This window comes from Solanum dulcamara, chromosome 12 (genome assembly GCF_947179165.1).
Source record: "Solanum dulcamara chromosome 12, daSolDulc1.2, whole genome shotgun sequence".
NCBI classification, from domain to species: Eukaryota; Viridiplantae; Streptophyta; class Magnoliopsida; order Solanales; family Solanaceae; genus Solanum; species Solanum dulcamara.
Window position 1 is genome coordinate 44,904,164 of NC_077248.1, and position 72,089 is coordinate 44,976,252.

Here is a 72,089-nt window from a genome sequence, read left to right on the forward strand (position 1 = left end):
ATATAATATGAGGTGGAGGTAGTTCCCGTTATAAGCTCTAGGTATAACTTGTGACTTTTATTCATTACTTGATATTAGAATTCTTAAAGTAGTTGAACTACTACCCTCGAGTCTCCTATCTGATGAATAATAATTGAATGTATCAGCTCCTATTTCGAAGGTCTCTGCGACGACAAACATCTCTAATTTTTTAAGTTGATTAACCTTGTCTCGATACACATCTACAATTCTTGAGACTCCAGCTAATATGATCCCTAACGGTGTTTAGAAGGTACTTAAGATGATTACTACTCTGGTCTTTAAGTGACGGTTCACTTGACTATTTCATTGAGTCTCAACTGATGACTTAGTTGCTTATGGTTTCTCACTACTCTACCTGTGCACGCTGTAACCCATCTTCCTCCAATTCCCATAAGGGGGCTGAGAATGCGGTCGTGCCTTACTCTTTGCTCACCGAGTCTCGGGCTGACTATATATATATGTAGAAGTATACGATGATGAAATATGGTATACGATGAAGTAAAACATACGATGATTTCATATGTGATGATGTTCGTCACCGCATCCCAGGCCAGGTATGTACATGATGATATGATGGAAAATGTAGATCGGGTTGTACGTTCCTCGGCATTGTTTTAAAATATAGATTGGGTTGTACGTTCCTCGACACTATTTTAAAATATGAATCGAGACGTACGTTCCTCGGCATTATTTTAAAGTATGGATCGGGCCAAACGTTCCTCAGTATATTTTACTATATGATAATGGCACTGATTCCCATTGCGGGTTGGGTGCAGTACGACATGTACACCACTCTTTCATCGAGACCCTTACTAAAGGGCCGGATATGATAGATAGACATTCATATAAAGACATAGTGAGGTACTTATAATGTATGAAATGATACCATATACGAAGGTATGAAGTCATATATGATGATATGGTAACACCGAGTCCTACAGCGGGTCGGGAATGATATGTGAAGATGATATGCATGCCCTCTTTTCATAAGTTGTAGGTATAGTGAATTGTTAACCGTCATACTTATTTCCTGCATCCCCATTTTAGTTGTTGTTCAGTTATGATATATTATGCTTTATATACTCAGTACATATGTTGTACTGACTCCTCATTCTCCAGGGGCCTGCGTTTCATGCCCGCAAGTACAGATGTTTATTTTGGAGATCCTCTAGCTTAGGGTTTCTACTCTACGATGTTGGGAGCTCTCCACTATTCTGGAGCCTAACTTTTAATAATGGTCATTTAATATGTATATATTTATTTGTCTAGGGGTACGGCGGGGACCCTATCCTGCCATATGTTGCTGTTATTATTCTCAGAGGTTTGTAGACATATGTATGTGGGTTGTTTGTGAGTTCATTTTGATTGTGGCTATACGGCACATTGTAAATGTTTTTATGTTACAGTAGCTTTGTTGGCTTGCGTGCCTTTTCATGATATGACACGAATGAAAGAGGTCATACGTACATGAAATTTTTTTAACTAATTAGGGTTTTTGTGAGTAGTAGCACTTTCTTTATAGTTCAATTTGACTATAGCTGATAGGTATATATACGGGGGTCCAGGTCGGACCCCAATCGTGGCCTACGGGATTAGGTCGTGACACTTCCATACTGGCATAGCTGGGCCTCTCATACCAACTTGTTACGACCCAATTCTTTGAGTCATAATGACACTTACTATAATCCACCAGTAAGTAAAATGACCTATATTCCAAACTATAAGTAATGGGATAAAGGGTAGAAACTAAACAAGAATTAAATAATAACAGAAATTATAGAGATAAAAGCAGAAGCAAACCAAAAAGATATATACAAATGAAAGATCACTTCCAGAACTTGGAAGTTACATGTATAGAACTACTATAAAATAAATACAAGTCCCAAAAATGGACCACAGAAATAAGACTTGTCTCAAAAAACAAAATACTAGTCATAATATATATAGAAGGAGATGGGTAAATCTAGGACGCCATATGCTCACCCTCATCTCCGAATTAGACAACTGCAAGCTCGATTTTAATATTGATAACTAATGTTCGGACCTGCATCACATAAACAGATGTCGAGTGTAGTATGAGTACCAAAATAACAAGTACCCAGTAGGAATCATATCCCGAATGAGCAAGAAAAGTAAAACTAATATGAAATGCTAGAATTCAAACACAACATGAGACAAAGGGAGGAAATCTAACTAGAATGCACAAGAGTGTACTAAAACACAAAAAAAGAGAAAACAACTAAGTAAACCCAACTGCCCCCTATAAGACCAGAGGTTACACTAGTGTACAAGTTTAAGTAAAACCCGAACGGACCCCCGTAAGTCCGACATGTGCATATAAGAGTTAAGACCTATAAAAAGAACCTGAAGATATTTCCAAGATTACCACAACCTTCCACGGACTTGAACCGAATCAACTAAGTGCCTAAGACTTCAATCATAGCGGAATAGGAGCTAAGGGCTTGAACCGAAGTAAAAAAAGAGTCATGGAATTTAACCAATATTGGGATATTTAAGGACTCTAACCAAGGCTGATATAGTGATGGACTCGGTCCAAAGCTTTAGATAGAGGTGGACTCTAACCACGGCTGCAAATGGTGGTGGGCTCTAACCATGGCTACAAATAGGGTGGACTTTAACCATGGTTGCGAATAGCATTGGACTCTAACCACGGCTGCAAATAGTAGTGGACTCTAACCACGACTGCAAATAGTGATAGACTCTAATGTCACAACTCGACCTAGGGCCCAGTCGTAACACGGTGATTAAAACTCCGAAGGGCTCCAACCAAGCCTCTTGTACATATCATAAGCATTCATAAGGAAAATGAAAAGCAGAAACATCATAAAAGCGTCTAAATCATGAATAGAATTTAGGAACGACACATGACAACATAAGATCAAAACATTTATCCAACTAGATGCCTTTACTCATGAATATGGGCGGGGGCTAAGACATGTACCTAGCTCACCCTCAATATGAAATATAGCAAAAGTCTTTGAAAATAATGAATACTTGATAACTAGTCCCTGATAAATGAGGACTCACCGCAACCGCTTGATAGGAAAGCTGAACTAGCCACGTGGATGAGTGTGATCTTCAACCTCAACCCCTATATTATGAGATAATGTAGGGAAAAAGTATGCATTAGTATATTGGAATGTACTAAGTATGTGGGTGTGACATTTAATGTAAATCATGAAATGCAATGGTCAAGTAGATCACATGGTAAGATGAGATAAGTAAAGTCATGGGAAAATCATATTGACCCAAGTATTTAAAAAGCAAAATTTAAAAATTATAGCATACATAAGATATCATACATATGTGGGATAGGAACCATAACCGATAGTAAAACCATGCGAGCTATAACATGGAATCTCGTTGTCTCCCCATACAATGAAGAAAAAGGGGAATCTACTTACCAAGGTAGACTCTACCCCGCTAGGCGGGTCATACATATGTCATATGTGGATCCACTAGATAGGCCATGAAGGCAATCCTACAGTGGCACATAGTTATGAGACAAGAGACTTTTTATATAAGGACCCCGTACTTCGAGCCTGTTACACCCCGTACTTTTGTACCTTGGAAGGCTCTTGAGCTTCTTAACTTTCTTGAAAGGTTCTTAAGTTTTTGGAAGGATTCTTAAGTTTCTTAAAGCTTCTTAAATATTTTCAAGCTTCTTAGAAGTTACCATGGGAGCCAGATAGTCCATAACGCTATCAAACAACTCTAAGGAGGGGAGAATGTGATAGAAAAGATTGGAAATAGCGTTGTAAGAATCTGGAAGAAGTTGGAGACCAAATAATAAGTCGTAGGACTCGACTTACTTATTTAAGCTACCAACTTGGAAATCTTACATACTTAAGCTACTTGAGTACCTACCAAGCTTACGTAGCAAGGATTACATGGGTTCGTAAAGTAAGACGAGATTACGCACCCACGAGGAGGAAAATATAGTGCTATGTGGCAGCATGAGGGAGTGCTACATGGAAGCAATTGGGAGTGCAATATGGCAGAAGTTGAAGTAAGGGGGTGGGCCCCACCTTCCATGTGGCAGCCCCTAGTTAGAGGAGGGGGTGTGTTGGCCTATGAGGGCTTGACACGTATCACCACTTAGGGGTTGACATGTGTCACCCCCTAAAGTTGCTTATATATGTATGTTTATGACTTTTTACTTTTATCCTTATCTCATAAATTATCTTTATCAACAAAAGAAGATTCAACAAAAGAAGAGAAGAGAAAACTTGAAGCTAGAGAGAGAGAGCTACGATTTGGAGGAGGAAAGGTAAGTTCCCCAATTTCGTTCCATGAATTAATTATCTAGGGTGCAACATGATATTATGAAGGTGTTAGTAATGAAAATTTATGATTTGGAGAAGCCCAAAACGTTGTCAAACAGCCACGAAGTTTTAGGTGCGCTAAAGGAACTTCCGAGGCAAGTTTCGATGAGTTTGACGAGTTTTGGGCAAGGTAAGGGTTTCCCATTCAAATTGGAGTTTATGATATTGTTATGAGTTATATTAAATGTCTTAAATAAGTTTAGAAGTGGAAAAATTACATAAGTATGCTTGACGTTAGAAACAAACTAAATTAAAATGGTTATAGCTAAATCGAAGTTGAGTAGTGGGTTGTCATTGTGGTGCTGCGGGTGAAGCTGGTTAGGTTGCGGGTTACAGAGCTTTAAAATGTTTTAAAAGGGGTGTGGGTGCTCCTGGTTTCAGCCACACGATCGTCTATTTGGTATGGTTAAAGATTTTGTGAAATAAAGATTAAAAACTCTATTTTCATATCGTAGTTTTGAGCTAGTTGTTTGGAGTTGTATTGTGTAATGTTGAGGTGGTTTACTTATTTATATGCTGCTGGTTGTTGTTGTTGGTATGGTTGTTGACACTGTGGCTAAGTTGAAATCTCGGTGATGTAGAAGTTACAGGAGAAATACTGCCTAATTTTTGGTAGCATTGGAACTAGTAACAAACTAGTCGAGGGTAATGGATAAGGAAATGACTCCTTTTAGCACTTGGTTGTAGAGTGGGATATTTGAAAGTGAAAGGCTATTAATCTTAGTATTACTTTCATGTAAAATAGGTTAGGGAGGTATCAAGGCAAGCTGGATTTCAATTTATCTCTAAAAAGGTATGTGAAGCTTTCTCTTGGCATGTCTTTGGCATAAGTATGTGAAGATACCTCCTTTCTTTTGGCATGCTTTTATCATAAGTATGTAAAGTTATCCTTTCTCTTCTCTTGGCATGTCATTGGCATAAGTATGTGAAGCTTATACTTTCTCTTCTTTTGGCATGTCTTGATATAAGTACCACATGATGCAAGCTTTGGGGAGTATCCCATCCATAAAGCTCCGAGCAAGATTTATGAGTCTTACCAACTTCCTAATGTTAGAACTTCCATAATAATGGAGCTACGACTCTCAAGCCTTCTATATGATGGAGGGTAGTAAGAAAGTGAAGCCAACTCTTTTTTTTTGGTATGTCTTAGCACAAGTATGAGATGTGTATGAAATTTAGGAGTAATTCTATTCTTAAAACTCCAAGTATGGCCCATAAGTCTTATTCACTTCTCGATGGTAGAACTCCTATACTAGTTGAGTTATTCCCTCTCAAGGCTTCTATGTGATGGAAAGTAGTTAGTACGTAAACTATCCTCTCTTCTCATTTGGCATATCCTAAAAGTAAGTGATATATATACAAGCTGGGGTAATCTCATTCTTAAGTTCCGAATAGGATTCTTGTCTCTTACTCATTTTCTGATGTTAATGCTCTTATGGTAGTTCAGCTACTACCCTCAAGCTTTCTATACGTAAAACAGGAATTGGGGTGTGGAAGTCCATATGCTCACAGACGCTATAGTGACTCATGTCCTTACTTTGATAAGCTCCTATTTCTAAGGACTCTATGATGACCAATGCCTCTGGTTTCATAAGACGTTTAGCATTACTTGATAAATGCCTATGATTCTTGAGACTCTAGTTGATACGACCCCTAATGACACTTAGAGGGAACATGGGATAAGTACCATTCTGAACCTCAAAGGATAGTCCAATATGATAGTTTTATTGAGTCTCAAATAATAATAGGATGATTATGACACTGAGTTCCATAAAGAGCTAGGTATGGTATATGATGATTAAGATACCAAGTCCCATAAAGAGCCGGGTACAATATATGATGATATGATGACACCGAGTCCCATAAAGGGTCGGGTACAGTATATGATAATATGATGACACTGAGTCCCATAAAAGGTCGGGTATGATATATGTGTGTAATGATATAATATGATATATGGATCGGACTGAATGTTCCTCGGCATTACTATATGATACATGGATCGGATCGAACATTCCTCGTTATTATTATATGATATACAGATCGGGCCTTACGTTCCTTGGCATGTACTTACTATATACATGGATCGAGCTGTACGTTCCATAGTGCTAATAATATATATGTGCTTATGATGACAGAATGATATAGATGGTACACCGAGTCCCCTAATGGGTCAGGCACAGTACGTGATGGTAATATGTATGACTTTCTTTTATACGATGCGAGTACGGTAAATGGTTAAATGTTATACTTTTCCCTTGCATCCCTGAGCCAACTATAATTTTCTTATGATGTCTATGTTTTACATACTCAGTGCATATGTCATATTGACCCCCCTTTCTCGATGGGGGCTGCGTTCATGCCCGCAGGTACAGATACACACCTTGGGGATCCATCAGTGTAGGAGTTCCACTCAGCAGTTCAGAAGTGCTCCATTGTGCCGGAGCCTAGTTTTTATATTAACCCTTGATGTATATATTTATTTGTTCATGAGTACAGCGGGGGACCTATCCCGCCTTATGTTACTGTTCTTACTCTTAGAGGTCTGTGGATATGTATGTGGGTTGTGTATGGGTTGTATATGCATGTATCTACAGTGGTGCCTATGATAAGCCTCGCTGGCTTATATGTTATCCTGTCTGTTAATATGCTATAACTTAAATAGGGGACAGATTTACCTACAGATAGTAGGGATATACGCGAGTGCTCAGTTCGGGCACCCGTCATGGCCTACGGGGTTGGGTCATGACAAAAGTGGTATCAGAGCAGTTGTTCCTCAGAATGTCTACAGACCGTATCTAGCAGAGTCCTGTTTATCGGTGTATTACGCACCACATCTATAAATAGAAGGCTACAGGGAATTTAGGATGTCACCTTTCTTTCATATCTAAGATCGTGCGATAGAGCCTAGCCATAGGACATGAAATTCATTTTTCTAACCTTTAGTTTCAGCTGAAGAACGACATCGACAGAAGAAAATGACGGATGATATTGGAAGCTACCCAGTATACAGGTAAGTAATGGTGTGAAGGAGGCATGCTAGATAAGGTAAGAAGATTGAAATGTAAAGTCGAAGATTGAAGGGAAAAGTAGACAGAAAAGTATAACGGGTGCAGTTCAAGTTGGACATACGAGGTAAGTCTATTATTTTATACTGTTATTGATATTGGGCGCCCTGTATGGTGGTGATATGAATATATATATGTTGGCCCTGTGAGGCATTGTTGGTATTTCCTGAGTGCAGGTTTGGGATAGTAAAAAATATAGAGGAAACTCTGCCGAAAGTTTTTTGAAATAAAAAGTGAATGAGATATAAGGTTGTAGTATATCTTGAGAGATTGTATCCACGGTAACGCTAAGATCCGACTAGACTAGGAGTACAACTGACTTTGGGAAATAAGTAAATTGCGGTATGGGTGGTAATTAGAAGGTCGATACTGATATGGTGAGAAGAATGGTGATGGATATGAATGTCTTAAGACTGCCTGTGAGGTATTAAGGATGAGAATGACAAGGAAGGATAAGGGGGTTAAGTACGCTTGCTCCACCAGGTGGAATTAGTCCAGAGTAAGGATCGTGAATAAAGGTCAAGAAATATTACCCTTCAGGATTGACCATGAGCAGAATATAGTGTGAATATAATAAGGATCATCATGGAAGTACGTAGGGCCTAGTAACGAAGTAACTAAAGAATGTGATCGTGAGTAAGATTAGGAGTCAGCATCGAGTACACGATAAGGATAAAAGCGCATGAAGTAGAAAAGGATATTGTGTATATGTACCTCCACCATGGAAAATAGTAATACCCCTCAAGGATAAGGGAGGTAGCTCTACAAGACTATTGATGCGTTGCGAGTCCATTAAGAGGAACAAGTGGTATTCACTAGAATGAAGATAGTGTTATAGCAAAGCTAGAAATATGTGTCATCAGAGTATAAGTGCCCCCGAATGGAGAATCGGACATGATTATAAGCACTAGTGACGTACTAATTGGGATGAAGGAAATGCGGCTTTGACTAAGCTACTACATTAGTTATATGACTCGAGTACCAGTGCTTGGACTGGATTGTGTACTATTTATCAAGAATTCTAAGCACCCCATAGTTGTATTAAGGTTTCTTACAGGGGCAACCTAAAGTATAGATGAGCTAATAGAGGGTATAGACATGGTGCAGTATGTCAAATATGTTGGCACAGAATCATATGCGTATGAACAATTGAAAATAAACAGAGGATGACATGGGTATGCCCTAAAGGAGGGAAGTGGATGAGAGAAATACACGCGTGAGATGAAATCAACTGACACTATCACATATTGACAGGAACGCTTAAATTTCAAGCGACATCCCATACTGGCACAAGTTAGCAGGAGCTCGAGGCCAATAATAAATGGATAGGAGCCGCGGTATCTGAGACCGTGCAAAGAATCATTGGTAGAACCCTAAGGGATGGGTGCCTACCACAAAGGGTGAATACGATAAAAGAGTAGGACTGAGCAAACTAAGGACCATGTAAAGGGTAGTAGGGTCGTGTTTGGGTAAAGATTAATATATGGCAACAACGTCATTGGCCGTTGATATGGTGACATATAAATAGCAAGGAGAAAGAATAGAAAATCTCTTATGGTAGGAAATGAGGAGACCAAGGAGTACGTAAAGGAAGAAAAGAAAGGAGTAGGACAAAATAGCATTGGCGCGAGCAAGTTCTAGTGTGAAGTCGATATGTAAAGCAAGATGGGCCAGGAAATGAAAAAATTATGTCTATCTTATACATGTTGTATCAGAATGGTCATGCAACCTATGGATATGTATATGTTGAGTATAGGGTCAAGTGAGAAGTACACGAGAAAAGGAGCTAGGATGTTTTGGAGACATACAGAGAGATGTCAAGATGGGTTAGACCAAACTACCGAGAAGGGGTGAGTACTAAGGGAAAAATAGGACCTAGCTGTGGTTGAACAAATGATCTATCCTGACATCGAGTGTAAGACAGGGGCGGAGAGGGCAAGACGAAGCATGAAGACTAGTAAGAAGACGTTAAGGTAAATCTTGGGCTAGGTTGAGTGCCTTCGCACATTATTGCAAGGATTGCAATGGAACGTGATACGAGGACTTGCCAGAGGGTCACCCATCCTAGTACTACTCTCGCCCAAGCACGATTAACTTTGAAATTTCGGTGGGATCCGATGCGTTAGTGCTGCTATAATCGCACGAGATGGAAAGATCCAAACTAGCGGTGAAGCAACGACACAAGATTATGTACTAAGAGTGTTATAAGTTACATTAAGGGAATTATAAAAGGGCTTAAGCAAAGCAAGCAGGATTAGCTGATTACTAACAGATGGCGCACTTGTATGCCACAGTTCTTCAACATAATACCAATTAATGATAGGCAAACCACAGAATAGCTATATAGGTCATTGTGTGAGGGGACTTCAGCACAACTTGGTAGCCGACTCTGATGGGCAAAAAGTAAAACTAGAAAAGGCGAGGGTACTAGTTGATGTTATCTAAAGAAGGCAAGAAGTAATATACGAGGTCGAAGATTCCACAACACAACCTTGGCTACAAGACTTACTTTGCACTTCCCGAACAGATAATTCTATATGAAATGTTATCCACAGATTAAAAAGATCAGCCCATGTTACTCCAATGAAAGACTACCTACTCAGCCGAGATAGTGTGAAATTATAGGTCAAGAGAGTGGTAGGACCTTATGGAGTTCCCATAGCTATTGTCCTAAATGAAGGAGCCCAAGTTACAGTTAGCTACCGAAGATCAGTTTACGAAGAGATTGGGAAGGCAAATAGGTCTTCGTACACTATTTTACCCTCAGACTGATGGAAAGACTAAGCTTATAGCTAAACATTAGATGATATGTTGTGGGCCTATACGGTTGACTCCAAAGGTAGCTTGGACAATTGCCTACCACCTGTCAAAAGTACTTACGATATTAACTATCATTCTAGTATCTAGATGGCCCTGTACGAGACTTGGTATAGTGGACAGTGTAGGTCGCCAATTGATTGGTTTAATGGTAGTAAAACACGACTAATACGCCCAGATGTGGTTCAATCAGCGGTATAAAAGGTGAAGCTTATTTGGGAGAGATTATTAGCAGCTCCGAGTTGACAGAAGTCAAACGCGGATAATCAACATCGATCTCTAGAGTTTCAATTTATAATTAAGCACTCTCAAAAGTGTCATCCACAGAGAAAGTGATGAGAGTCAGCAAGAAAGAGGACCTTAGTCTGAGATGCATTGGCTCTTATCAGACCCTCCGCCGAATAGGCAAGGTTGCCTGCGAGTTGGACTTGCTAGTAGATTCGGAAGTAGTACATCCAGTCTTCCAAGTATCGATGCTTCGCAAGTGTGTTGGTGATCCATCCTGAGTATATTCCGTAGAGGATATCAAGTCACATAGAAGTTATCCTACGAGAAGCAACCGGTCGCCATCCTGGATCGGTAGAGTAGGGGGTGGTGAATTAAGGACGTAGCTTCTGCCAAGGTGTTATGCAGAAACGAGAGTCGTGAAGAAATGACCTGGGAAGCTAAAAGAGGAAATAGAATACAGGTATTCGTATCTACCCTTTACGCTATAGGTAATCCCAATATTTAAGACTCTAATAGTGATGGCTCGATGAAAGTATATGTTATTGCAATGGAATAGAAAAACTCTCCATATAGTTTGTATAAGATCTTGAGGAAGGTTTTGGTTCACATTTGAGGACGAATGTTCGAAAGGAGGGAAGGATGTTACACCTCATACTTTTGTACCTTGGAAGGTTCTTAAGCTTCTTAAGTATCTTGAAAGGTTCTTAAGTTTTTGGAAGTATTCTTAAGTTTGTTAAAGCTTCTTAAAGCTTCTCAAGCTTCTTAGAAGTTACCATGGGAGCCAGATAGTCCATAACGCTATCAAACAACTCTAAGGAGGGGAGAATGTGACACATCATGATAAGGAAGATTGGAAATAGCGTTGTAAGAATCCAGAAGAAGTTGGAGACCAAATAACGAGTTGTAGGACTCAACTTACTTACGTAAGCTACCAACTTGGAAATCTTACATACTTAAGCTAATTGAGTACCTACCAAGCTTACGTAGCAAGGATTACATGGGTTTGTAAAGTAAGATAAGATTACGAACCCACGAGGAGGAAAAGAGAGTGACACATGGCAGCATGAGGGAGTGCCACATGGAAGCAGCTGGTACTGCCATGTAGAAGCAGCTGAAGCATGGGGGTGGGCCCCCACCTGCCATATGGCAGCCCCTAGTTAGAAGTGGGGGTGCATTGGCCTATGAGGGTTTGGCACGTGTCACCCCCTAAAGTTGCCTATATATGTATGTTTATGACTTTTTACTTTTATCCTTATCTCATAAGTCATCTTTATCAACAAAAGAAGATTCAAGAAAAGAAGAGAAGAGAAAACTTGAAGGTAGAGAGAGAGCTACGGTTTGGAGGAGGAAAGGTGAGTTCCCCAATTTTATTTTGTGAATTAATTATCTAGGGTGCACCACGATGTTATGAATGTGTTATTAATGAAAAATTATGATTTGGATTATCCCAAAACGTTATCAAATAGCCACAAAGTTTTAGGCGCGCTAAAAGAACTTCCTAGGCAAGTTTCGATGAGTTTGACGCATTTCGGGTAAGGTAAGGGTTTCCTTTTCAAATTGGAGTTTATGATGTTGGTATGAGGTATATTAAATGTCTTAAATAAGTTTGGAAGTGGAAAAATTACATAAGTATGCTTGACGTTAGAAATAAACTAAATTGAAGTGGTTATAGCTAAATCAAAGTCGAGTAGTGGGTTGTCGTTGTGGTGCTACGGGTGAAGCTGGTTGGGTTGCGTATTGCAGGGCTTTAAAGTGTTTTAAAATGGGGTGTGGGTTCTTCTGGTTTCATCCACACGACCCTCCATTTGGTATGGTTGAATATTTTGTGAAATAAAGATTAAAAACTCTATTTTCATATCGTAGTTTTGAGCTAGTTGTTTGGAGTTGTATTGTGTAATGTTGAGGTGGTTTACTTGTATATATGCTTTTGGTTGTTTTTGTTGGTATGGTTATTGACACTGTGGCCAAGTTGAAATCTCGGGAATATTGAAGTTATAGGGGAAATGCTGCCCGATTTTCGATAGCATCGAAACTAGTAACAAACTAATTGAGGGTAATGGATAAGGAAATGACTCTTATTAGTACTTGGTTGTAGAGTGGGATATTGGAAAGTGAAAGACTATTAATGTTAGTGTTACTTTAATGTCAAATAGATTAAGGAGGTATCAAGGCAAGCCCGGATTTCAATTTATCCCGAAAAAAGTATGTGAAGCTTTCTCTTGGCATGTCTTTGGCATAAGTATGTGAAGCTACCTCTTTTCGTTTGACATATTTTTGGCATAAGTATGTAAAGTTACCTCCTTTCTTTTGGCATATTTTTGTCATAAGTATGTAAAGCTATCCTTTCTCTTCTTTTGGCATATTGTTGGACAGACCCTAAGCATATCCTCCAACATTTGAATAGTCCACTCGGATTGACCATCGGTTTGGGGATGAAATGCTGAACTCATCTCTAGCTGCATACCTAAACCACGTTGCAATGCCTCTCAAAAGTGAGAGGTGAACACTGAACCCCGATCTGACACAATAGAGATAGGCAACCTATGCAGCCTAACAATCTCACGAAGATAAATCCTAGCTAACTAATCCACATTGTAGCTAGTCTTCACTAGAAGGAAATGGGATGATTTGGTCAATCGATCCACAATTACCCAAACAGAGTCAACTTACCCAATGCCATAGGTAATCCAGACACAAAGTCCATAGTGATACGCTCCCATTTTCACTCAGGAATGGGCATCCTTTGCATAGGACCACCCATTTTTTTATCCTCATACTTCACTTGTTGGCAATTTAGACATTTAGCTACAAAATATACAATGTCTCTCTTCATGCTAGACCACCAATAATGTTGTTTCAAGTCATGAAACATCTTTGTCACTTCCGATTGAATTGAATACTTGGAACAATGAGCTTCCTCCAATATCATACGTACCCATTCACCAACCTTGGACACACAAATGCGACCATTGATTCTCAAAACTCCTTTTGAATAAAGAGAGGCTGATTTTGCTTCACCACTCAACACTTTGTCTCGAATGGCCCTCAACTTGTCATCTTCAAACTGGTATGTACGAATCTGGTCCATCAAAGTAGACCTAGCCTCCACAAAGGCCAAAATACCATGATATCTAGAAATATCAAGTCGGACCAACTGTCTAGCCAATGACTGAACCTCTAACACTAAAGGCCTCTCATCAGCCTTAAGGAAGGCCAAAATACCCATACTAGATGCTTTACGACTCAAGACATCCGCTACTACCACATTAGCTTTGCCCAGATGATAAAGTATGTTGATGTCATAGTCTTTCAATAACTCTAACCACCTACGCTGCCACATGTTCAGATTCGGCCGAGAAAAGATATACTTAAGGCTACAATGGTCAGTATAGACCTCACAATGCACTCCATAGAGATAATGCCTTCACAACTTCAGAACAAACACCATCGCTGCCAAATCTAAGTCATGGGTAGGAGAGTTCTTCTCATGTACCTTAAACTGTCGAGAAGCATAAGCTATAACTCTACTTTTTTGCATTAATACACCACCCAAACCGACTCCTGAAGCATCACAAAACATAATAAAGGCCATGCCCTTCTTGGGTAAGGCTAGAATAGGTGTTGAAGTCAATAATTCCTTGAGCTTTTGAAAGCTTATCTCACACTCATCAGTCCACTGAAATGCCACGGTCTTTTGAGTTAGCCTAGTCAATGGGGCTGCAATAGAAGAGAATCATTGAACAAACCGACGATAATAACCTGCCAACCCAATAAAACTCCGAATCTCGGTAACCGAAGTAGGACTAACCCAATTATGAACCACTGCAACTTTGTATGGATCAAACATAATACCATCCTTGGTCACTATATGACCCAAGAATGTCACGGACTCAAGCCAAAACTCACATTTGGAGAATTTTGCATACAACTCCTCCTCTCTCAATCTCTAAAGGACTGTCCGCAGGTGCCTAACAAGATCTGCCTCATTCTCTGAATAAACCAAGATGTCATCAATAAACATGATCATAAACGAGTCCAAATAAGGTCGAAATACCCAGTTCATCAACTCCATAAAAGCAGCCGGGGCATTAGTCAACCCAAAGGACATAACCATAAACTCATAATGCTCATAACGAGTCCTGAATGCAGTCTTCGGGATATCATATTCCTAAACTCTCAACTGATGGTAACCCGACCTCAAGTCAATCCTTGAAAACACTGATGCACCCTGAAGCTGGTCAAATAAATCATCAATGCGAGGGACCACTTGTTCTTGACGGTGACTTTGTTCAACTGTCGATAGTCAATACACATCCTCATAGTACCATCTTTCTTCTTCACAAATAAAACCGATACACCCCACAGTGATACACTAGGTCTAATAAACCCCTTTTTCAATAAATCTTCCAATTGTTCTTTCAACTCCTTTAATTCTGCCGGAGCCATTCGATAAGGAAAAATAGAGATGGGTTTAGTGTCAGGCTCCAAATCAATCACAAAATCAATATCACGGTCAGGAGGAACTCCCAGCAAGACTGTAGGAAATACATTCATAAACTCTCTCACCACCCTCGTAGTCTCTATAGAAGATGACTCTATAGTGAGATCACATACATGAGCCAAATAAGACAAACAACCCTTATACATCAAGCGACAAGCACGAATATAAGATATCACCCCCTTAGGATACGAACTCGGATTACCCTTCCACACTAACCTAGGTAAATCGGGATAAGCTAAGGTCAAGGTCTTTGCATAACAATCTAATATCCAGTACATACCCAGTATCACATCAAAATCGAGCATGTCTAATAAAATCAAGTCTGCATGGGTCTCTCTACCCGAAAATATCACTACTCACTCTCTATATACCCGATCCATCACTAAAGATTCACCTATCGGGGTAGAAATAGTAATGGGCACAGCAAGGGGATCACTCATATAATCAATACCAATAATAACTGTATCAAAGGCCTCTGCCTCAAATCTACCCAATATAGCATATCATAACTGATGATCACCCCTAGCTTGCAAACCACCACAACCACCACCTCGAGTACTTTATAAAGCACCTTAAACAACTAAAACTAGTGTATCATGGACAGCTTGTGACCCTAGCTGAATAGAAGAAGAATCACATATTTGCCCCATGTTCAAACTCACCATAACAAAAAAAACCTCAATAAACTACTCCCGACTCATCATAGGAGGACCGACAAGTCTATGAGCAAAATACGACCTACATCACTCTTTATCCATTCCCACAACTGTAAAGAGAAATAAGACATTCCATGTGCCTTCAAGATACTCGGTTTTGAACAACCTGTCCTGACACTTGGTCAAAAAGATATAAGCTTTCTAAACAATGATAACATCAAACATGGGAGATAATACCCTAATGAATCTCCCTAAAACTCTTTTTCTTCTAAGTAGACTTAGCAACACCAGAAGACATAAGTGGAGCAACAAACCTCAAAGGAATGCAAAGTAGGGCTAATTAGATATCTAAAATTTGAAATCAAACACTCGAAGTCTAACCGACCATTTTCCCCACCTTTTTTGTTTGTTGCTCCCCATCTTCATACTCATAATTAGGCTCGAATGGGGCATCACTAGATCATCCTCAAGCCAAAGCTGCCATTTCGAACCTGACAGTTACTTTTAACTCGAAAGGAATAGATTAGAGGTATACAACACTTGATATGAAAAAATTGCACGAAAGGAATCAAAGGAAGGAGTTTCTCCTATTAAGTATCTTGAAGATAAGTACGGATGTCTACGTACCGATCTGCAACACTCTACTAGACACCCTACTCTTTAACTTATGAGACTGGTAACCTAGCTACTCTAATACCAATTTGTCACGACCCAAAAAAAATAAGGTCATGATGGCACACATCCTAAAACCCAATCTGATGTATAAGCCTAAAAGTAAAACTCATATGAGACTCCCAAAGGAAAAGTCATGCCACGATTTAAACAAAAATAAAAACAATGAATAAATTATCCCAAAATCTGGTGTCATAAGTATAAAGAGCATCTAATACAAGGTTCGAATCTGAAGATACAACATAAATCTTTGAATGATACAAAAGACTGAAAAATAAAGATAGACTAGTGACGATCTGAATCCCAGGACCTCACCACTAATCTGAGAATACAGAATCAGCTGAGGTACCCTGACTAGTATCTGTATCAAAAAGGAATATAGAAGTAGGGGTAAGTATAATTTACATGTACTTAGTAGATTTTAGCCGACTAAGTATAAAAAATTAATCAAACCTATGAAATAAACTAAGGAACGCTTCCACTTACATATAGAAAAGTCCCACTCCGACATCGGTGATGCCAATTTATATAGAATGGTGCGAATAAATTAATCTCATAATAATAGCTCATAATCACAATTAACCAGATAATTTAAGCAGCAGAGATATCAATGCAATGCAATGCAATATAATATGATGATGCGGTGGTACGATGGAATCAAGACTGTCGCATAACCTATCGTATACACCTGCCAAGCTATGCTACCAAGCAGGACCCATGGGGGTCTCGCAGACCATATACATCAATCATAATATCTCATCATCCTTGCCACCTCCTCGTGGTCAAAGGATCATAATGTATCCACTACCCTACCATAAAATTGTCTCGACCAAGGACTCAAGATACAAAGGTTTAAAGGTATTTCATTTTTCTTTCTCAAATTTTTTTCCCCATATTTCTCAACTTCTCATGTTTCATGATATGATGAATAAGGATGAATGCATCAGAACACATATGGCATGGAAGCAATATTCAACTCAACATGTAGAAGAAGGTTCTAAGTTCTCAAAACTTAACCTACACCTGATACTCAGCCTCAATAAATACCAATGGAAAGGAGATATTTTAATAAAAATGTTCATCCATTTCTCAATAATACTTAAATACTTAGGCATGCTCAAAACCCCCAACTCAACCCCTCAGGCAGGCATTAAGTTAAATAATATCATCAAGTCTTTCTCACATGCAAATCATGAATCACATGCTCTCAAAGCAAATAGGATAAAAAATAAGGCCCCCACATGGGCTATGTAATACAAATAAGCCCTCACATGACAACACATTAATAAATAAGCCTCCACATGGGCATCACAATATATATAACATTCTCAACTCATACTAATGGCTAATTATCTCATCTCGGTCTTAAAGTAGGATAACCAAACCTATCTCAATTGTCGAAACCTCACTCGAACACCTCCACCAAAAAAGCAACACTCAAATTCAATGCTCGGACTGACAACCCACTATCAAAAATAAAACATACACAGCACAAGGAGTCTAATGACACCTATATTGATAGGTTTCAGAATTAGGGGTAAAATAGTCTAGAAATTAATTATTTTAAAAAAGGGTTAAATCTGGAATTTTATTTAAAAATTATGTTCTACACATGGAATAGAGTTCGTGGCTGAAAAACCCATTAAAATTGAGTTCCAAATCATGAAAATATAATTTTCTAACTTGGAAGAAAACCCTATAACCCACCTTTGAAATCTTGATTTAAAGATGTTTTGGAAGATAATAATTGCAGAAATTAGTGAAAGATAATCTCACCATGATGTTCCTTGCAAAAAAACTCACAATTTAGACCCAAGATTCATTAAAAATGGAGCTAAGATGACCAAGAAACAATCCTCCAAAAATTACAATAATTTCATTCCGAAAATGGCAAGAGACAACAACTTTGAACAACAATTTACCAGGAATGAAGCCTTTACAACTAAAACTAACACCATAACGATCCTTACGAAAAAACTCAGCAATTTAGCCTCAAGAATCGCTGAAAACGGACCCAAAATGCTCAAGATATCAAATCTCAAAATTCATCAAAAATCTAATCCAAAAATAGAAAGGGCAGCTGCTATAATGCGAATCTTACCTCAAAAAATTCTTCCCCATCACTTTCCAATTACACCAATTTATTCCTATGGAAAAAATACACAATTTAGAGTTTTGAATCACTAAATTAGGATCTAAGATGACCAAGAAATCATCTTCCAAAGTTTATAAAAATTTGAATTCGAAAATGATCGAGGCGGCATCTAAAACATCAAATCTTACCTAAAACGAAGCTTCTAATCATGCTTCTGAGCTCACCAATGGATTCCTCGCGAAAATCTCTTGAAGATAAATTCTTAAATCACTAGATTTGGACTTGAAAAGCTCAAGAAATGAGGGTTCAAAGTTGAGAGAAAATTCTGAAAATTCTGGTGCAAAATCTGCACTTTTGCACCAAATTTTTCTAGTTTTGCATTATTTAAAGTCTTCGAACGGATCCTAGAAATTCGTTTGGAACCTGATTAAAATAAACCATATAGCTACCCTACTAAATTCGATATTTTGGATTCAATAGCACATTAGAAATTATCATACGAGATTATTTTAATAAAAAGTGGATCCCACATCAAAGTGTCATTTTAAGGCAAATTCCACAATGGGCCTCGGGATTAGACCAAAAACTTTAGAAAGCAAATGAAGGGTCGTTTTAGACAAAACTCAACATTCTGAAACTAACTGCGCTATCAGAATTTTCATCCAAGTACATTTTCCAAGAATATTGACCAAAGTCAATCATAGGCTAACTTTCAAAGTCAAAAGCATCAAATAGCCCAAACTCGTATCGATTGACTCGATAGTCATGCCGACAATGCTACTAGCCTAATTTGGCCATTCCAGAGCTGATGGAACCACCATAATTCAAATTCTAGGTCTCCTTGATCCAAAACTCGAAAAGTCGCAACTAAACCAACTTAGGCCTTCAAAATACCAAAATGGGCTCGGGACCTCTACATATTCAACCAACACTTTTTCTAGACCAAAAATCATCCCTCGAATTCAACGGAGTCGTCGAAATTCAATTCTGAGTATCGAAACTTTGAAAGTTGACCAAAGTCAAACCTTGGCCTAAAATTCCTTAAATTCCCAACTCAAGACATCAAATTTTTGTTACAACTCCAAAACTAATTTCGTAATCTCTCCTAGATCAATTTTCACATTTTGGAGCTGCTGAAATTGATGAAATTCCGTTCCGAGACTCGTAGCTCCGGTTGATTCCCAAAATTACTTTTTCACCTCTTAACTCTATAAAACTCAAGAATTTGCACAATTTACAAACCATTAAGATTTTGACACTTTCAACTACACAAACCAATCAAATAATACTCAGGGGCATTAATGATAGTGATAAAATGATAATTTCACACAAATTTTTAAAAATAACTCTCAAAATTATTACAAGAGCACTTGATAATTATATATTAATAATTTAAAATATAATTTTTCGTCTCTATTCATATATATTTATTATGGGGCATAGGGGGTGAGGAATGAGGTGGGACATCAAGCAAAGAGGAAGTATTTACCATGTCATGTCAGAACAAGACATTATAATAAAAAATTTAAAAATAATATTTTTATATTATGTGCGCATTAGGGCTACATATACTAGTTAATTATAAACAAAACAAACAAATACTACTGTATAAATTATATCTTATGTTGATGGGTTCTCATATTCTCAAAATCTCCCCTTTTGCTTCTTCAACAACTCTGATTTTCAACGCTACCCCGTTCATGAGATTCCAAGTCAATTCAAGAATTTGTGGCCATCCCAAGACCCTATTCAGGTTTGCATCATCATCTCTATTTGTTCCTTCAAGTAAGAGAGGGTTCAGAGGTGGGGTTGTTGCCATGGCTGCACCAGGCTCCGTTCACAAGTCAGAGGAAGACTGGCGTGCAATTCTATCTCCTGAGCAGTTCCGTATTTTAAGACACAAAGGCACCGAGTATGTTCTTCTTTTTTTTTCTTCTTCTTTAATCAGTCCCGCCTTTGTTAGTTTTAAGTAGGAATATACAAGGAGTTTTTAATCAACATTTTTAGATCTAGAACACTCTCGGAATATGGAGGGTTTACCAAATTCATGCCTTAATTTACATGCTGAATTTTGTTTTTCTTCTTTGTCGATTCAAGTTTTCCATAGCTGCTCTACTTATTATAAGAAATGCTTGTTATTTCAAGTTTACTTTTTAGTTTGTAAACTGATGTTCAGAAGATGCATGTTGCGGAAATGAGGATGTTGAGATGTATGTGTGGGCATATTAGGAGTGATAAGATTAAGAATGAGGTTATTTGGGAGAAGGTGGGAGTGACCTTTGCGGCGGACAGGATGAGGGAAGCGAGATTGAGATAGTTTGAACATGTGCAGACCGATGCCTTAGTGAGGAAGTGCTAGAGGTTGGATTTAGGGGTACATAGAGGGGTAGGGGTAGGTCGAAAAAGTATTTGAGAGAAGTGATTAAACAAGTTCATATTATCGAGGACATGACTTTAGATAGGAGGGAGTGGAGGTCGAGTATTAGGACAGAAGGCTAGTAGAGGTAGGCGCAACTTTATATTATCGAGGACATGACTTTAGATGGGAGAGAGTGGAGGTCGCGTATTAGGGTAGAATGCTAGTAGGGGTAGAGTGTTGTCTTTCCTTATGATAGCTTAGGGCCTGTCATACGACTAGTTGTCCCACTATTGTTGTGTTGTTATTGGTCTTCGATTATCATATTATTTTGTTGTTGTTGTTATTGTTTTTCTTGTAGGCTTTACATCGTTTTTCTTTTTAGCCTCTATGCTTTCTCTACCTTTTTCTTATTCCTTTACTTGGGTTCGATACACATGAGCCAAGGGTCCTTCGGAAACAACCTCTCTACCTCCATGAGATAGTGTTAAGATCTGCGTATACTCTACCCTCCTCAGACCCCACTTTGTGGGATTTCACTGGGTATGTTGTTGTTGTTGTTGTAAACTAATCTCAATGACCCGTTAAGTTTTGTTCTGTTTTAAATTACAAGAGACCTTAATGAGCTTCTTCAGTTTTGTGACTCCAATCAGTATTTTCTATAACTTCCCCTGAATAATTTGAAACTTGGTTTTAATATTTGTGCAAAGTAGGTGAGAAAGTGCCAAGTTTAATGAAGGATAGGATGCAAGTTTATGGAGTTACTTTCTGAATTCACCCAATCTCCTGTTGAAATGACAAGAAATCTTTGGGAATTTCAGATGTTTAATGACATTAACTAAAAGGATTTGCATTTTGGTCTTGATAAAAAAAATGAATTTCTTTGGAAATGAAAACTTGTCATGAGAATCATTTTTATTCAAAGAGCACTAGATGGATCTTGTGTAAAATAGGGGTCATGTAATCAATTTCAGAATATTCTTAAATACAATGTTTGCTTTCCCTGGACATTTTTTCTGTCCCTATCTTTTTCCCTAACGTGTCTGTGTGTGGGTGTGGGGTGTGCGGGTGGGGAGGGGGGAGGGGTTTGGGGTGGGGGGGTGGGGGGGGAAGAGATGTGGTGTATGTTGCAGTTTAATGTTGCTTACCAGACTTCTCTTAGCTCACCGCTTTGGCGTGAAGATTAACACAGTTTGGTGATGCTTAACATTTAACTCATTGCTATGTTACCTTTGAAGTAAACACCACTACATATTCTGGAGATTGCAAATGTCTTACATGCAGCATTTTTAGGAATAGAGTATCCAAAAGGACATTACATAATAGATGATGAATTTACCATAAAGGATTATTTCACAGGCATCCAGGTACCGGAGAATATGACAAGTTTTCTGGTGAAGGAGTCTACCAATGTGCCGGATGTGGCACTCCCCTCTACAAGTCCACAACAAAATTCAACTCAGGCTGTGGTTGGCCAGCTTTCTTTGAGGGTCTTCCTGGAGCTATTAATCGCACCGTGAGCTTCCTTCTCTTGCTCTCGTCAGATCATTATGGTTTTGTTATTTTTAAAATCTTTAGATAAAAATACTCATTATCCAGGAGAGCCATTGTTTTTGCATTGGGTCATCACTCCCCCTTAACTTCTGGGATAGAATATAGAGTTCTTATGTGAGGCTACAATAGTATGAATGCCCTCCCTGCCTTTGAGACCAAAAGTAGAGTCTCGCCTTAGATTTTGGGAGGTCTGCCTCCAAAAGTTAGCACTTTCTTTTATCTTCTGTTTGCCAACTTCTATTATTTCTCTTTCTTCCTGCCATTTCCAAATGATGCTGGAGTAAGAAGTGAAGACAATCTGTTTTTCATTCCTACAACAACCACCTACCTAGTTTCATCCCACAATGGGCTCTAGGGAGGATGAGGTGCACACAGAGTTTACCCCTACTTTGTGTGAGGTAAAGAGGTTGTTCCTGATAAACCCTCAGCTCAGGAAGGCGTTTTCAAAAACGGATTTGACAAATACAAGAGTAAAAAATAATGGTGAAAATACTATAGAAAAAAAAATGCTGACAACAAGGGTAGTAGAGATAACTCAAGTGTAAGAAAAAGTAGTAGTAATACAATTTTTTTTGAGGATAATAGTAGTAATACAATTGAAGAAAAAGATAATAATAGAATAATACTAAGGTGTAAAAGAGGGAACAAACAAGTGTTCTACGCTAGAACCATGCTCTCCCATGAGAAAGAGAGAAATCACTCGACTATCTTCTTAACTAATCCTTGACCTCTATCCTTTTTTATCAAGGGTCATGTCTTTGGTGAGTTGAAGATATGTCGTGTCATGTCATGTCTAATCACCTTTGTCAATTCATCGGTCTACCTCTACCTCTCCTTAGACCTATCACTGTCGACCTCTTGCACCTCCTCATCGGTGCATTTGTGCCCCTACTCTTTACATGTCGAAACTATCTTAACCTTGCTTTCCGCATCTTGTCCACCACTAAGGCCACTCCCACTTTGCTTCTTATATCTTTTTTTCCTAATTTTATCTCTCTTATTATGTCCACACATCTATCTAAGCATCCTCATCTCCGATACATTCATCTTTACAACATAGTGTGTCTAATAACCACCCCATAGAACTTTCATTTTAAGTCTCGGTGACAAGTTCTTTTCACATGATGTGAGCCTCTATTTTATCCACCTTGTTCCAATGCTATGTGTGACATTCGGTCTCCCCATCTCCTTGAAATACTTGAAGCTTCTTCTTTTGGGGATGACATGTATCAATTCCCACTTCCACATATGCCTCTTGCGATGCGTCATTGAACTTGCACTTCATGTACTCTGTTAGTCCTGTTCACCCGAAATCTTTAGACTCTAGGGTCCATCACTAGTCTATCATTAATTCCGATGCTTGTCTCGTCAATCAATACTATGTCATCTGCAAATAGTATACACCATAGTACCTCTCCTTAAGCATATGTCAATTCATCCATCACCAAAATAAATAAAAGGGGGCTAAGAGTTGATCCCTAGTGTAGCCCCATCTTGACTAGAAAGTGTTCCCAGTCTCTTTCCATCATTCTCTCGAGCTTTGGATAGCCTTAATCGCTCTACTGTATGCCACAGGTAAACCTCTAGACTTCAAGCATCTCCGCAGAACCTCCCTAGGACTTTATCATATGCCTTTTCTAAGTCAATGAACATCATCTGTAAGTTTCTTTTCATATCCCTAGACTACTCCAACAATCTCCACAGAAGATGAATGACTTCCAGAGTTGATTGCCCCAACATGAATCGAATTGGTTCTCAAAATTAGACACATCCTTTGTTATCTTCATTTCTACCACCCTCTCCCTAGTGTGGTTTACTAATTCAAATACTCCTATTATTGTTGCAATTTTGAATATCATCCTTGTTCTTGTACCATGAGATCGTTGTACTCCACCTTCATTCTTCGGACATTTTAAGTCGTCCTAAAGATGACATTAAACAAATACCTAGTTTACCTGCTCTCTTTCAAAAATCCACATGAATCTCTTCTGTCCTAGTCGTTCTTACCCCATCATCTTACAGATTGCCCCTTTGACCTCAAATTTTATATGCCTACAATACCTAAAATCTAGACAGCTCTCGGAGTGTTCTGAATCACCCAACACAATATTCCTGTTCCCCTCTACATTAAAGAGTTTATGGATATATGTTGGTCTACTAGAAACAACCTCTCTACCTCTTAGGTAGGGAGGTCTGTGTAAACTCTATCCTCTCCAGACCTCACTTGTGGGATACACTGGGTGTGGTGTTGTAATCGCTATCCTCACTTCCTTCTTCACTTCTTCGCAATCCTATACCTCTCCTTATTAGTCCTCTTTCCTAGTCTCCACTACATGTAAGCAATCTTCTTGGCTTCCACTTTCCCTTGGACCTCTCTATTCCACCACCAGTCCCCTCTATGTCTACGAAACTTACCCTTCGAGACCCCATAACACTTCTCTAGTTGTTTCCCTAGTTGGCTATCGTAGTCCACATACTATCAGGGTCCCCACTAGTCTTCCAAGCCCTCCCAGCCATCAACTTCTCCCTTCAACTCCTGAATTTTATCAATAGTCACCCCCCACCCCCTTAATTCTTTAATGGTCATAAAGTCCTCGTCCTCCTCTTCCTTTACTCTTTAGGTTCATTACCAAGAGCTTATGTTGGGTTGTCAGATACCCATGATAACCTTACGTCCTTGCATAAACCTTCATCGCTTCCACCGTACTACGAAAGGTGATCAAGTGTTACTGCCTCTGGAAACTCGAGTTAGCTATCACCAAATCCTGTTTGCAGTCCTAAAGCTATTTAATAGTTAGATTTTTGAATCTGAGAAAGAAAGCACCAACCCCTTTAAAAATTGACAAAGCAAAGGTTCTATGAAATTTTTGTTCCATTACTTTTTCTAAGATTTAAAAAGACAGTCAACACACATGGAGGTATTCCGTTGATTTTCGCGAATCTGTTGGTAATGAGATTGCTTCAACATTCATATTTTTTCCTGGGTCCTCCTTGGTAGTTTTTCTAGATTTGACATTGTGGCAGTGTCTGATGTGATATAATTGTGCTTTTCAGCCTGACCCTGATGGCAGGAGGATCGAGATTACTTGTGCAGCTTGTGGCGGCCATCTTGGTCATGTTTTCAAGGGTGAGGGGTTCCCTACCCCAACGGATGAGCGCCATTGTGTCAATAGTGTTTCCCTCAAGTTTACACCGGCAAATTCTTAACCATCGCACTTGGGATGTGATGGTCATCACAACTTTATATCCCTCATGCATAGTTGATATGATGCTATGTTAACTACTGATAGCAGTGTTGTGTTTTGGAAATAAAAGTTACTTTCAATCTTGTGCTTTCTTGGAATTGATTCTTAACCTTCTGTAATTTAGCCTCAATATGTAGGAAAATCTAGACGAATTCGATATATAAATATTTCACGACTTAGACATAACTGCTGATTGCAGTAATTTAGGCACTTGCTGCTCATATGTCAAGTCCAATGCCTTTCGTCTAAGGGTGGTCCTTGAGTATTAGATCTTCCACAGATGCAACTTCAACCACCCATTGCACAAAAGTGTGTTTGAGAAAGCTGAAACTTCCCAAGTATAGGTAAGTTAATAGGTCTTCAACAGTTTATCAACACAATTAGAAGCAGTTTCAGAAAAACCCCAATCCAGAAAGTTGATACCTGTATATGCTCTGATACGTTGGGATGGCAATGGGGCTTGGGGGGGGGGGGGGTAAGTCTTCCATTTTAATTCTATCAACAGACCAAATATGTATTATTACGGTGTTAGAGGAGGTAAACAATTAGCCGTTTTGCTTACCACTTTAATTTAGAGTTTAGTCAAATTAATTCTACCAAAATTAAAGAAATAAAGCAAAAAAGTGTAACAGTGTGTAATTAAAATAACCATTTTTTCCCGCAAAGGTCCTATTGTAATTTTTAGCTATGTTTGCAATTGGAATTGCAAGAAAAGTTACATAAAAGCTCTGACCTGCCCCACTTTGCCCTCTTTTGTCGCTCTGCTCTGCCCCGTTTAGCCTTTGCCCTCTCTCCTACTAATAATACAAGTGAGGTTTTCATATACCTAATCATTTCCAAGACCTTGTGATTAATATTCTTAATTAACTATTAACTTTCTATAAATTACCACACATGGAGTGGGGCCCACCTTTGGTAGTGTCACACCAAGTTTCTCGAAGCGGCAGGTAAGCGAGTCGGTCCTTTATGTCAAGAACCCTTATCCAAGACAAAAAGACAACTTATTTAGGTTTATCATAAGATGACAGACTCAGGGATAGATTGAAGATGGTATTATGATTGAATAATTGCCTTAACCAACAACTCAGACCTTCCTTTGGTACTTGGCCATGTACAATCTAGAAATATTTTGAACAATATGTCCTTCAGAGTACATACAGCATCACAATGTTGACTTCTCCAACACCCAAACTCAACTTGAGACACTTTTTTTTCCTGTAATAACATCACTCACCTGCGTAGCCTAAACGCAATAATCATCTTGATCGCATGCCCCCTAATAAATTGCACATTTATCACCTAGACTTCCCAAGTTAACTTGATAATACATAGCCTATTACATCACCCAGAGAAATAAACAGAAAAAAGAAGTCTTCAGCTCATACAAGATGTACCAGCTATTATTCATAAGAACAACTATTCAACAAGTGACAAAAACTTAAATGCCTACCTTTACCTGCTAGAGACATAATAGCTGCTCGACAATGGCATGTAATTTACCAAATCTGAATCAACTAGGTAGCTTTCTCACTGTGCAGGTCTTTACTTATTAATCTAGCTTTTACCATTTGGTGAAAAAAGAGAATTCTCCTTGTATCCTGCGCCTTGGCTAACCTGATATATGAATTTTGTTTAGCCGCACATCAAAATTTATATATGTTTCACATCAACTTGGTGTGGCATTAATGAAATACTTTCTTTTTATGTAGTCGAGAAATCCCTGAATCTACACGTATGCCTAACCTGCACATGTGCTACAATCATATCACTAAACCTAAGCCCTAAGGCCGTTAATGAAATATGTATCAACATAATTACTCTAAAGCATTTTCAGCTCTTTTTCAGTCGCTAATTTTCAGGGCTCAGGTGTTTAGGACACAGTGCCTATGGTTTAATTTCCCCTATTACTCATCTCATCTTATAACAATTTCAGAGTCCTGCGTACCTAACTTTCACGGCAAGCAGACCACTTTCTTAAGAAATAGCTCATCATCACCATCCTCCAACTCATCATTAGTGACTTTCAAATTACAAATGCATCTTTCAGCTTCAGAAAAGATAACGCGACAGATCATGGTGGGTGAATCTCATGCAAGATCTTGGAAGCTTGCAAATCCTCTGTTAACTTTGTGACTAAGATGCATTCATACTTGGTTAATGCAATTGGAGAACAAAGATCAATTCAGACATATTTAAATCTTTTTCCGCTTGGATAGCTTTAAAAGTCATTTCCATGCAGAAAATACGGATGAAAAAGCAGCATCTTCTTGTGCTGAATAAACTTTAAGAATATGAACTCATTTACATCACACATGAGGACGGAAAAAGAATTGCTACGGATTTAACGTCCAGTTTAGTTAACAAGCAACAAAACTAGCTGTTCAAGCTTTATCAATTGGCGCAGCTATACAAGTGAAAGATCACCAGCAGGAATGGATCTCCTGACAAGCTTTTCCCAAGACTCATTGGTTTCCATAATAACCTTAAGTGCATAATCCTGTAATTGCAGATGAATTAGATAATTAGCAGGGTCATGCAAAACCAAGGAGGAGAGGCTTTTCTAACTATGCAAAGCCAAGCAGCACAGCTTGTCTAACTGGAGAAATATTTCTTTTATCCTATCCTTTTCGTTCTTCTTTGTGGGGGCCTGGGGAGAGGGGTTGGGAGAAGTGTCTACAAAAGTACTACCAGTATTCTTCTTTTTTTTATTCTCATAAGTTGCTAAATACTAAATATCAGTATTCTTGACACATTCATCTTATTATGTGCAAAAATAATTAAATCAACATAAGTATTTATTATTATTACTTTTCTATTATCTTCTTCTTCTCAGATCACCGTCCCGTTTCTCTGGCCGGCGAACACCAGGTAAGTCGACTTCCCTTTTCTCTCTTCTTCTCAGATTGCCTCTCCCCCCCCCCCCCCCACCAAAAGCAAACCCTAGCTGCTACTGGGTTAGGGTGCAGCGAACCCATATCCTTTTTTCTTTCTCTTTTTTTTTCTTCTTGCCTCCTCTACATAGAGGACCATACACCATCAAAACGCCAGAGCGATTTTGGGGACAGCAAGCTCTGCTCTCTAGTACGACTTAGGTCCTCTGTTCTTTCCTCTTCTTGTGGTCTGGGAGTATAGCTGCGTATTGGACAGCAGACAACTTCATTAAACAGTAACTTCGACTGGCAGCAGTGCTAGGATATCTACAAACTTTACCCAGGTTCTACCTGCCAGAGTTGGTACCTTCGGTGCACTTGTCGATTCTTTATTTTCCGCTCTTGTATATATATATATATATATATACTGCTGTGTGATCTTGTTCATATTCGAAATTCATGTTTTTTGTGTACAGTTTTAAGCTTTCTCAGATTTATTGTTTTAATACTGTTCACTGCTATAGGCAAATTTAGTTATTGTCTTTACCTAATTGTTGATTGGATAGTATCTTTCATCTTGTGTATGTACTTGCTTTTCTTTGGTTTTTGGATTTGCCAGTGTGTTATAGACTCTGCTTGATTCAGATTCATCTAGTTGTACTTGTTGTCTAGGTTTACTTTTGCCTAGTGGCTTTGGAAGAATGATAGTGGGACTTGGGTCATGTCTTCGGTTGAGGCTAGGGTCGAGGGGGAGTAGTGGTAAGCGGGCTATAGGGTCTCATAAACTAAGAATAGGGTCGTGGAATCAGTGGCGGAGCCACCTTATTGCTAAGGTTTCATCTGAACCCCCTTCCGCAGAAAATTATACCATTTATACATGGTTAAAATAACTTTTGATGTATATAAAGTAGATGTCGAACCCCTTCAACTAGTTCGTGTGTCTACTTATTCATATTTTGAACTCCCTTATTCAAAATCTTGGCTCCGCCACTGCGTGGAACATAGGGTCGCTGATAGGAAAATTTATAGAGCTAGTGAAGATTCTCAAGAAGAGAAGAATTAATATTGCTTGTGTCCAGGAGACCAGATGGGTAGGTACCAAGGCTCGAGATGTGGACGGATTTAAGATGTGGTACTCAAGAGGCTCGAGGGATAGAAATGGCGTTGGTATTTTACTAGACAGGGACCTTAGAGAGCAAGTGATGAAGGTTAGGAGGATCAATAATAGGATGATGACAATTAAGCTAGTCATTGATGGGGTGAATGTGAATATTATTAGTGCTTCTGCCCCCCCCCCCATTTGGGCCTGAATGAGGAGGTCAAAAAGCTCCTTTGGGAGGAGTTGGACGAGGTAGTAAGAGGTATACCGAACTTCGAGAAGATTTTCATTGGTGGAGATTTTAATGGCCATATCGGGGCAACTTCAAGTGGATTTGATGATGTACATAGAGGCTTTGGTCTTAGGGAGAGAAATGGAGGTGGAGCTTTGCTTTTGGATTTTGCTAAAGCTTTTGCGTTGGTGGTTGCTAACTCGTGCTTTCCAAAAAGGGAGAACCACTTGATTACCTTTTGGCTAGCACAATAGCCAAGACTCAGATAGATTACTTACTCCTCAGGAAGGGCAATAGAGGTCTTTGTAAGGATTGCAAAGTCATTCCGAGTGAGAATCTTACTACCCAACACAAGCTTTTGGTTATGGACTTGGAGATTAAGAGGGATAGGCAAAAGAAGATCTTATATGACTGACTGAGGATTAAGTAGGGTGGTTTGACCCCAATCCTTTCTCGTGAGATGGGGAAGAAGTTGATTGGTATGGGGGCCTGGAGTAATAGCGGGGGGGTGAGCAACATGTGGGATATGATAGCTAATTACATTAGGGAAGCAGCTAAAGAGGTGCTAGGGATACCGAGGGGTAATTTTGGTGGTCATCAAGGAGATTGGTGGTGGAATGGAAAAGTCCAAGGCAAAGTGAAAGCAAAGAAGGTTGCTTATACTAAGTTAGTGGAGTGCGCGGATGAGGAAGAGAAGTGGACACTTAAGGAATTCTATAAGACGATGAATACAGAAGCTAAGGTAGCGGTCACAACAGCTAAGACGGAAGTGTTTGAATGCTTATATGTCAACCTAGGGGACAAAGGTGGGGATAAGAAACTGTATAGGCTTGCAAAAGCGAGAGAGAGATAGGCTCGCGAATTGGATCAAGTGAAGTGCATCAAGGATGAGGACGGCAAGGTGTTGGTGACGGAGACCTCTATTAAGCAAAGATGACAAACTTACTTCCACAAACTCTTAAATGAAGATGGGGACAGAGACATTGTGTTAGGTGATTTGGCACATTCTGATAGACTATGGAAATTTGGGTAGTGTAGGTGTATTAGAGTTGAGGAGTTTAGACGCGCTATTAGCAGGATAAGAAGGGGAAGAACGATTGGTCCCGATGAGATCCCGGTGGATTTTTGGAAGAGCACAGACAAAGCAGGTGTGGAGTGGTTGACTATGTTGTTCAATGCTATGCTAAAGACGGCAAGAATGCCCGACGAATGGAGGTGGAGAACAATGGTTCCATTGTACAAGAACAAGGGTGATATCCAAAACTGTAACAATTACAGGGGTATCAAATTGCTAGGCCACACTATGAAGGTTTGAGAAAAGTGGTGGAGATGAGGGTGAGGAAATGGGTGTCTATTTCTGAGAACCAATTTGGATTCATGGCAGGAGGTTCGACTACTGAAGCCATCCATTTTATGCGGAGATTGATGGAGAAGTATTAGGGAAAAGAAGAGGGACCTTCATACGGTGTTCATTGACCTTGAGAAGACTTATGACAAAGTCCCGAGAAATGTTCTCTGGAGGTGTTTGGAGGCTAAGGGTGTCCCGATGGTGTCTATCAGGGAGACAAAGGACATGTATAATGGAGCTAAGACTCAAATTAAAACGGTGGGAGGAGACTCGGAGCACTTCCCATTGTAGACTTTCCTATTTATTGCTATGTTGTCTTTATTGTTCCTTAATCTTTTATTTGGGTTTGAGACACTTGAGCCGAGGGTCTTTCGAAAACAACCTCTCTATCTTCTCGAGGTAGTGGTAAGTTCTGCGTACACTCTACCCTCCCCAGACCCACTTAGTGGGATTTCACTAGGTATGTTGTTGTTGTTGTTGTTGTTGTTCCTTTGCTTCAGTTACAGTATTAGTTGTTATTATTATTCTTTTCTTCATTATTTTTCAAAATGACTTCTTCACTACTATATTTCCTTTTCAAAATTGTTTTAATTTGTTTTACTTGAGCCAAGGGTATAATCCGAAACAACCTCTCTACCTTCACAAGGTAAGGGCAAGGTCTGCGTACACACCATCCTCCTCAGACCCCAATTGCATAAAAATGCATCCAAGATTTTATGGTTATATAAAAAATCACTGCAGGCAATGGCGGAGGCTGGATAGTTATCAAGAAGGTTCAAAATCTGGAATGTTAGGAAAGAAATTTGAAAAATGAGAAAGCTGGGGAATTAATAAAGGTGCGGAAAATGTAAAAACTGAAGAAAGACCAAGTAGAAAAGAAATCTAGAAAAGGGGGTTCTAAATCTGGAATGTTAGGAAAGAAATTTGAAAAATGGGAAATTAATAAAGGTGCAGAAAATGTAAAAACTGAAGAAAGACCAAAATAGAAAAGAAATCTGGAAAATGTGATAAAAGAAAAAACACTGCAGTGACAGAGGCTTGAACTGGCGACCTCAAAGAAACATTGAGCCCACTTAACCACTGAACTAAGGTGTGTTGTGCGGGTTCAATATATAATATATATCCATAAAAATCACATTTAACCTTATATATATACAATATAGTTTTTCGATGAAGGGGGTTCGGATGAAACTGCCCCCCCCCCCGCCCCCCCCCCCCCCGCTCCCCCCAGTTCCACCTCTGACTGCAGGACAGCCACAGAAAGAATTTATTTCATATGTAAATAACTCAAAAGAAGACCCCCAGATGTGGATGTCAAAATGATGCCTAAGCACCAATAGGCAATAACCATTCAACATTTAAGGTTGGTCTCTTCCCATGCATATTTGAAGTCTCAAGATATTACTCTCTATCAAAATCAACAGTCACTTTAGCTCAAAATAATTGTCACTTTAGGAATTCAAAACTAAAGTTGACAATTTTTTCCATCTATAAACTTAATCTTAAAGTAGTAGTTCTTTTTAATATTGCTCAATTCTCAAAAAACAATTAGTAGTCAAATATTGAAACCGTGACAACCATTGGAAAGCTAACAATCATTATTTCTTCAATATTTAACACTTTATGTCATATAAAGTCTCTTTAGTAAAAGATCTTCAACAAAATATACTCAAGTATTTATGAGGAAAAAAATAAACTACTTTTATTCCCTCGTCCCATTTAACGGATGCTTTACCTTTTTTTTCACGTCTATTAAGAAAACAATAAATAAAAGGTATAATTATTAAGTTACCCTATTTAACAAAAGTAAATTGATTTAATTCACTTAAATACTTGAATATATTTTGTTAAAGATCTTTACTAAAAGAGACCATTTATCCGAAAAGGAGTTGAATATTGAAGGAATAATGATTGCATATAATGTGAACCATATTAACTTTCCAATGATTGTTATCATTTAAATATGTGACTACCTGACTATAAATTGTTTTTTAGGAATTGAGGCAGTATTAAAAGAACTATCCCTCCATCCCTATTTTAACTGAAGCTTAGCTCTTTCTTGCTCATTAAGAAAACAATAAATACAATGTATAGTTTATTAAGTTACCTCTATTTAAACACTCTCACCGTGTCCCAAATTAACATTCATTCTAGCTCAAAAGAATTATCTCAAATTAGGATCAAGACTAAAATTGGCAATTATTTCCAAATATACCCTTAATACTGAAGAAAGAGTTTTTTATACTAAATTCTCAAAAATCATTTAATAGTCAAATATTGGAATGTGTTACAGCTATTCTAAAGGTAACACCGTTCACACTATATATCCAAATTATTATTTCTTCAATATTCAACTCTTTACCTCATATAAAGAGACTTTTTCATTAAATATCTTCAACAAAATACACTCAAACTTTATAAGAGGAAAATATTAATCTACTTTTATTAAGTTGGAGTAACTCAATAAATTATACCTTTTGTTAATTGTTTACTTAGGGCCTATAACAAAGTTTCGAGTGATGTCCTCTAGAAGTGCCTGGAAGCTAAAGGTGTCCTGATGGTGTATATTAGGGCGATAAAGGACATGTATGATGGAGCCAACATTTGGGTTAGAACTGTGGGAGAAGACTCAGAGTATTTTCCTATTGAGATGGGACTTCATCAGGGATCAGTGCTGAGCCCTTTCTATTTGTCTTGGTGATGAATAAGCTGACACGATCTATTCAGGAGGAGGTTCCATGGTGTATACTATTTGCAGATGACATAGTACTGATTGATGAGACTCGGGACAGAGTTAATAATAAGTTGGAGATTTAGAGACAAAATTTGGAGTTCACAGGATTCAGATTGAGCAAGACCAAAACAGAATACTTGGATTGCAAATTCAGCATTGCGGTGGATGAAGAGGGCATGGAAGTGAGGCTTGCCCCACATCCTATTCCCAAGAGAAAACTTTAAATATCTTGGGTCCGTCATCCAGAATAGAGGGGACATCGACGATAATGTCACACATCGCATTAGGGCGGCATGGATAAAAAGGAGGCTTGCCTCCGGAGTGCTGTGTGATAAGAAGATACCACCTAAATTTAAAGGTATGTTCTACAGAATGATGGTTAGGCTGTCGTTGTTATATGGGGTAGAGTAATGGCCAGTCAAGAACTCCATGTTCAAAAAGATGCATGTTGCGGAGATGGGGATGTTGAAATTGGATATGTGGATATACTAGGAGTGACAAGATAGGAATGAGGTTATTAGAAAAAGGTGAAAGTGGCTTCTGTGGTAGACGTGGTAGACAAGATGAGTGAAGCGAGACTGAAATGGTTTGAGCATGTGCAAAGGAGGTGTGTCAACGCCCAAAATATGAGGTGCGAGTGGGTTGGATTTAGGGGTTACACGGAGGGGTTGGAGTAGACCAAAAAAGTATTGGGAAAAGGTGATTAAACAGGATATGACGCATCTTCATATCACCGAGGACATGACCTTAGATAAAAAAGTGTGGACGTCGCGTATAAGGGTAGAAAGCTAGTAGGGATAGAACAGTTTAAGGTTGGTCATAGGACTAGTCGGGCCTTTATAGTTGTGTTGCTGTTGCTTTTCGATCATCACATTATTTTGATACTGTTATTGTTTGTGTCTTGTAGAATTTACATTGCTCTTCGTTTTAGCTACTATGTTATATCTATTGTTTTTTCTCTTACTTGGGACTGATACATTTGAGCTGAGGATCTTTCAGAAACAAATTACTTTTGTATCTCCATGAGGTAGTGGTAAGGTCTACGTACACTTTACCCTTTCCAGACCCCATTTGTGGATTTCACTAGGTATGTTGTTGTTTATTGTTTACTTAATGGGCGTGAAAAAAGCTAAATCGACAGTTAAAATGGGACGAGGAGGTAAATGTAGATTGATTTTTTCATCTTAGAATCCTTTGAGTTAATTTATTTGAAGATCTTACTAGAGGAGACTGTATGAGATAAAAAATTGAATATTAAAGAAATGATGATTACATATAACATGAATGGTGTTAGCTCTCCAATGGTTGACACTGTTCCAAGCTTTTTGAGAACTGAACAACATTAAAAAGAACTACCTCTTTATATTAAGGTATAGTTGAAAACAACTGTCAACTTTAGTCTTGAATACCTAAAGTGACAATTATTTCAAGACAACTTCTTTGAGCTAAAGTGATTGTCAATTTGGGACGGGGGGAGTACTTCTTTAATATTAAAGATATAGTTGAAAACAATTGTCAACTTTAATCTTGAATTTCTAAGTGATAATTATATTGGGACAACCTTTTGAGCAAAATTAACTATTAAATTTGGACGGAGAGATTACTAAAAAGAGTTAACTTAGTAAACTATGCCTTGTAATTTTTTTTCTTAATGAGAGTAAAAGAGTTTAAGAAACAGTTAAAATGGGACCCGAGGGAAGTAATAGATAAACAGAAATGAGCATCTTCAACAAATACGTAAGCAAATATGTCCAATAACTTCTCGGTATGAAGCAATGAACATAATAATGTCCTGCAAGATACCTTGTTAACAGGCTTGTTCCCAAGTCCAAACTTGTTTGCAGGTTTCCCATCAGGAATCTTATAGTCTCTAAACCAGTCCCTGATAGCTGTCAGAGTACCCTGAAATATTAACAGAATTAGTTTGAACGAAGATTGACAAATTAAGAAAATTTAGTGAAGAACTCACATAATAAATAATCAGAGTAAGAAAAGCAACCAAGGGTGTGGCCTAGTGGCCAATGAAATGAGTTGTCTTAGGTTCAAATTCCAATGGGTGCAAGGACATTAGGTGATTTCGTAGTGCCTATGTTGTTGAGGTAGCAAGCATCCCGTGTAACTAATCTAGGTGTGCTATATATACACTCAGTAACAAAGTAGCTCATTACTAGCTAATTCAGTCATGACTTGATATAACCATTTTGAAACATGGTACCGATAGCAGATAAATGCCATAGCTCCGTTGGCACTTTAAAAGCCATTGAAGTATTACTTGAACACAGTATTGAACAGGTTTTGCCTCTTCTTATTACAGTCAACATTCAAGAGCATTTACTCACTCCATCGAGAGAGCAAAAATGAAAAAGAATCAAGGAACCTCAGTCAGCAGCTAAAGTGGGATTGCTCTCAGTACTAGTGTCGTTAAGATCCATTGCAACCTTTTAGTACCTCTTTTGATAAATCGGAAGTATTTCATTGTTACCAGACTAAATTAGAGTAAAATAGATGTACAATACATGGATATGGCTCAAAGACAGTTACTGTCCAATCTGCCTAACTATCTATACAGCACTGAACCTTAGCAGATAACCTCCAAAGACTCATACCACATAAACTGATTTTCCAGTAAGAATTTAACCTAGTTGCAGATATATATATATATATATATGTATATATATATATATATATATATGTATATATATATATATATGTATATATATATATATATATATATATGTATGTATGTACCAGACATTGGAAGGAATGCATTCCAATAAAGTCATCAAAATGGCTGTGAAACAATATCGGAGAAGTTTGGGATCTGGTACAGGTATGGAACTAGGATAGACTGATTTTTCGCTAGGCAATCTCTACATGCAATGTGAATGGATCATCAAAAGCACTGGGGAAGTGCCATGCTTGCAGGTTTGCTACAGAGTTGGGGAACTAACAACAAGCCTTGAGGATCTTCTTGTGGAGTAGGTTCACGAACCAAATGTCTTACCTTTTCCGTGTAGAAATATGGAATGGTTACTTGGCATGCCTGTATTTTTCTCTTATTCATTGTACTAGTAATAAGGAGGCTATAGCATATAATGGCCCAGAAATAATACAGAGCAAAAGTTTTAGTCCATCTTGTTTGTACAAATTCAAATGATACAACTTCACATAAGGGATTGATGATTGTAATTTAGACGAACTAATTTTAATTTAGACGAACTAATCCGCCTTCCAGCAAAGATTCAGTTGAGAGCAGAAGCTGTATGGTTGAGATTTGCAACCAAGGGTTCGAGATTTGCTGGGAGGATTAGTCTACCAGCAGTTATAAGAGGAGTTTTGCCTAAATAACTTTGACCATTTTGTACTTGGCTAAACTCTCGCTCCAATAGTGTAAGCAGCTACTTCTGAAAAATGCAACGTCACTCTTGTTATTCATGAAAGTTAAATTCTCTCTATTATATCTATTGCTGTTCCTAGGCAATGACCACTGGCAAACTTTTCAGAGTGTCTACTTAATTGTTAAAGAATTAAATTACTGATAATAACAACACCAAAAAGAGAGTGCCAGAAATTGATGATGCATATAGTGTTGTCGAATCATCAGCATGTGAGAGTAAAGGAGAGTGAAAAACATAAGGGCATTATTGCACTCAAAGCATACCGGAAAATGTTTCTCCACATCATCAATATCATTGACAAGCAAAGCTCGGGGATCATCAAGGGAAACAGCAACTATTTTCCAATCAAGTTCTCCTTCATCAATCATTGCCAAAGCAGCTAAAGGTTTGACCTTCAAGACCTGGCCAATTTTAGCACGGCTTTCCCCAATCTCGACAACATCAACTACAAACAAATTAGTCATCAACAAAGTTAACCATATTCTAAATTCATTTTATCCTTTTTGATGGATGATTAGAAGAAAGCTCATTTAAAAATTTAGGAGCGCTGGAAATATACCAGGATCATTATCTCCAAATGCCCCCTCAACTTCAGCATTTGCCAATGAAGGGTCTTCCCAAGTTTGAGGAAGCAATCCATAGTTCCAGTGAATATTGTATCTGAAAATGATACAAGACATACATCAATTCAAACAAAAAATAACACGAACTTCACACAACTATCACAACAGAATATGAGCTAAAAGCTGCACCGGACTAAAACCTATTGGTCCTCAGCAGTTAACTCATGTAGGCCACAAACTTGTTATCCTTTAAAACTTCTTTTCCCGCTTAAGGCAAATAATGAGCCAAATAAATGATTCCACAGGACACTCCAATCATACTAAAAGTATGTCGGGAAATAGTGACACAGAATAGTCTTACGGATAATATCTAAGTTTCCCCTTCTTTGTGTCTTGTTTAATTGGTGTGTACTGCTCATCCGTAGCAACTTCCATCTTTGCACTTGATTCTTTGGGAATTTCAGCGATGAAATTGAAAACACCATCACCTAAATGAAGTGGTATATCATGCCAAGGGGATACCTGCAGATTATATCGATATGATGTGACTGTGTACAAATTTATTTGTTAAAATTTATGCTTATTTTGACAAATGTTAATAATAAAAATGACTAACGTTGACAATGATGTATGAACTAAAATGTAAGAGATATATAGTAGCAAAAATACGGCCTTCGTTGTTGTTATCTCCTTAATTGGATTTTATTTGTAACAATCGTCTCTAAGGATCTTGATAAACTAGACAAGGTGCAAATGCCTCGGGCAACATTTTACATGAGTAAGGAGTTAAGAACAATATGAAGCTTGGTGTTGAGCACAGACTGATCTAGGAATTTACACACACACACTCTACTCTCTATGTATATATAAAATTGGAAGGGAAGATAGTGAGCCCGCCAGTAACCATTGCCAACCATGTAAGTCCACCCATTGCAACAAGATAGAGCATTTGGATTAATCATTTAAACTAAAATGTTTATCGTGGAAAATTCCCACATTGCAATATAGTAAGAGATTGGATTTCGGCTGTGAAAGAAACGACCATAAAAGCAAGGGGATTAACCTTTTTGCCGGAATCTTCTGCAAAAAAGACACGATAATCTAAGGTTTCAGGCTGTCCTTGTTGTTTGATTTGAATCTGGGGATTGTAAATAGCAGTGCTACTGAAAAGTCGCCTGCTTTGTGCAGCAGCTCCATTGCCAAAGCAAAGGTTGAAAATGATGGGCTTTCGGAGAGGATCTTTCGATTTGAGTGAAGCTATAGTGTTGTTTGCTGATACCCTCACTCTTGCAGCCGCCATTATTGCTTTTAGTAGAGAACTAACAAGGCAATGTCAGCAGCTGTTACTTTTTAAGTTTTAGCTTGGAGCCACACAACAATTTGGTCAGACTTGGGATAAATTTATATTTTATACGCACTACACTTTTCATATTTATATTTTGGTACAAATACCATTCTCTTTTTAATAACATAATAGTAGATTGAGCAATTCGGGCCATTTTAGTAAACGGAAAAATGTGAAAATATACTCCTATCTTTAAAAATAATTTAAATATATCACTCGTTATAATTTTACGCTTAATATATTCATCTTATTATATTTTATATTTAAATATATCCATTTTTTTATATTTTGATACAAATTCGCTTTTAATTTTAACGGAATAACATTTAAAAAGCTCAAAATTAAATAATTCATTCCCAATTTTAGATATCTGATTTTTTTAGCAATAAATAAAATTTCAAGTACTAATTTAAGGTTTTTTTTTTAGAAATGACAATACAAAATGCATTGCATAATTTTAATTACTAATACATGAAATTGCTAAATACTAATTTGAGTTTTTTTTCCTTACAAATGATAAAACAGAAAATGCTGCAAAATATCATTTTTAAGAAAAAAACTCAAATTACTACTTGAAAATTTTATTTATTCCCAAAAAATTAGATATTTAAAATTGAGAATGAGTTATTTAATTTTGAGCTTTTCAAGTATTTTTTCATTAAAATTAAAGGCGAATTTGTACCAAAGTATAATGAAAGAGATATATTTAAACTGAAAGTATAACAAGAGGGGTATATTTAGCCCGAATATATTTAAATTATTTTCAATAATACATGAATATATTTGATCATTTTTGGTTTAGTAAATATTGTTAGTAAACTGTATTGAAAAATATTAAAACAGTAACAACAACTAAAAGTAATAAAAACAGAATCTGGAAATTTAATGCAAGAACAAAATCAAGCCCACTGACTGCACAGTGTGTCCTTAAGGAAATTATTTCCCTCAAAGTACCCGAGGTTTTGGAATCTTTTCTCCCAGGATAGAACGATTTACTCACCAAAGTAGAGGTACTGCAAATCTTTGATGACTTCGAACCACTTGATGGCTGTATTTCACACGAGTTTTAGGAAGTGCAGAAAGAAGAAGAAGATGGTATAGATTCAGAATTTCGTATGGAACATTCTGAGGATTAACATATATATATAGAGACTGTTTACACCTTTTAAGAAAAGGCACCTGTTGGGAAAAGGTTTGCCTGTTGAGGAAAGGTTTGCAACTTTTCAGACAAGGTTGCAACCTTTCAAAAATCCATTGGAAAAAACGGAGGGAAATTTTAAATTAATCCGGGAAAGAAACGGGTCGCGGGTCAGGATTTTTTTCCACTTAATTAATTAAATAAATAAATAATATTAATTAATTAAAAATTTAAAGAAAATTAGGTCCAAAAAGATTATCAATCAATCATATCAATTGACCAAATCCAAATCCAAATCCAAATGCAAATCCAAATCTAAATCCAAATCCAAAGCCGAAGCCGAAGCCGTAGCCATAGCCGAAGCCGAGCCGAGCCGAGCGAGCGACGATGACGACGGCGCTAGGGGAGACCCTCTTCTTGACCCTTTAGCAACATGAAGGAGTGCTTCTACTTTTAAGTAGGAGACTTTTCATTTCCACCATCTATGTGGGATCAAAGCTTATTTAATAAAGCAAGAGAGAACATATCATTTCCTCTCCACTTCTTTTTCCCTCAATTTCTCATTCAACCTATCAATTAAACCCAACAATCCCCCACATGAATGGGGAATGTCTACAAGATAAAGGAATGCACGAATAAAGTGTGTGATATACAAACGAAGATTAATTGCATCTGGATAAGTAGGTTTCCCTTTGAACTTTCCATAGTGAACTTATATAGGATATACTCGATCAATCGGTAGATGCGATATCTTTGAACCGTCGAACTTTGTTGTATAACTAGACAACATAAGTCACACAATCAATCATCAACCATTTATGGTTCTCGCGATTGTGTTCGTTTCAGCCATGAACACCGCCTGGTTTTGTGAATGCATAGAGAATGGGCCTTTACCGTCATTCCCCTTGAAGCGGCTTATACTTCACATTCACATAGGTGATTTCTAAACGTGTAGTCCTATAGACACACTATCTAGTCATTTTCCGTCAGATTTAGATAATCATTAAAAAACCTTTAAAGCTTTATTAACTCATTAAAAAGCCTTAAGATTTTATCCTTTGTTTCTGAACATTGTCATCATCACGAGAATGGGTTGAGTTATTTGACAATGTTGAACCGTCAATCATAACTTTGTTTGATCTCTTTGAACCTAGTTCTTGGGATCTCCAGTCTACTAGGTAGAGTTACCGCCATGTTGACTTGTCCTAGGCCTTAACCCCATTCCCCTCGATGATCTTTCAACAGCCTCTCTAGATAAGCCTTTTGTTAGTGGATCCGATACATTATCTCTTGACTTTACGTAGTCAATAGTGATAACACCACTAAAGAGTAATTGTCTAACAGTATTGTGTTGCCGTCGAATGTGACGCGATTTTCCATTATACATAACATTTCCTGCCCTCCCTATTGCCGCTTGGCTATCACAATGTATACATATGGGTGCCAAAGGTTTGGGCCAAAATGGAATATCTTCCAAAAAATTTCGAAGCCATTCAGCTTCTTCACCAGCCTTGTCTAAAGCTATAAATTCAAACTCCATTGTAGAGCGGGCGATGCATGTCTGTTTTGATGATTTTCAAGACACTGCTCCTCCACCAACGGTGAAAACATATCCACTTGTGGATTTAACTTCAGATGATCCGGTGATCCAGTTTGCATCACTATATCCCTCAATTACTGCGGGATATTTATTATAATGCAAAGCATAGTTTTGGGTGTGTTTCAAATACCCCAAGACTCGTTTCATTGCCATCCAATGAGTTTGATTAGGATTATTCGTGAATCGACTCAACTTGCTAATAGCACATGCTATATCTGGTCGTGTACAATTCATAATATACATCAAACTTCCCAAAACTCGTGCATAGTCCAATTGTGAGTCACTTTTACCTTCATTCTTTTGAAGTACAAAACTTACATCAATTGGAGTTTTTGCAACATTGAAATTTAAATATTTAAACTTATCAAGTATATTTTCAATATAATGTGACTGTGATAATGCTAGACCTTGTGGAGTTTTATGGATCCTAATTCCTAAGATTAAGTCAGCAACCCCTAAGTCTTTCATGTCAAATTTGCTGGCAAGCATACGCTTCGTAGCATTTACATTGGCAATGTCTTTACTCATTATCAACATGTCATCAACATATAAACAAACAATGACTTCATGATTTGGAGTATTTTTAATGTAAACACATTTGTCACATTCATTAATCTTAAATCTATTTGCTAACATTGTTTGGTCAAATTTTGCATGCCATTGTTTAGGTGCTTGTTTAAGTCCATAAAGTGACTTAACAAGTTTGCACACTTTCCTTTCTTTACCTGGAACTACGAAACCCTCAGGTTGTTCCATGTAAATTTCTTCCTCCAATTCTCCATTTAAGAAAGCCGTCTTAACATCCATTTGATGAATTTCAAGACCATATACAGCTGCAAGTGCCACTAACACCCGAATAGATGTTATTCTTGTTACCGACGAGTATGTGTCAAAGTAATCAAGACCTTCTTTTTGTCTATAACCTTTGACCACAAGTCTTGCCTTATATTTATCAATAGTGCCATCAGCTTTCATTTTCCTTTTAAATATCCATTTTGATCCTAAAGGTTTATTTTCAGGAGGAAGATCAACCAATTCCCATGTATGGTTATTCAAAATTGATTGAATCTCACTATTGATTGCCTCTTTCCAAAATGCTGAATCAGAAGAAGACATTGCAGCTTTAAATGTTTGAGGCTCATTTTCAAGCAAGAATGTCACAAAATCTGGTCCAAAGGAAGTAGATATCTTTTGACGTTTGCTACGCCTTGGATCCTCTTCGGTTGGTTTACTTTCCTTTTGAACTTCTCTTGGTCGTTTAAATCTTTCACTTGAGGATTCACTTTTAGTTTTATACGGATAAATATTTTCAAAAAATTCAGCATTATCTGATTCAATTACCGTATTAACATTAATTTCAGGATTGTCCGATTTGTGAACCAAAAATCTACAAGCTTTGCTGTTTGTAGCATAGCCAATAAAAACACAATCCACGGTCTATGGTCTAATTTTTACCCTTTTGGGAAAAGGAACTTGGACCTTTGCTAAACACCCCCACACTTTGAAATATTTCAAGTTGGGTTTTCTTCCTTTCCATAGTTCATATGGAATAGTTTGTGTTTTGCTGTGGGGTACTCTGTTGAGTATTCGATTAGCTGTAAGGATAGCTTCCCCCCACAAGTTCTGCGGTAAACCGAAACTTATTAATAAAGCATTCATCATTTCTTTTAATGTTCGGTTTTTCCTTTCCGCAATTCCATTTGATTGTGGTGTGTAGGGGGCAGTAGTTTGATGAATAATTCCATATTCTAAACATATCTTTTCAAAAGGAGATTCGTATTCTCCACCCTTATCACTTCTAATCATTTTTATCTTTTTATTCAATTGATTTTCCACTTCGTTCTTGTATTGCTTAAATGCATCAATTGCTTCATCCTTACTATTAAGCAAATATACATAACAATATCGAGTGCAATCATCAATAAAAGTTATAAAATACTTCTTTCCACCACGAGTTGGTGTAGACTTCATATCACAAATGTCTGTGTGAATCAATTCTAAGGGACTAGAATTCCTTTCAATAGATTTATAAGGATGCTTAGCATACTTAGATTCAACACATACTTGACATTTTGATTTATTGCAATCAAAGTTAGGCAATATATTTAAGTTAATCAGTTTTCGCAAGGTTTTATGATTGACATGTCCTAAACGTGAATGCCATAAATTATTTGACTCAAGTAAGTAAGAAGAAGCTTGAACTTTATTATCATCAACAACTATTACATTTAGTTTGAAAAGACCCTCAGTGAGGTAGCCTTTTCCTAGATACATTTCATTCTTACTGACAACTACTTTGTCTGAAATTAGAACACATTTGAATCCATTCTTGATAAGAAGGCCGGCAGACACCAAATTCTTTCGCATTTCTGGAACATAATACACTTTGTTCAGCGTCACCACCTTGCCGGATGTCATTTTCAGAAATACTCTTCCATATCCTTCAATCTTAGCAGTTGTAGAATTTCCCATATAGATCGTCGCATCAGGTGCTGCAGAGGAATAAGTAGAGAAGGCTTCTCGGACTGCACACACATGCGAAGTAGCTCCCGAATCAAGCCACCATTCTTTGGGATTACCTACTAGGTTGCATTCTGATAGCATTGCACACAGATCATCAATACCTTTTTTATTTTCCACCATATTGGCTTGTCCTTTTCTCTTGTCCTTTTTCGGAAGACGACAATCTAGAGCTTTGTGTCCAACTTTCCCACAATTATAACAATTGCCCTTGAACTTTTTCTTGTTCTGCTCCTGATTCTTTCCAAAAGGTTGCTTCCTTTTCTTATTCTTTGGAGCAGCATCTTCAACGATGTTCGCTCCCATAATTGTTGAATTTCCATGCAACTTCTTTTCTGTTGTTTTGTTATCTTCCTCAATCTTGAGACGAATCACAAGATCTTCCAACTTCATTTCCTTACGCTTGTGCTTTAGATAATTTTTGAAATCTCTCCACGAAGGAGACAACTTTTCTATCATCGCAGCCACTTGAAATGCTTCATTAACTACCATACCTTCAGCAATAAGGTCATGAAAAATAAGTTGTAGTTCTTGAACTTGGGTTTCAACAGTTCTGCTATCTATCATTTTATAGTCTAGGAACTTAGCAACCACAAATTTTTTCAAGCATGCGTCTTCAGTCTTGTACTTCTTCTCAAGTGCATCCCATAATTCTTTAGAAGTTTTCACGACACTATAGACATTGTACAAATCATCATCCAAAGCACTTAGGATGTAGCCCTTGCATAGAAAATCTGCCTGTGTCCATGCCTCAGTAATCATAAATTTTTCATTGGCTGGCATATCAGCAGCGGGCACAGGAGGATCTTCGTTAGTAAACTTCTGCATACCAAGAGTTGTAAGCCAAAAGAACACCCTTTGCTGCCATCCTTTGAAGTTGGCTCAAGAAAATTTTTCTGGTTTTTCTGCCGGTGGCACAGAAGTGCGGCTTGTTGCAGATACAGTCGCAAAAGTAGTAGCAGTATCACTTGTCATTTCTTTTCACTGTCAAAATAGACAAACTGTCTTAATATTTCAGAATATTAGACCTTTTACAAAAACAACGATGAAGTTTTTATACTCTTCAAATCGCTGTACAAGTATGAACTTTAATATTCCAACGAAGTTTTTATACTCTTCAAGTCAGAATATTTATTTCATACGAAGTAGAAAACCACACAGATTTTAGTCTCCAAAGACAGAATACAGTTTGATCAGAAAACAATAATAATAGTAATTTCCTTAAGATTATTAGTAAACTGTATTGAAAAATATTAAAATAGTAACAACAACTAAAAGTAATAAAAACAGAATCTGGAAATTTAATGTAAGAACAAAATCAAGCCCACTGACTGCACAGTGTGTCCTTAAGGAAATTATTCCCCTCAAAATACCCGAGGTTTTGGAATCTTTTCTCCCAGGATAGAACGATTTACTCACCAAAGTAGAGGTACTGCAAATCTTTGATGACTTCGAATCACTTGATGGCTGTATTTCACACGAGTTTTAGGAAGTGCAGAAAGAAGAAGAAGATGGTATAGATTCAGAATTTCGTATGGAACATTCTGAGGATTAACAGATATATATATAGACTGTTTACACCTTTTAAGAAAAGGCACCTGTTGGGAAAAGGTTTGCCTGTTGAGGAAAGGTTTGCAACTTTTCGGACAAGGTTGCAACCTTTCAAAAATCCATTGGAAAAAACGGACGGGTCGCGGGTTGCGGGTCAGGATTTTTTCCACTTAATTAATTAATTAAATAAATAATATTAATTAATTAAAAATTTAAAGAAAATTTGGTCCAAAAAGATTATCAATCAATCATATCAATTGACCGAATCCGAATCCGAATCCGTATCCGTAGCCGTAGCCGTAGCCGTAGCCGAAGCCGAAGCCGAGCCGAGCCGAGCCGAGCCGAGCCGAGCGAGCGACGACGACGACGGCGCGAGGGGAGATTCTCTTCTTGACCCTTTAGCAACATGAAGGAGTGCTTCTACTTTTAAGTAGGAGACTTTTCATTTTCACCATCTATGTGGGACCAAAGCTTATTTAATAAAGTAAGAGAGAACATATCATTTCCTCTCCACTTCTTTTTCCCTCAATTTCCCATTCAACCTATCAATTAAACCCAACAAATATAGCCAGGTGGTGTCATCTTAGAGGAGTTGTGTGACGCGACAAATATTATTTTGAGCAGCTTAGGGTAGTACTAGCCCCATTTTATATGTTGAGCAGCTTATGATATTACTCGGAGTCATTTTAGTAAATATAGCCAAGTGATGTCATCAGTTGTGGGACCCGACAAATAGAAAGAAAGTTGGTGTCTCGTTAGAAGACTTGGTTTATAGAGTAAAAACCTTTTTCTATGATATTGCTTTCTTACTCCTTTTCTTAGAGGCAGATGATTTTACATTACTCTCTAAGACAGTTCATTCAACTGGATTGTGAGTCTAACAAGACAATTGCTTTCTCTAAAAAAAAAAGGCCTTGATTTAGCTTGTTTAATTGATTCATACATAATCCAAAGCTTCATATGTGAAATTTTTCTGGCAAAGAAAAATAATAAAAAAAGATGATAGGTATTCTAGCAAGTCTTCGGTGGAGGAGTACCACTAAGCTAGTAACTTATAATAGTCAGTACTAGGGCCACTTTATAGATTGAGCAGCTCGGGCCATTTTCGTAAATATAGCCAAGTGTTGTCATCTTGGAGGAGATGTGGGATCCGACAAATATTATTTTGAGCTGCTTAGGGTAGTAATAGGGCCTTTAGTAAATATATTCCAAGTGATGTTATTTGAGGAGTTGTGGGACCCGACAAATATGATATAATCTAAATTATTATAATCAAAATCATTTAAATTTTTTAGTGTTACTATTATAAATTATAGCTTTATTACTTTCTGTACTTTGATTATTCTATTTTATCTATGTCGCTTTTGTTATTTGCGTTATTCGTTATTTGCTTTTTCATATCGCTTTGAACTTCTTGACTTTATCTGACCTCTTTTTATGCTTCTTTTGAGCCGAAGATCTCTCGGAAACAGTCGTCCTACCTTGGTAGGAGTAAGGTCTGTACACTTTACCCTCTCAGACCCCACGTTATAGGATTTCACTGGACTGTTTTTGTTGTACTATTATAAATTATAGGTATTTAATTTACACTTAATGAGGTAATTTACTATTATAATCAAAATTATTTAAATTTACACTTAATGAGATAATTTACTATTATAATCAAAATTATTTAAAAAATTTAGTGTTGCTATTAAGAATTATAAGTATTAATTTACTATTATAATCAAAATTATTTAAAAATTTTAGTATTACTATTAAGATTTTCTTATAGGTATTTAGTTTACATTTAATGAAATAATTTACTATTATAATAAAAAAATATTAAAAATTTAAGTGTTACTATTAAGAATTATAGGTATTCAGTTTACATTTAATTAGATAATTTACTATTACAATTAAAATCATTTAAAAATCTCAGTGTTACTACAAAGAATTATAAGTATATAGTTTACACTTAATGAGAAAATTTACTATCATATAAATATATAAACATAACTTATTTTAGATAAATTATTTACTACCACACAAACATATATGACTCATTTTGTTTTAAAATTTTCAAATTATTTTAATCAATGACATTTAAAGTTTATAATGTTAAAAATATTTATAAGCATTCATTGTATACTTAATGAGATGATTTACTATCATACAAATATATATATATAACTTCTTTTAAATAGATTTAGATTTATTTAATTGACACAACTTAAAAAATAACTTTGTGAATATATATTGCCCCATGCAAAGCAAGTAATTGCCCTCTAGTATTACTACAAGTAAGAAACTCGAACTTAAATGAGGGTGAAACATTTTTGAAGGGATCGAACTAAAGAATCAAAATAAACTTAATGTAATAGTGGGTGACAAAAAAATTGCAATTAAATTATTAATTGAGTATAGGTGACAATAATTAGATTAGCGATTAAAGGATTTTGGCTCATTTTTTTGGGTTGCACTCAAGTTGTTATATTTTCCCTTTGATTCATATATATAAAACTCTAATTACCTTTAAAAAAATGGGAGGGGTGTGTGTAATGATCCTCTTGGTCATTGTTGTGTAATTGTATTTCTTTCATCATTTAGAGCATTTCTATAGCGACCCCAAGTCATTTATGACTTGCTGGACTGACTGTTCGGTTGCCTGGTCGTTCATTTGAGATTTATGCTCATTTCCCTGTTTTGGAGCTTTTGAAACTTGAATAGTTGATTTCGATCAAAACGTTAGGTAAACGACCTCAGAAAGGAATTATGACGAGTCCATCAGCTTTGAATTACTTATTTTATGCTAGTGGCATGGTCCGATCGAGCCCCAAGGGTTTTGGTGTGAGTTTGAACCATTAGGCCTTTTAGACTTTAAGATTTGGCGTAAGTTTGACCTTGGTCAAAATTCTTGGAAAAAATGCTCGGACGAAAATTTTGCCAGCTCGGTTCGCTTCGAAATATCAAGTTTGGTCTAGAATGACCTTTTGTGCGCTTTCCGAGGCTTTCAGTCTAATTCTGAGGCCCCTTGTTAAATTGGCTAAAAATGACACTTGGATATGAGACTCACTTTTTATTGAGATGACCTCGAATGGAAATTTCGATTGCATCATTGAGTCTGGAACATCGAATTTAGTTGGATAGCGCAGTTTATTTGTGCCCATGGGATTCCGAATGAATCCCAAATGCCCCATCATAGACTTGGGAAAGGCTAAAATTCGGCTGATGCCTCCGCTTTTGCGGCCCTGGATCCGCTTTAGCAACCCTCTCACAAGCGGCCATGGCATCGTTTAAGCAAGGCCCACTTGCTGGGCGCATGTAACTTTAGTGGCCTGGTCATCACTAAAGCGACTGTTGCTTTACCGGCCACGGTGTGGCTTTAGCGAGGCCTGCCTATGAGGCCCCCTTCGCTTTAGCGACATTATGGGTCGCTTTTGCGACACCTGTGGGTTCTTTTTAGAATCGAACTTCAACTAATTCTCCATAATTCAAAACTCGATATCTCTTTTATTTTAGCTCCTAATTAGCTGTTTCAAAGGCTGAATTGTTGGGAATTATTGTGGAACGTATGGGATGTTCGTAAAATGTTGGGGGAACCTTTGTTTGAGGTAATTTATGCGTTTTAACTGCTGCCATTATCCCTCTTTTAGCTTCAATGGTGATCTTCTTGCATGATTGGGTTGTGGGCTGTTTCGAACCCCGAATTGTGTTCCATTTTGGAATACAAGTTTGGGGAGCTAATTAGGATCCTTTTACAAAGTCAATTTTAGAAATTCTAGCATGGGTCCCGCATTTCTATTTTAGATCTCGAAATTGGTTCATCTCTATTTTATGTGATTTAGTGTCTAAACAACCATATTGATGTTGCGAAATTATTTTTGATACTATGGCAGCGTTCAGAGGTCATACGGAAGGGAAAAGCTTTGACTACTTCACTTAGAGTGTGCACGATCAGCCTAAAGGTAGGCTACGACTTTCCTCTCCTTAGACTGAGCATGAATATGTAAATGTATGTTAATTTGTGTGAATTTGGGGGTGAGTTGGTAGTTGATCATGTTTCGCTCGTAGAATCCATGTGTTAGGCCTTTGTCGAGTATTTCAGGCAGCAATAACATGTTGGTTGCATTGGTTAATCATCTCTACATTGTGGTGTGACTTATTTGTGGCTCGTATTTATTATTGGAGCATGTTTGGCCTTAGTCTAGGCTTAAACTAGTGTTTTCCATAGACTTTCGTATTTTGGAGCCATTAGACCTTAACATCTCTCCGACGTCACTTCGGACGACTTAGCTCCCTATAAACTAATATTCAAGACTTGAGTCTGATAGTCTGAGCATTAGCTAGGTAGTAACCCAGCTCTTGGAACCTTATATCCATAATTCCCTCATTTCATCAGTTCCAGTGTATTTGGTTCTTATTTTGGAAGCCGCTTGTCGATTCAGGTTTGATTTGGTTTTATCACGACCCAACCCCATAGGCCGCGATTGGGGTCCAACCTGGACCCCCCCTATGCGTATCTATCAGCTACACCTAAGTTGAACTGTGTGTGATGTGACACTATACCCAAAAGCCTCAATAGTTGAAAACTTTTTCATGTACAGGTAACCTCTTTCATTCGCATCATATCATGAAAGGGCATGCAAGACAACAAGATTGCTATAATATAAAAACATTTACAACCTGCCATATAGGCATAGTTGAGACAAACTTATAAACAATCCACATATACATATGTCTACAGACCTCTAAGAATAGTAACAATAACATATGGCAGGACAGGGCCCCCGCCGTACCCCTGGACAATTAAATACATACATATTACATGACTAGTATCAAAAGTTAGGCTCCGGAACAGTGGAGCGCTCCCAGTATCGCTGAGTGGAAACCCTAAGCTGGCGGATCTCCAAACTAAACATCTGTACCTGCAGGCATGAAACGCAGTCCCCCGAAGAACGAGGGGTTAGTACGATATATGTACTGAGTATATAAAGCATAATAATACATAACTGAGCTGACAACTGAAGTAGGGATGCAAGAAACAAATATAACAATTAACGAATTTCTTTACCTGCATCTTATGACATGAGGGCATGTATACCTTCCTTACGTACCATACCTGGCCCGCTATGGGACTTGATGCTACAAGTATGTCACTATATTTCCACATGCATGCCTACAGACTGTATCCGTCCCTTCAGTGAGGGACTCAGTGCAAATGTCATTTCACTGTGTATCATGCCCGGCCCTTCATGGGACTGGTGAATAATCATTTAATTATATATCATGCCCGGCCTTTCATAGGATGCGGTGAATAATCATTTCATCATATATCATGCCCGGTGCTTCATGGACGCGGTGAATCATGACTTTATCGTTTATCATGCCCGGCCCTTCATGGGATGTGGTGAATTTATCATGCCCATCCCTTCATGGGACGCGGGGAATTTATCATGCCCGACCCTTTATGGGACGCGGTGAATTTATCATGTCCAGCCCTTTATGGGACGCGGTGAATTTATCATGCCCGGCCCTTCATAGGACACAGTGAATTTATCATGCCCGGCCCTTCATGGAACGCGGTGAATTTATCATGCCCTGCCCTTCATGGGATGCGGTGAATTTATCATGCCCGGCCCTTCATAGGACGCAGTAAATTTATCATGCCCGACCCTTCATGGGACGCGGTGAGTTACGTATTAACAGCCTGCACGAGTAAAGTAATGAGGAACCATATACAATTAGTTCATCATCTAAGATTCGGTACAACAATCGTCATGGACTATCATTTGAGGATCAAAACTATCATCGTCTCACGTATCCTCTAACTTCCATTAGGGGCCACATCGACGGAGTCTCAAGAGTCCTAGGCTTTTATTAAGGTAATACCAAACAGCTTATGCAATCAGAGACACTTGTCATTATAGAGTTCTTAGGCATGGGAGCTCATACATTCAATTAGCATTCATCATATAGGGACTCGAGGTAGCAGTTCAACTACTTCAAGAACTTCGATATTAAGAAATGAATAGGAGTTATAGTTCATGCTTCCCATGCATCCGGTTACTATTTCCTGTATAGAAGGCTTAAGGGTGATAGCTCAGCTACCTTAAGAGCCTTAGCATTTAGAAGTGAACACGAGTCAATAGGCTCTACATATATTACCTTTTATCCTATAGAAGCCTTAAAAAGGCAATAGCTCAACTATTACAGGAGTTCTACCATTATGAAGTGGATAAGAATTATGGAATGTACTCGGACCTTTACGAATGGAACTATCCCCAAGTTCCATATACAAACCATTCATAACCTATATCTAAGACATTCCAAAATAAAGAAGAATAGCTTTACCTACTTATGCCAAAAACATGCCGAGAGAAGGAATAAGCTTTACATACTTATTCCAAAAACATGCCAAAAGAAAGCTTCACATACCTGTTATGGGTTAGTCTTTGTTCCGGTCGCCTTGTCATCCCGTGAACCTAGTAATATGAAATAAATTAAAACATCAACCTCTTTATACCTTTCAGTGTCTTACATTACTTAAGAGTATTCATAAACCCCATTCCCTCGCTCGCCTTCTCGACTAGTTCCTTAACTAGTTAAGGCGTTAACGAAAATCGGACAACACCTCCCCTATAATGTGCCCTTTCCAAATTCCCAATTACATACCTAATTACTACATCCAACCAACAACAACAACCTGCAGCTCATATACAAGTAAAACATGGCAACATTACACAATATAAACTCCACCCGACTTGCTGAAAATTGTAATACCAAAATAGGGTTTCTAGTCTTTGTTTCGCAAAACCTTTAATTATACGAAATGAGGGGTCATGTGGATGAAACCATCAGCACCCAAACCCCTTTTAAAATACATTTAGTCCATGCAACAAATCACCAAACACCTGCAGCATCACCCCACACGCACAATACCCCATTTCGACTACAATTTAACTACGACGACTTCACTTTCGATTGTTTCTATTGTTGAGAATTTCCACGACCTTTTTTATACTTCAAGAAGTATACAAGGTATATAATAACCTACATAACAACCCCATAAAGTCCAAATTTAAAAGAGAAGTCTTACCTTACCCGAAATTAGCCAAAACTCGCCAAAACTTGCCTCAGAACTTTTCTAGTCGCACTGAAACTGTGTGGACTGTTTGCTGTCCGTTTGGTGATGCTACAAACCCTAAATTCACATTATTCACACCCTCATAACATTTACAAATCCTTTACAAAACATGGGAGAAGAGAATCAAGCCATAGCTTATCATATGGCTTCCCAAACTTGCTGAAAATTAACTTCGGAATCTCTTTGACGCAGCTGAAATGTTGTGGCTGGTTGTTACTCATTTTTGCTGCCCCAAATAGATAAGTTACGTTATTAACCACCTCCTCTTGATAGAAGAATACCTTATCTAATAAATTTATGGAGCAAAATCGGGACTTACCTATTTTTTTCCTCCAAGCCGTCACGTTTTTCTCTCTTATTCCAGGGTTTGCTTTTCTTTTTGTTTGCTGAAGTTTAAGTGCAGGAACTGAACTTAAGACATGATATACATGTATATATGTGGTCCTATGAGGTGACACGTGTTATCCCCATAGGGTGACACGTGTCCAGCCTCAATTGGGCCATGGATCCATGCCTTACCCCTAGGCTGCCACGTGTCCTTGTAGGCCCCACCTCCAAGTAGGTGGGTCACCTACTTGCCCCTAAGTAGGTGGGTTACCTGCTTGCTTGAGGTGCTGCCACATGTCGCTCCTCCATTGGCTGCCACGTGTCGTCTTTTCCCCTTTTTCATAGGTTCATAATCTCGTCTTATTTTAAGAGCCTATGTAATCCGTGCTACGTAAGCTTGGTATGTCCTCAAGTAGCTCAAGTATGTAAGACTTCTAAGTTAGTAGCTTACGTAGGTAAATCGAGTCCTACGACCCATTACTTGACCTCCAATTCCTTCCAGATTCTTATGACTTTATTTTCAACCTTCTCTACTATGGGGTATCACATTTGTCTTTCCTTAAAGTCGTTTGATAGTATCGTAGCTTATCCGGCTCACTTGATAATGTCTAAAGAACTTAAGAGACATTCCGAGCTCAAGAGTGTGGGGTGTAACAGGTTTGGGCTTTGAGTAATTTATTGATGGCATCCGATTTGGGGTTCTCCCCTTGATGCTCGTTTGGCCGTTGATCCTAAATCTAACCGACTTACCTCTATTCATAGTTCAAGTCCCTGATTCACTCCACAATATGCGGTTAAAGTCCATGCCTTGGTATTTTCAGCCTTAGTTAGAGTCCTTGGCTATTTGCAGCCGTGGTTAGATGTAACATCCCTCAAAATGCTCATAAGTGCCTTAAGAATGTCTTAGGAATAGGCCGCTCAAGTAATGCATCATTTTTAATCTTTTTAGGAAATCCGAGTTCGGAATATCAATCAGGGGGTCAAAACCTGTGAGAAACTAGTTTCGATGGATTTTTAGGACTCGTAGATCGAAAGATAGATTTCTCAAGAAACCGCACAAAACAGAAAGGTCCATGACAAGTTCACATCGCAGACCTGACAAGGGTTTTCTGGCTGAGTTGGATTTTTAGTAAGGGCATTTTAGAGTTTTTCTAAATTGTTAACAAATGAACTGTTACACCCCACGCTTTTAAAACTCAGAATGTCTCATAAGTTCCTTAGACATTATCATGTGAGCCAGATATGCTACGACACTATCAAACGACTCTAAGAAAGGGAGAATGTGATACCCCATAGTAAAGAAGGTTGGAAATGGAGTCATAAGAATCCGGAAGGAATTGGAGGCCAAGTAATGAGTCGTAGGACTCGATTTACCTACGTAAGCTACTAACTTAGAAGTCTTACATACTTAAGCTATTGGAGCACGTACTAAGCTTGCGTAGCATGGATTACATAGGCTCTTAAAATAAGATGAGATTACAAACCTATGAGAGGGAGCATAAACTAGTTTCCAAACTTACGAAAGTGAAGCAAGCAGGTGACAAGCAAGCACCTCAAGCAAGCAGGTGACAAGCAAGCACCTCAAGCAAGCAGGTGACTCACCTGCCTGCTTGGGGGGTGGACCCCACTTCCATGTGGCGGCATGTGATAGGCTGCATGAACCTAGGTGGCGTCCTAGGGGGCTGCCACATGTCACCCCTAAGGGGCTGCCACGTGGCATATTTTAAAGAAGTGTATATATGTGGATTTGGATGACTACTAAGTCATTCTCATTCTATTTGGAGCTGAAACTCCAGCAACCAAAAGAAAAGGAACAACGTGAGAAACAAAGCACAAGGCAGCCTTGGTTTTTAAGGATCAAAGGTAATTTATTAAATTGTTCTCCGTGAATTAATTATATACGGTGTTCCTTAAGTACTTGGATATGTATATATGTATTTTATGATGTATACGGAACCAAAAATTCAGCTTTACAATTGGAAACTTAGAAGAAAGAAGAAGAGAAAAACGTTGGAGACAAGAGAGAGGGGCTATGGGTTAGGCCTATTGGAGGTAAGCCTCCGAGTTTCATTCCATGAATTAATTAATTATGGTATATCTTGGTTATATAGAGATGTTTAATAATGATAAAATCTAATTTGGGGCAGCGAGGAAGTCATACAAACAGCCCGCTCAATTTCAGCGCATTTGGAGAAGTTCCGAGTTGCGCTTTGATGGTTTTGGCCAAATTCGGGTAAGGTAATGTTTATCCTTTCAAATTGGACTTAATGGTATTGTTATGGAGTGTATTATAAACCTTGTGTGTGGCTGTAAACGTCAAAATAGTATAGAGATGCTTGGCGTTGAAGACAATCCAAATTGTAGTCGTTATAGTCGAATTATCGTCGAAGTAGGGCGTTGTTCTTGTGAGTTGCTGCTGCAGGGGTGTGATGTGTTGTTGCAGGGCCTAAATATGTTCTAATGTGGGTTAGGGTGCTGCTGGTCGAAGCCACATGACCCCCCATTGCGTATAATTAAAGGCGTTACAAAATAAAGGCTAGACGCCCTATTGTGATATCGTATTTTTGAATAAGTTGTTTGGAGTTTATGTTGTATACTGTTGGTGTGTATTGCTGCAGGTTGTTGTTTTTGGTTGGCTGTAGGTCTTAGGTACCTAATTGGAAATTTGGATAGGGCACATTATAGGGGAGGTGCTGCCCAATTTTCGTCGATGCTTTAGCGAATAACAGAACTAGTCGGGGAAACGACTAAGGAAATAGATTCCATTAATACTAAGGTGTAACCTAGGGTGCTGGAAAGTTAAAAGAGGTTGATATTCATATTACTTTCATGTTGAATAGGTTCAAAGGACGGCGAGGAAAATAGGATAAGGAATAATTCAGACAAGGTATGTAAAGCTTTCTCTTGGCATGTTTTGGTATAAGTTCGTACAACTATCTTTCTTTCCTTTTGGAAATGTTTAGCCTTAAGTGAATTGTATATGAAGTGCGGGGATAATTCCATTCCCAAAATTTCGAGTATGCCTCATAACCCCTATCCACTGTTCAGTATTAGAGTTCTTGTGAAGATTAAGTATTGCCTAGTAGGGCTTCTATGTGTCAGAATGTAATGTATGGGAAGCTATCTCTCATTTCCATTGAGATGTATTTGATACGAAAATGAGATTACGATGCCATAGTAGTTCACCGAGCCCCATGAAGGGCCGGGTACGAAATATATATATGAAGATCACCTGAAGGAAAGTACAGACTATATAGAGCTTATTCTCTTTCTTCTTTTGGGCATGTCCTTATTTTAGTTGTAAGTTGAATCTGATCTGAACTACGAGGTAACTCCATTCTTAAACATCTCTTAATTACTTCTGAATATTGAACTCCTATAATAGTTGAACTACTTTCTCTGGAAAATTTTATACGTTAAAGAGGTAACAAATGTACAGGCTCTACGTCCTAAGGACTATAACGTAATAAGTGTTTCTGATTCCATAAATGATTTGGCCCTATGTTAATACATGTCCAGGTCCCCCGAGATTACAATCAAGACAACCCATAATGGCATCTAGAGGGTACTCGAGATGACTACACCGTTACTCGGGTCCTCAAATAAAAGCTTAACTTTCTTATTCTGTCGAGTCTCCGATAATGATTTGAATTGCATATAGTTACTCACTACTCCACTCGTGTATACTGTAACACATCTTTTCTGAGTCCCGGGCCGGTTGTCAGATTCGTGCAATTCACTGCATTATTCACCGAGTCCCTCGCTAGAGGGCCGGCATCCGTATGTATATATATGATGATGATGTGTTGTAATAAGGTGACGATGGCCTGGGGTGTCACGACCCAAGCCTAGGGCCTAGACGTGACATGGCGAATGAGGTACCCGAAAGTACCTCAATCAAGCCTCTTAGCATTCTTTTAGCCTTTCATAGGTAATGATGATAAACAAGCAGAAATCATAATAGTAAATCTTCAACTTACATATGTCCAACAATACCTCTAACTATTAGATTTAATGGGGCTAAGACAAGTCCCTAGCTCACCCTCAATCATAATAGAAGAAATTTCATAGTAAAATATCTTAACATATCATAAACTAGAAAGATAAAGGAGTATTGTTCCCGGAACATGGGAACTCACCAAAAGTAGTCTTCAATGGAATATCAACTAGCCACGTGGAGGAGAACGAGGAAGAGCACCGATTCCTACATGGTGATATCATGTAGGCAAAAGAGTATGTGTTAGTACTTTGAATGTACTAAGTATGTAAGGATGCATGAACATTGAGGAAACATTAAAAACATTTATGTAATATGGAACATAATTTAATGTATGCATAATAAATCATATAGTTATCCTTTAAAATATTCATTTTGTGGGAAATTAACCATAACCGACATTTAAGACCATGCGAGCTATTACATGGAATCCAACATAACCCCCTACGTTGGCCGGGGAGACTACTTGCCAGGTAGAACTCCGTCAACTTCATTCATTTCTTTAACTTTAACTTTAAGGGCTTTCATGGATCCATTAGCCTAAGCCTACAAGGGCTCCTATGTTGGCACATAGTTAATGAGACAAGGGGTTGCTACTAGGATTCCCTTACCGAATCCCACCTCAATGCCTCATTCGGTGCTAAGTCAATCCCACGGAATAGTTTAATACTTCAAAATATTCATAGTATATAACTTGAGAATTCAAACATCATATTCGGTAGAATAGCTCATTAAAACATTTGATAATTCAAATATGCAAGAATTGTCCTTATTGCATAAAGAATCCATGATTCATATCATTTCATCATTCTTTCATTTCATAAGACTCCCTTTTTGATCATAGATATTGCTTTCATAAATATTTATTTGGAGTCAAAGCTTTCAAGTCAAACTTTATTAAAAACATAGTAAAACTAGGTGGGTTCAAATCACTTCAACTTACAAATATGTATGTAAATAAATATACATAAATACTTTGAAATCCATTAATTAAAAATCATGCTTTAAACAACCCACCATGAATTTTAAGAACCTTTAAATAGATAAATAAAAGAATTACTTGTAAACCATCAATTCATACATATGAAATTATGTTGCATCAAAATAGAGAAATAATCATTAGTTTAACCATGATTCATACCATTAAGTAAAATTAAAAATTAACATAAGAAAATATTACTTGAAATCAAGATATTTAATTGAAAGAGTTTTTGGACTACATGGGTGGAAGAACCCATGGATAAACACCCACATAACTTAGAGTAAAGCTTAAAGAAAATAAACATAATTTATCATATAATCAAAATAATTTAGACATGAGAGTGGAAGGAATACTCTCATTGAAACCTTATATACCTGGAAACCGAAGTTTTAGTTGGTACCGAAAGACTTAATGAACACTCTTGAGTCCTAGCTTCTCTCTTTGCCGGAACGTTTTGTGTACTACCCGGAGTATATGAATCACCAGAATAGTATTTTTTCACTACTAAGAACTAAAACTATATTTGAGAATGTGTAAAAAAGTGTATAGAGAGAAGATTTGCTTGAGAAAGCTTGATGAATAAAATGAGGAAATAAGGTGGGTATTTATAGGTGGGAAAGAGGACCTAACAATAAATAAAATAATTATAAAGAAAAATCTGAAAATTTAGTAAAAGATATTGATGTCATGGATGATGTTAAATGGAGGACAATTTATGTCATGAGTGATGTCAAATGTATCTAGATCTTTCTATGGTAGGTGAAATGAGTTATCTTTGACAGAATACTCTTTTTGGGAGCTGCGTTTGAATAAGATAAATTCCTTATTAGGATTTGGTGTCTTCATAAGAATTATAGATATGGAAGTCTAGTTTCATATCGTTCAAGAATAAACCAATTTGGATAAACCTACACTAAGATATGAGTTTTCTTCTATAAACACTCATTTCCGTCACAGCATCCTACCTTACAAAAATTAATTTATTTGACCTACTTAACCTCCGAATCTTAAAATATGGTCTTCATAAAAGTTGTAGGTAATGATCTTGTAGTTACTCAGAAATTTGAACCACTCAATTTGGATATTCCTATAAAAAGTTATGCCCAAAATACAGAGGCTATATCATGTTTAGGCGAAAATTGAAACATCGTATACAACGTTTTTAGGGGATGTTACATGGGGCCTGATACTGATACTATGATGATGTGTTGTAATAAGGTGATGATGGCACGGGGGTTGATACTGATATTACATATATGATTCACCGAACCCCTAACGGGGCTGGCTATATTAAAAATTTGAGCATGCATGTTTTTATGATTCACAGAGTACAAGTATATGTTTCCGATTTGATAAATTGTTCTCCTGCTTCTCTGTTTTGGATATACCTCCAGTTGTATTATGTTATGTTTTACATACTCAGTACATATGTCGTACTGACCCCCTTTCTTCGAGGGGCTGCATTTTATGCCCGCAGGTACAAGTACAAGTTTTGGAAGTCCGTCAGCTTAGGATTCCGCTCAGTTCAGCTGGAGGATGCTCCATTGTATCGGAGCCTAGTTTTTGATACTGACCATTGATATATAAAAATTATTTTATCTATTCAGGGGTACGGCGGGGGCCCTGTCCCGCCATATATTATCGTTAATATTTTTAGAGGTTTGCAGACATGTATATGTGGGTTATGTATGTCAGTTTGATTCAGCTTGGTCGACCTGATATATGATATATGTGATTATGTTATGGCGGCCTTGTCGGCTTGTGTGCTTTGTCATATTGTGATACAAACAAAAAGGGATACAGGGTTATGAAAATGTTATCGCCCAGTAGGGCTCTATTACATGATATTATTTTATTTATAGTTCAATATGACCACAAATTATAGACATGTGTACGGGGGGTCCAGGTCGGACTCCAATCGCGGCCTACAGTTTTGGGTCATGATATGAACTTAGACATTTTTAGGACCTAATTCAACTCTATAAATTAACCTAAACCTCTAGTTCTAGTCGTTCTTATATAATTCACCTACTCAAATATTTTTCTCTCTACAAAAGTCTCTCAAGGACTCTATTGAAGACTTCAAGTAATTCACTCAAGCTCTCCATCAAAACTCTCAAGTTCTTCCAAATTATTTGGTGTTCTCACTTAAGGTATGGGGGTATTGATTCATGGATTCTTTCATCCATGAAGCCCAATCAATTTCTCAAGATTTTCTATCAAATTAAAGTTTGGTATTTTATGGGTTTTATGATTTCTATTCCAATTGCATGAATTTTAATTCAAAGTATGATCATGAGTCTATTTTTATATAAATTGATGGTCATTGCATTAAATTGAAGAATTTTTCCATGAATTTTCCTATTTTGATCTCTAGGGTTTATGATGAAAATTATGAGTATTTTCAATTATACTTCCTAATGATACTATCTACATGAATTATGTATGGGCTGATATAAAGTTTATGATCACGCATGTTTTCAAGTCAATCTCATGATTTTCAAGTCAATTGATCATGCATTCATTTTTTACCCTAATTTCAAGAATAAGCTATGATCATGAATCTCCAAGTATGAATTATGTCTATGTAAGTATGATTGTAATGATGAAAGGACAATTCTCACATTACAAGTATGTTATGAAAATGAGTTACTCTTTCATTTCAAACCTATGATCATGACTATAATATATGAAATTATGATTTATATGCTATGTATGTACTCTGTGGGATTTGACTTAGCACCGAATGTGGACTTAAGGTAGGAGCTCTGTCATGACCCAACCCCGTAGGGTGTGACGGGAGCCCGAACTAGGCACTCGGGTATATCCCTACTGTTTGTAAGTAAATCTGTCCCTTGTTTAAGTTATAGCACATCAACAAGCAGGGTAACATATAAGCCGGCGAGGCTTATCATAGGCACCAATGTATATACATGTATATACAACCCATGCACAACCCATATACATGTCCACAGACCTCTACTAGTAATAACAGTAACATAAGGCGGGATAGGGCCCCGCTGTATCCCTAAACAAATAAATATATACATCGAGGGTTAATACCAAAACTAGGATCCGGCACAATGGAGCGCTTCTGACTTCTGAGTGGAACTCCTACGCTGATGAATCTCCAAGGTGTGTATCTGTACCTGCGGGCATGAATGCAACCCTCTCCCTCCCCCGAGAAAGGGGGGTCAGTACGACATATGTACTGAATATATAAAGCATATACATCATAAGGAAATTACAATTGGCGTAGGAATGCAGGGCGCAAGTATAACATTTAACCATTTACCATATTCGCATCGTATAAAAGAAAGTCATACATATTACCATCACGTACTATGCTCGGCCCATTAGGGGACTCGGTGTACCATCTACATCACTCTTTCATTATAAGTACACATATATTATTAGTGCTGTGGAATGTACAACCCGATCCATGTATCTAGTCAGTACATGCTGAGGAACGTATGACCCAATCCACACATCGTATAATAATGCCGAGGAACGTTCGGTCTGATCCATGTATCATATAGTAATGCCGAGGAACGTTTGATCCAATTCACATATCATATTATATCATTACATACATACATCATACCTGGCCCTTATGGGACTCGGTGTCATCATATTATCATATATCATACCCGGCCCTTTATAGGACTCGGTGTCATCATATAATCATATACCATACCTGGCCCTTTATGGGACTCGGTATCATAATCATCATATACCGTACCCGACCTTTTATGGGACTCGGTGTCAAAATCATCATATACCGTACCCGGCCCTTTATGAGACTCGGTGTCATAATCATCATATACCGTACCCGACCCTTTATGGGACTCGGTGTCATAATCATCCTATTATTATCTGAGACTCAATAAAATGATCATACTGGACTATCCTTTGAGGTTCAGAATGGTACTTATCCCAACTGCCCTCTAAGTGTCATTAGGGGTCGTATCAACTAGAGTCTCAGGAATTATAGGCATTTATCAAGTAATGCCAAACGACTTATGAAATCAGAGGCATTGGTCTTCATAGAGTCCTTAGGAATAGGAGCTTATCAAAGTAAGGACATGAGTTACTATAGCGTCTGTGATCATATGGACTTCCACACGCCAATTCTTATTTTATGTCTAGAAGGCTTGAGGGTAGTAGCTAAACTACCATAAGAGCATTAACATCAGAAAATGAGTAAGAGACAAGAATTCTATTCGGAACTTAAGAATAAGATTACCCCAGCTTGTATACATATCACTTACTTTTAGGATATGCCAAACGAGAAGAGAGGATAGTTTACGTACTTACTACTTTCCATCGCATAGAAGCCTTGAGAGGCAATAACTCAACTAGTATAGGAGTTTTACCATCGAGAAGTTAATAAGACTTATGGACCATACTTGGAGTTTTAAGAATAGAATTACTCCTAAATTTCATACACATCTCATACTTGTGCTAAGACATACCAAGAAAAAAGAGTTAGCTTCACATACTTACTACCCTCTATCATATAGAAGGCTTGAGAGTCGTAGCTCCATTATTATGGAAGTTCTAACATTAGGAAGTTGGTAAGACTCATAAAGCATGCTCGGAGCTTTATGGATGGGATACTCCCCAAAGCTTGCATCATGTGGTACTTTATCAAGATATGCCAAAAGAATAGAAAGGATAAGCTTCACATACTTATTGATTGATTTTGGTGCCCGATGGGACCAACACTTTCCCTTAGCATAGTTTGCCTATAATAATAGTTATCACTCTAGCATTCAAATGGCACCATTTGAGGCATTGTATGGTCGTAGGGGCCGATTACCCATTGGATGGTTTGATTTTGTTGCGGTCGATGCATTGGATACTGACTTACTCAGGGATGCTGTAGAGCGGGTACGTTTGATTCAAGGTCGACTATTGACAGGTCAGAGGCATCAAAAGAGTTATGTTGTCAGGAGGGTTCGTCCCTTAGATTTCATGATGGGTGATTGTGTACGGCTTAAAATATCGCCCATGAAGGGTGTAATGAGATTTGGGAAAAAGGGAAAGCTTAGCCCGAGGTTTGTTGGCCTGTTTGAAATCCTGAAGAGAGTAGGTGGAGTGGCGTATGAGTTGGCCTTACCCCCTAAATTATTAGCTGTCCATCGGGTGTTTCATATTTTCATGCTTCGCATGTACATACCAGATGAGTCTCATGTGATTTCTTATGATGCAGTAGAGTGGTCTAGATTTGACTAATGAGGAGGAGTCGACAGCTATCCTAGATAGACAACTTCGTAGACTTAGGACCAAGGAGATCACTTCAGTCAAAGTATAGTGGCGGCATCGGCCTGTTGAGGAGGCGACTTGGGAGTTAGAATCTGATATGCGGGTCTGGTACCCTCAACCTTTTGAGACCCCAGGTACTTTCTTTTATCTTATGTTCAAGGACGAACATCCTTTTTATTGGTGGATGTTGTAATGACCTTAAAAGTCATTTTTAAAAAAATTGTTTGAAATTACCATTTTGCCTCTATTATTGGTACCCCCGTGTATAATTTGATTGGTTTGTGTAGTTGAAAGTGTCAAAATCTTAATGGTTTGTAAGTTGTGCAAATTCTTAAGTTTTATAGATCTAGTTAAGAGGTAAAAAAGTAATTTTTGAAACCAACCGGAGCTATGGGTATCAGAACGGAATTTTGTCAATTCCAGTTGCTCCAAAATATAGAAATTGGTTTAGGAGAGTTTAGAAATTAGTTTTGGAGTTGTAACAAAAATCTGAGGTCTTGAGTTGAGAATTTAAGGAATTTTGGGCCAAAGTTTAATTTTGATCAACTTTCAGAGTTTTGATACTCAGAATAAAATTTTGATGACTCCGTTGGATTCAAGGAATGGCTTTTGGTCTATAAAAAGTGTTGACTGAATTGTTAGAGGTCCCGAGCTCATTTTGGTATTTTGAAGGCCTAAGTTGGTTTAGTTGCGACTTTTCGAGTTTTAGGATCAAGAAGACCTAGAATTTGAATTTTAATAGTTCTATCATCTTTGGAATGGCCAAATTAGGCTAGTAGCATTGTGGCATGACTATCGAGGTAATCGATATGAGTTTGGGGTCATTTGGCGCCTTTGACTTTGAAAGTTAGCCTATGATTGACTTTGGTCAATATTCTTGGAAAACGTACTTGGATGAAAATTCTGATAGCTCAGTTAGTTTTGGAATATTGAGTTTGGTCTAGAACGATCCTTCGTTTGCTTTCCGAAGTTTTTTGTATAATCCCGAGGCCCATTGTGGAATTTGCCTTAAAGCGGCACTTTGATGTGGGATCCATTTTTTATTAAAATAATCTCATATGATAATTTTTAATGTGTCATTGAGTCAAGAATATCGAATTTAGTGGGGTAGCATATCTGGTTTATTTTTATCGGGTTCTAAACGAATTTCGAGGGTCCTTTCAGAGATTTTAAATAATGCAAAACCAGAAAAAATTGGTGCAAAAGTGCAGATTTTGCACCAGATTTTCAGAATTTTCTCTCAACTTTGAACCCTCATTTCTTGAGCTTTTCAAGTCCAATTCTAGTGATTCAAGAGTCTATTATCAAGAAATTTTCACAAGGAATCCATTGGTGAGATCAGAATCATGATTAGAAGCTTTATTTTAGGTAAGATTTGATGTTTTAGATGCTGCCTTGACCATTTTCGGATTCAGATTGTTGTTAACTTTGGAAGATGATTTCTTCGTCATCTTAGATCCGAATTCAGTGATTCAAAGCTCTAAGTTGTGTATTTTTTTCAATAGAAATACATTGTTGTAATAGGAAAGTGATGGGGAAGATTTGTTTGAGGTAAAATTCACGTTATAGCAGCTGTCCTTCCTATTTTCGGATTAGATTTTTGATGAATTTTGAGATTTGATATCTTGAGCATTTTGGGTCCGTTTTCAATGATTCTTGAGGCTAAATTGATGAGTGTTTCATAAGGATCATTATGGTATAATCTATTTTAGCTGTAGAGGCTCCGTTCATGGTAAATCACTGTTCAAAATTGTTTTCTCTTGCCATTTTCAGAATGAAATTGTTGTGATTTTTGGAGGTTTGTTTCTTGGTCATTTTAGCTCCGTTTTTAATGAATCTTGGGTCTAAATTGTGAGTTTTTTTGCAAGAAATATCAGGGTGAGATTATCCTTTATCAGTTTCTGCAATTATTATCTTTTAAAACATCTTTAAATCAAGATTTCAAAGGTGGGTTATGGAGTTTTCCTCCAAGTTAGAAAATTATATTTTCATGATTTGAAACTCGATTTCTTGCTTGATTTTAATGGTTTTCTTATCCACAAACTCTACTCGATGTGTAGAACATAATTTTTAAATAAAATTTCAGATTTGACTCTTTTTGAAAATAATTAGTTTTTAGACCATTTTACCCCGATTCTGAAACTTATCAATATGAGTGTCATTGGACTCCTTGTGATGTGTATGTTTTATTATTGATAGTGGGTTGTCAGTCCGAGCGTTGAATTCGAGTGGTTTTTTTTGGTGGAGGTGTTCGAGTGCGGTTTTGATAATTGAGGTAGGTTTGGTTATCCTACTTTAAGATCGAGATGAGATAATTAGTCATTCATATGTTATAGACCTTGGGATGGGGTTGTAGTATGAGTTGAGAATATTATATATATTGTGATGCCCGTGTGGGGGCTTATTTATTAATGTGTTGCCATGTGGGGGCTTATTTGTATTACATAGCCCGTGTGGGGGCCTTATTTTTTATTCTATTTGCTTTGAGAGCATGTGATTCATGATTTGCCTGTGAGAAAGGATTGAGGATATTATTTGACTTGTGATGCCCGCTTGAGGGGTTAAGTTAGGGGTTTTGAGCATGCCTGAGTATTAAAATATTGTTGAGAAAGGAATGAACACTTATATTAAAATATTTCCTCCCCATTGCTATTTATTGAGGTTGAGACCTTTGAAATACCTTTAAACCTTTGTATCTTGAGTCCCTGACCGAGACAGTTTTATGGCATGGTAGTGGATACATTGTGATCCCTTAACCACGAGGAGGTGGCAAGGATGATGAGATATTATGATTGATGTATATGGTCTGCGAGACCCCCATGGGTCCTTCTTGGTAGCATAGCTCGGCAGGTGTATGCGACAGTCTTGATTTCACCATACCACCACATCATTACATTATCATATTACATTGCATTGCATTGATATCAATGTTGCTTGAATTATCTGGTTAATTGTGATTATGAGCTATTGTTATGAGATTAATTTATTCGCACCATTCTATATAAATTGGCGGCACCGATGTCGAAGTGGGACTTTTCTGTATGTAAGTTGAAGTGTTCCTTAGTTTATTTCATAGGTTTGATTATTTTTTTATACTCAATCAGCTAAAACTCACTGAGTACATGTGGATTGTACTCACCCCTACTTTTGTATCCCTTACTGATGCAGATACTAGTCAGGGTACCTCACGTGGAAACTGATATTCTAGCTGATTTTGTATTCTCAGATTAGTGGTGAGGTCCTGAGATTTGGATCGTCACTAATCTATCTTTATTTTTCAGTCCTTTGTATCATTTAGAGACTTATTTTGTATCTTCAGACTTGAATCTTATATTAGATGGTCTTTATATTTATGACACCAAGTTTTGGGATAATTTATTCATTGTTTTTCTTTTTATTTAAATCGTGGCATGACTTTCCCTTTGAGAGTCTCGTATGAGTTTTACTTTTAGGCTTATTTATCAGGTTGTGTTTTGGGATGTGTGCCATCATGGCCTCATTTTTTTGGATCGTGATAGCTCTTCTTATTAATATAAATTAAATCTAGTTATTTTGTTACTCCTAAATTTTTAAATTGTTTGAATTTTTATTTTGTTATGCATATCTTTTCAATTTAAAATTTATGGACAGTAATATGTGTATTATCTAATTACTTCATTATATTTTTAAAGTATTATCTCTCCCCCCTGATCTTTAAGTATATTTTTTCTACTATATTTTAATTATTTTCTGCTAGTTTGACTTTGAATATTTTTTTTTGTGTGTGTTACACGTATAAATAATTGAGTTATCTTATTTTTATATTTCAATATATAAAATGTTGAGTTTAAATTTAAGTTACTTAAATTTTTATATCTAAATGCTCATTGAATTATAACGACACTATTTTGGATATAACGACACTATTTTTCTGATAAATTGAGGAACTTACTTTTTTTCTTTATAATTTTAGGAGAATTCTAAACAACTTAATATCTATTACAAATATATAACTCAAATATAAATTGAAATTAGTGGTAAGTTTCAAAATGATCTGTATATCTGATAAGATTATCAAAATTCAAAGAGTCTGAATTTAAATATAGACTTATTATATAGTTTCAAATTATGTACTATTAAATGTATTTTTTAAAACACTTCATTCATATTAATTCAGTTTTAAAAAAAACTACTTACATATGCAACGTGTGGGTAGAATAAGATATAAAAAAATTCAGTGTTAATCAATAAAATAGATAAAAAATCAATTATGTAAATGTTATTAAGAAAAACACCTTAAATAGGTCAAAAGGTAATAAATAAGAAAACTTTTCATTTGAACAAAAGTTATTGAATTAACAATTTCTCAATCTTCTTGTCTTCATACAAAATCTCATGCAATATCCGACTAAATAAATATATCATCATACACATACAAAAAATATATGAACACTTATTTTAATAAAATAATAATATAAAAATAATAATAAAAGTTCGCATTTAAAAAGCTAAAATGCTTGACTAAAATTTTCGATAAAAGGTTATCAAAAAACTAACAAACAAAATAAGAACAAAAACAAATTACTTACTTCAATTCAAACCTGTATATAATAGCAAAAACATTAGCCTATAATACAACTATTGCTCATCTGCATATAAAAATTAAAATATTAAAACATATGGAGTTTCTAAAAAATGAAGAATGCAATAAATATATTAACCAATAAAATTAATTATCAATAATGAAAAAAGAGAAGGGAGCTTAATATTATATATAATTGTAGGAGTATGTATAAGAAAGGTTATGAAGCTAGAACTCTATTCTATCTCAAATTTCATTTAAATTCAAATTCAAATATTATATTAATTTTTTAATTAAAGATTTTTTAATTACTCTTCTTTATACTTAATTTTTAAAATAAATGCATATATTTTCTTATAAGTTAAAATTAATTTTTAAAATAAAATGCATATATTTTCTTATTAGATAAAATTTAAAATCCGTATAATAATTCTATTTTCCCCCTTACGTTCCCCCTTCCTCCCTTTTTTTTCGTCATTTATTCTTTCTATTTTATTTGTTTGTTAATTATTGTTGTTGTTGTTGTTGTTATTACTATTATTATTAATGTTGTTGTTGTTGTTGTTGTTATATTTTTATATTATTATCTTTTAATTTAATATTTAAATTAAATGTATTTAAATTTATTTTATAATATCTGAAAATGATAAGTTTATTAAATAGTAAGAGTCCATTTAGAACTCTTCAACCATAGTTTCTACTTTTAAGCTAATCAAAAATCTTTTTTTTTGAAAGTTTATTATTTTTAAATTCAAATACTTTTATTTTTCAATTAAAAACTTTTATTACAATATTTATTAACTTTGTCTTAAAATTGAAAAGTGATTTTTTCATAGCTTGCCACTTGGATTAACCACATAGGTCAACAAATGATAAATAAGAACATGATTTTTCCATCAAAACAAAAGCTATTGAGTTACCCGTTGCTCAATCTTCTTGACTTCATCCAAATTTTTCTGCAACATCAGATTAAATGAATAGATCATCACCAAGAAAATAAAATAATATGAGCACTTATTTTAATAAATAATAATATAAAATAAGTAACAAAAGTTTGCATTTAAAAAGATAAATGCTTAACTAAAAGTTTTGATAAAAGGTGATTTTATTTTTAGAATGAAAAATATTACTTACTTCAATTCATGCATAAATATATTAGAAAATATATTTAGCATGTAATACGATCATCACTCATCTGCATATATAAAAACCAAAAATGTTTAAACAAAAAGTTCTTGAAAATGAAGAATATAAAAAATGCAGTAAATAAATTCAGTGATAAATCTAATGATCAATAACAAAGAAAAGAGAAGGAAACTCAATATTATATATCACCATAAGAGTATATATAAGAGAGGTTAAAAAGTTAGAACCTAATTCCAACTCAAATTTCATTTAATTAAAATTTAAATATCATATTGATTTATTAAAAGAATATCAATTTATTACTAGGGGTATTCAAAATCTAACCATAACCGATAAGCCAACCGCAAATTGGCTTATTGACTTATTGGTATTGTCTTATCGAATAAACAGTTGAGGAATGAATTAAAATTTCATAATTAATGGCTTATTGGTGTGGGGGCGAATTATTCAATTTTCTTATCGGGTAAACCGTTAACCCGTGAAGAATTACCATACTTACACTTTTATTTTAAATATATTAGCCTTATTTAATATTTTATCATAATATATAAGAGTAATTATATATTTTTCCTTTGTTAGTCCTATCTCCTAAAGGTTAAACTCATAAAGCCAGAAAAACTTATTTACTTTTCTATAATTATATATTTTGCTTAAAGAATAGAGAGCAAGTCACCAAACTCAAAAAAACGTTAGAGTTTAAAAGTGGGAAAGGCGTAAAGAAACCCCTAGCTCACAGAGTCATCTTTTTTGTAACGTGCGTTCATAATAAAAAAGTATCATAGAGATTAGAATACACCGCCCGATAACCGTCCGATAATTATTAATCCATTACCAAACCAACCGATATCTTATAGGTTGGCTAAAGGATTAGTAAATTTAAAAATCGATATCCGATAGGCCAAACTGTTAAGTTAAATTATCTGCCCGTTTCGTCTGATAAGCAGCCCTATTTATTACTCTTCCTTATCCACCGCTTCACAAACCTCAGCCCTTAACCATTTTACGTTTTGAAAAAGAAAATAGGCATTTTTCTTTTTAGAAAATATAGATGGCATGAAAATTTGTCACAAATTGGCACAAAATGCCAATTGACAGTTATGCCCTTTGGCTCCAAAACCACTAACCTTTCCCTCCAAAATCAATACCATGTTAACTTTTCTTATTTCTTTGGCATTATTCCTAACTTCATAGATCTCTCTCTAAATTCGTCTTTGTTTTATGTTGGGCTATTTGTAAATTCAAGTAATACAATTTTATCAAAATGGATTATAGTAATGGCAATAGTGAAATAAACTGAATATTGAATGATATTTTTGGGTTAGCTGAAAATGATAGTTTGATGTGCACAGATAACGAACAACATGAAGCTTTAGACAGTGGCTATGGCGATGGCTCTGATATTTTTTTGGAGAGTTCGGATGAAAATTTTCCAAACTTGCTTCGTGAAGAGTTGAATAGGTCTAATCAAGCAGAGTAAGAATCATCTGTTAGTATTTTGGATGGAGAAGAATCTGACTTTGAGGATATATGGTCTGAAGAAGATGAAGAATATCCATTAAATGATGATAATATTTTCGAGAAACAAAATATTGATGGCCCTGTTGAAGGTATGATTTTTGGTAGTGTTAAAGCTCTTTTCTCATTTTACAAAGAACAAAGTCGTATGACTAGTTTTGGTGTTGTTAAGAAGAGTACAAACAAAGGAGGTTGTGAATACGCTAGGTATGTATGTTTTGCTTGTGACAAGAGTAGAAAATCAATACCTAGGACAACAACTAAAAGGGTTGATTGTAGAGCAAGAGTTAACTGCCTAATCAAATCTGATAGTTCATGTCGGATTGAAAAGTTATGACAGAGCACAATCACCAATTGGAACTTTATTTGTCACATTTTTTAGCTACCACAAGAAGATAAGCCGTACATTGAAGAGAAGCCTTGAAGGTCATGACATTACAGGAATAAAACCTTCAATTAACATAAAACTATTAGAAGTCGAAGCCAGTGGTCTTGATAAAATGGGTTGCACTCCCAAAGACTGTCAAAATTACATTCTTCAACAACGGAGGATGAGGAATGTGTCCACCGATGCCGCAACAATATAGAAATTCTTCTCTGATGTACAGCTAAAGGATGATGAATTTTTTTACGTTATCGACACGGATAATAGTGCAACACTTCGTAATGTAGTATGGGTTCACACACATTGCAAGTATGCGTATCATGAGTTTGGTGGTGTTTTTTGTTTTGATACAACTTACCTTGTAAATCAATGGCGCATGCCATTTCTTCGTTCATTGGCGTGAATTAGCACAAACATTTGATTCTTTTGGATTGCGTTTTGATCACAAATAAGAATACCAAGACATACAAGTGTGTGTTATTGACTTGGCTTGCGGCAATGGGAAATACACCTCCAATAACTATCCTCACAGATCAATGTGAGAGTATCAAGGCAGCAATTAGAGAGGTGCTGGCAGACACAATACATAGGTATTGCATTTGGCATATCATGACAAAACTACCTGCAAGGCTAAAGGGTGTGTCGGATTATAGGTCTGCCAAGTCAGAATTCAAATCAATAATTTTCAACACCAACACCATAAATGAATTCAAGGAAAACTGAGGTGCATTCATCCAAAAGTATGAGCTTGGAGGAAGAATGTGGTTCCATAATCTACATTCTGAAAGGCAAAATTGGGTTCCTGTATTTCTCAAGCACTACTTT

General features: G+C 37.0%; 2 protein-coding genes and 1 pseudogene across 2 annotated transcripts; 1 reads left to right on the forward strand and 2 right to left on the reverse strand.

The window, feature by feature from the left end:
• Positions 1–9,461: 9,461 nt before the first annotated feature.
• Positions 9,462–9,580, reverse strand: LOC129877913 (5S ribosomal RNA; annotated as a pseudogene).
• Positions 9,581–19,997: 10,417 nt separating this feature from the next.
• Positions 19,998–25,649, forward strand: LOC129877294 (peptide methionine sulfoxide reductase B5-like). Its single transcript, XM_055952774.1, has 3 exons — positions 19,998–20,316; positions 22,120–22,276; positions 25,369–25,649. The coding sequence occupies exons 1-3, from the start codon at positions 20,027–20,029 to the stop codon at positions 25,519–25,521; spliced, it is 600 nt and encodes a 199-aa protein (XP_055808749.1). The 5' UTR covers positions 19,998–20,026; the 3' UTR covers positions 25,522–25,649.
• A 2,044-nt stretch (positions 25,650–27,693) lies between these two features.
• Positions 27,694–39,193, reverse strand: LOC129876467 (soluble inorganic pyrophosphatase 6, chloroplastic-like). Its single transcript, XM_055951917.1, has 6 exons — positions 38,867–39,193; positions 38,165–38,325; positions 37,800–37,900; positions 37,504–37,685; positions 35,646–35,744; positions 27,694–28,056 (listed from the first exon to the last, which is right to left on the reverse strand). Exons 1-6 carry the CDS (start codon positions 39,101–39,103, stop codon positions 27,964–27,966), a joined length of 873 nt encoding a protein of 290 aa, XP_055807892.1. The 5' UTR covers positions 39,104–39,193; the 3' UTR covers positions 27,694–27,963.
• Between the last annotated feature and the right edge of the window lie 32,896 nt (positions 39,194–72,089).

What these genes read in the sequence shown, in the direction of transcription:
- LOC129877294 (XM_055952774.1), top strand. Translation starts at nt 20,027, where the DNA reads ATGTTGATGGGTTCTCATATTCTCAAAATCTCCCCTTTTGCTTCTTCA. An exon ending in TTAAGACACAAAGGCACCGA is followed by an intron (nt 20,317 to 22,119) that starts GTATGTTCTTCT and finishes ATTATTTCACAG; the next exon opens with GCATCCAGGTACCGGAGAAT. An exon ending in CTGGAGCTATTAATCGCACC is followed by an intron (nt 22,277 to 25,368) that starts GTGAGCTTCCTT and finishes TGTGCTTTTCAG; the next exon opens with CCTGACCCTGATGGCAGGAG.
- LOC129876467 (XM_055951917.1), bottom strand. Translation starts at nt 39,103, where the DNA reads ATGGCGGCTGCAAGAGTGAGGGTATCAGCAAACAACACTATAGCTTCA. An exon ending in CAGAAGATTCCGGCAAAAAG is followed by an intron (nt 38,326 to 38,866) that starts GTTAATCCCCTT and finishes TATAATCTGCAG; the next exon opens with GTATCCCCTTGGCATGATAT. An exon ending in ATGTGGAGAAACATTTTCCG is followed by an intron (nt 35,745 to 37,503) that starts GTATGCTTTGAG and finishes TTAATATTTCAG; the next exon opens with GGTACTCTGACAGCTATCAG.